Source organism: Cryptomeria japonica, chromosome 10 (genome assembly GCF_030272615.1).
Source record: "Cryptomeria japonica chromosome 10, Sugi_1.0, whole genome shotgun sequence".
NCBI lineage: Eukaryota > Viridiplantae > Streptophyta > Pinopsida > Cupressales > Cupressaceae > Cryptomeria > Cryptomeria japonica.
Window position 1 is genome coordinate 557,921,066 of NC_081414.1, and position 72,089 is coordinate 557,993,154.

General features: G+C 36.0%; 1 protein-coding gene across 3 annotated transcripts; it reads right to left on the reverse strand.

Moving 5' to 3' along the window:
• Window positions 1–21,815: 21,815 nt before the first annotated feature.
• On the reverse strand, window positions 21,816–46,138 carry LOC131060741 (cyclin-dependent kinases regulatory subunit 2). Of its 3 annotated transcripts, none has more exons than XM_057994110.2 (4): window positions 45,966–46,138; window positions 23,889–23,961; window positions 22,447–22,507; window positions 21,816–22,327 (listed from the first exon to the last, which is right to left on the reverse strand). In XM_057994110.2, the coding sequence occupies exons 2-4, from the start codon at window positions 23,939–23,941 to the stop codon at window positions 22,181–22,183; spliced, it is 261 nt and encodes an 86-aa protein (XP_057850093.1). In that variant the 5' UTR covers window positions 23,942–23,961; window positions 45,966–46,138; the 3' UTR covers window positions 21,816–22,180. The 3 variants fall into 3 exon arrangements, with proteins under 3 accessions (XP_057850093.1, XP_057850092.1, XP_057850094.1); XM_057994109.2 differs by having other exon boundaries at window positions 23,889–23,958; window positions 45,966–46,137; XM_057994111.2 differs by lacking the exon at window positions 45,966–46,138 and adding an exon at window positions 45,130–45,309 and having other exon boundaries at window positions 23,889–23,958.
• Window positions 46,139–72,089: the final 25,951 nt, after the last annotated feature.

The following is a 72,089-nucleotide window of genomic DNA, read 5'->3' on the forward strand; positions in this document are numbered from 1 at the left end:
AAAAAGCAAAGCATATATAAGATGACACCATAAATATCTTAAGAAAAGACTTTTGGAAAAAATCTAGTCTCTAAAGCACGACACATGCGATAATTATATATTCAAAAAAAAATCTTCATGCAAGACTTTAGCTATAGTAAGCAACTTAGTTGAACTCCTTCATGCGATCAAGCAAATGGGAGTCATGTAACCACACATCTCACTCAATCAACACATATGTAACCTCCTTAAAGCACTCTATTTGCATATTAAACCACCATGTGGTATTACATAGACTATGAGCCCAAAACCATATTCTCAGTAAACCACAACCCCTGATATTAAATGTATTTACCTAATGTGACACCCACACTATATACATGTCCAACATCCCATGCAACTTACAAATGTTCCCAAGTAGGTCTATCTCAATGTGATGTGTGATTCATAAGATACACAACTAAATAATATTGCATTTCTAGTCAAGGTGTACATCACATCTTTCCCAAAAAAGGACATTCAACACTCTAATATGATATTCAAATATCATATAAACTGACAACCATAACTATTAGAAGTAATTTCAATATAATTGAGTCTCTCAATGTATTGTTATAAGTTTTTTGGAAAATGCCTCCATATGCACTTGTCACAAATGATGATTCCATTAAGTTGAATTTTAGAATATTCAATGTCATTTTACCACAAATGAGCAATGCACAATAGAACATGTTTTGTGATGTTGTACCTATTGACCACAAATTTAATAATGCTCCCCAAAAAGCAAGTAAATTTACAATATCACGTTAGCTCCCCTATAAAGAAATTTACCTTTGAAAGAAAACAAACTACTCCAAGATCTATGTTACAACTCATGGCAATGCTAAAAAATGATCCATGCATTTGTTCCCATTTATATCAATCTTTGGTGAGATCTTAACTAATTACTTGAGTAGGATTAAAACCCTAGAATTAATAATCTAGAAAAATAGATCTAAATTTGCATGCATCAAAATTGATAATGATAAAATTTCATATTTGTGAAAAAGCATACATTTGCATTCAAATCTCATTTTACAATCTCATAAGAAGCTCTTCTACATCCTAAAGGCATCAAGTGCTCTTAAAACATTTTACACACATTAAAAAACAAAATTATCCCTAGTGGGATGTTCTCTCTCTCATGTGAGGAAAAATAATAAATAAATCAAAATATTTAGATGCAAAGTTGAGAGACATTTACTAACATTGGCACTCTTGTTCACAACAAAGATTTCCCAAACTCAACACTTAAGGACAAGGCCTCATAAGCACCATTAACCTACATCCAAAAATATAACCTCAGTAATTGAAGTATTTATTTATCTTTCATACACAAGAGCAAGAAAATAAACTTCAATGCAAAAAATATATAAAATTTATCTCTTAAGGTCACTCCAATGAGAAAAAACAATCACCTTCTTTGATAGATCTCTCATCTTCCAACTTCCCAATACTATCACACCAAAAGCTTATTGTAAAAAGTGTCCAAAATAGAAAAAAAATAAACATTCACAACAAACTCCCCCTTAAAAAAACATAGCAAAGATCATTCAACCACCCATCAAGGTAAAAACAATTTTTGTATATAAGAGGTGTCACATCATTAAGACTCGTGGCCACCTCTTCTGTTACACGAGAAAGACATCCACAAGACAATGTAAGTTGGAAAGATATGCACTCCAACAAATCACTTGCAACAAGGTATTTTCAGGTAAGTTGAGTTCAATATTTTGCCTCCACATCATTGTTGTAATAACCCACTTGAACTTAATCCAAAAACCATGAAATACTATTTTGAAAATTGAAATCCATTATATAGAAAGGGAGTCATTTTCCCACTACTAAAGGAATTAATTGATTCACATATTCTTTTTTTCCATGCAAAAGTGGGGGTTACATGCATATTAAATTTTGAATTTAAAACTATTTCATGCAAGACATATTCCTTACAACTTGTCATAGTGGCGGTTACATTTGACCATGCATTTTGAATTTGAAATTCCCTTCTAGAATACTCTTATTTCTCCTACACCATGTGCTCAATTTAGAATATTGAGAGAATAAATAATTTCTCAAATAATTTATGACCTCACATGCGAGTCACCACTTATTAATTCTTCTATTTAAAATAATTCCATACTTAGTCAAATATTTTTATCTCTAACTAACATTACTTATAAGATTAATAGTAATAAATATGATGATAATAATAACAATAACAACAACAACAACAACAACAACAACAAGAAGTCCAATCAAGATAAAAAAGAGGGTTATGACATACTTCCCCCCTTAAATTATGCATCGTCTTGATGCACTAAATATAACTTTAAAAGAGTTTTAATTAAAACATCTATTGCATCTCACTTGTATATTTCCATGTAGCATCATATTGATTCCATTATACTTCGCATTGATCAATCTCTTTGTTGCGCAATTGGTACTGGCATCTTTTGAAAACTCTGAATAGATCCATTGTTATTTCCCCGATTCATAGGAGGATCATTCATTGCTTCTTCAAACCTTGGTAGATAAGTTATCCTATTTGTTGATCATTTCCATCATTGCTAGCTTCTCTTTGACTCCTTTTGGTGGTAGGATTTCCTCTTCCACTTTCCTTACCATCTAGGTCTTCCTTAAAATTCAAATTTATTATTCAATCAATTCACCTCTATTACTTCCAACTACTTCCAAGATACTCTTCAAGATTGCATAAGTTGAAGTCAGCTCAAGGCCTAGACTTGAACCTTCGTTCTGATACCACATGTAATAACCCACTTGAACTTAATCCAAAAACCATGAACTACTATTTTGAAAATTGAAATCCATTATATAGAAAGGGAGCCATTTTCCCACTACTAAAGGAATTAATTGATTCACATATTCTTTTTTTCCATGCAAAAGTGGGGGTTACATGCATATTAAATTTTGAATTTGAAACTATTTCATGCAAGACATATTCCTTACAACTTGTCATAGTGGCGGTTACATTTGACCATGCATTTTGAATTTGAAATTCCCTTCTAGAATACTCTTATTTCTCCTACACCATGTGCTCAATTCAGAATATTGAGAGAATAAATAATTTCCCAAATAATTTATGACCTCACATGCGAGTCACCACTTATTAATTCTTCTATTTAAAATAATTCCATACTTATTCAATTTTTTTTATCTCTAACTAACATTACTTATAATAATAATAAGAAGAAGAAGAAGAAGAAGAAGAAGAAGAAGAAGAAGAACAACAACAACAACAACAACAAGTCCAATCAAGATAAAAAAGAGGGTTATGACAATTGCATACATCGTGATAGAATGCTCCTCCGAAATTATAGAGAGGGGACAATGTAAGGAAAAGGTGTGTTGTTCACCTAACATAATGTTATAATATAAATTAATATGGTTTGTAGTACACTTAGAGGATCAAGGGAAACGTGCATCACATGAGTTAAACATTCTTGGGGTCAATTTATGTGGTGTATGTAATATTGGGATAAATATATATGTGGGTTTGCATATTGGGTAAATATTTAATATTGAAAAAATTTAGTACCAAAAAATAAATGAGGGGGAAATAGTTTTGTAATCTCATGGTATTAATAACATGGTTTATGTAATACCACTTGGTGGTTTGGTGCAAGCTTCTATCTATAAAAGCAAGAACATTAGTAGTTGCTTAAGGTTGGAATGTGTGATTATCTCTTGTAAGTTGCATGTGTGAAGAAAGGAATCATAGATTCAAATGTGTAGTTGCATGATTCTCATTTGCTTGTTCACATGGAATGTGCAAGTAGAGAGCTTGGTGCTTCTAAGGTTTTTATGGAGACTCTACAAATGTATTATAATCTTTATTGAGTATGGATGCTTTTTAAGGTTGGTTTATTTTCCACTTGAGGGTCTTGTGTCATCTTGATGGTATGTTTGTCTACTCTTTTGCATGTGGATTCGGAATACTTGTTTGTGTGAATTTATTACTTTGGGTTATGCGGAAATAGTCTTTATATGGCTGCAAAAAAATTTCATACAAAGCCCTAGCCAATACTCAAAAAGCATGCCCCATAAGTGTAATGCCCCGCCAGGAACCCTAAAGGAAAACAACACTACTAGGCAACTAAAGGGTGAAATAATTTTATTTTTTTTAAAGATTAAGTGCATTAATTATTATATTGCACGTTTAATAACACAAGCGGAAGTCTAACACAAGAATTCCTAAAGGGTTACCAATGAAGATTAATTCGTAACTAAAACAACATCATAAGGTTAATCCAATTATCTGTTTGCCCTATCGAGTGAATAACTTAAAGCATAAAGTACGTAATGCAGAACAATAATGCCATAGATATCAGATGCAATATAAGAGATGTTATTCCATTCATAGTCGTTGTTGTCCACAAGTTACATTCGGAAGTATATAAAGATGTCGAGGGGGTGTGAGCGCCAACCGTCGCACCGCAACTGCCACCCCTCGGTTGCCAACTAACCAACATAATTACAACTTAATTAACTAGTTTTATTTCCGTGTACAATATTGCCACCAACATCATCCCCCCCAAAAGAAAAGAAGTCATCTCCGGACGACTTAACACAAAATAGAGATGACATTAAATAGAACTGCTGACGCCAGTTGAGCCCGAAACTTATACACCTGCTGCGTCCTCGCTTAAAAACCCTTTTCTGCTACCATCCTATGCTCAAGTGCGGATTTCACCATTAGTGCTTTCTTTGACATCACAATCCTCCTGTGCCTAAACCAAACTTGTCTACAAAACATGCTTTTCAGTCTTAGCCTCCACCAACTGCTACTCAAATGATATTGTCTCCCTAGCCAATTTGTCCTCGATAGCCACCGACGTTGCCCTCTCGGCATCCAACTCCTGGGTACGCTGAGCTAAGTCTCATGCTAGTACTACCTCCAACCTGGTGGTCAGCTCCTCCTGAGCCCTCTCTGCATCCACCAAGGCAACCTCATGTCCAGCCGAGACATACTCCAAGTTCCTCAAAGCGTACCATTCCTACATGGAGGTGGCCACAACCCTTTGGCACAAAGGCTAGGAGACACCTCAAATCCTCCATCACACTCCCCAAAGGCTGCTAACTGAACTGAATAACTCTTTGATGTCATACAATTGCGTGGACCTACAATGCCTTCCCTCAAACTCTGTTTGTTCACAACCTCCAAATTTGTCTCCCTCTACGGCTTATGGCTTATGGCTTCCCCGCCTTTGCTTAGCTGCAGGCTTCTTTCTCACAGTACGGACAACCACAACACTTACCGTGACATCTCCAATGCCCTTCGTCCAACTCCAACAAGTGTACTATAGCTCAAAAATAAACTGGGTCTGGGGGCAGTGCCCCCAGCAGGGTCGAGGGGCAGCGCCCCCGCGGGGTCTGGGGCAGTGCCCCTCGCGGGGTCCAAGGGCAACGCATCATTTCTGTGATATTTTATGCTGTCAAAACCCTTCTTCTACACTCCAATATTTTCAGTTTCCAAGCTCCAGATGTCATCGAATGATTTTTCAATCTGGTCGTCTTGGTTTTTTTTTTGTTTTGTTTTTTTGTTGTTTCACCGTAATGTCCCCGATGGTACCCCGGCCATACAACCTCCCCGTACGGTCAACAACCTCCTTACCGTACGGACACACCTCCAGTGTACGGATACTTCCCGTGCGATCAATATCCCTCCTCTGTACGGCTGTGTTTGTTTGTGCGGTGTACTTGGCGTGCGGGTGTGTGCAATCTCCTTCCTCTGTGTTGTTTCCTTCTTTTATTTATTTTCCTCTATTCACCTCTTCGATTGTGCGGGTTAAAATAGCCACCGCATGGTGACCCCACGGTGCCACCGCACGGTGACCCCACGGTGCCACCGCACGGTGGACACACAGTGCCACCGTACTGTGGGCACACGGTAACATCGCACAGTGGACCCACGGTGCCACCGCATGGTGGCCCCGCAGTGCCACCATACGGTGCACTTTGCCTTCTTTTAAAAAAAAAAAAAAAAAAAAATTAGTCGTACGGTCAACTGTCGTACAGACCCATACAGTCATACAGTTTTTTTTTTCCATTAATCTAATTGTTGAGAGTCTTCGGCTTGGGTCCCATGCCTCTGGGATCACCCTTCATCCTTCTTGGTTTTCCTCGCCCGAGAGTCTCCTACTGTGGTCCTGTGCCTCTTGAGTCCCCTGCCCGCCCGGCCTCTCAAGTCCCCTTCCATCCTCTCAGGTCCCCCTCCGGGCTCTCGAGTGTCTGTCCGGCCTCTCGGGTCCCCTACGCGCTTCGCGTGGTAGGGTTTCAATTTGGGCCCGTTGGTGGCCAATCTATTATCAATGGCCATCCGAAGACCTGGAACCACAAATTCTACAGGGACCACGGTCTCCTTCCCGTACATAAGAAGAAGAAGAATAATAAAGATTTTGAAAGCTGCAGCCTTCCACACAAGGTTCCAATCATTGCCGACACAATTGATCTTCGGATTATCTACATCACCGAGGTCTGGGGTGTCTCCCTTCCAATATTCTATGTATTCTAGTAGGTACACCTCCTCTGTTACTTGCTCTGGTTCCTCTACTTCGAGCCTATAGCTCTAGAATATTTCATAATCCTCCATCTGCCAGTGGAAGAGCCCGTTCAATGACCCTATCTCATCCTCGGAGCATTCTCCTAGTTTGAGAATCCCTTCGTCGTTGGGCTCCCTGCAACCCTGTCCTTCGTCCCTCGGGTCGCCTTTTCCTTCATCCTTCGATTCCGAAGATGATGCCAGTTCCTTGTCAACAACCTGGGTCCTCAGATCAATGGTGTACTTCCACCTCCCTTTCTCCATAGAAAGGGTGTTCTTTTTCCAATCGTGGTTCACCTTTGCTGTAACCAACCACCCTCTGCCTAAGATGGCGTCGTACCCCTTCTTCTTGAGTGGGATTACCACAAAATCTAGTATGAAAGGTTGCATGCCGATGGTGACCGGCTGGCCCATCAAGGTGCCGAGTGGCTTGATATCGTGCTGGTCTGCACCTACCAAGTTGAACGTGGGTGGCCATAGTGTTGGCTTCCCCAGCTTCTTCCACGTATCCTCTGGCAGTACATTCACCCCCAAACCTCCGTCCACGATGGTATCTTTGAGGATAGCCTCGAGAATTTCCATCTCTACTATAGCAGGATGTCGACCACTATTTAAGGCCAACAACATTGGGTCAGTCGAGGGGTTGACCGGAACTTCTACCCATGTGGCACGCAAAGGTGCCTGCACAGTGGTTTGTATGTGTAGCGTCCTAAAATTGCGACACTTGCAATTTCGACTGCATTTCGGTCTTCACGATGGCGACGCAACACGCAACCTGAATGGAGACCCCGAAACCTGATTACGACACTGAAAACTGCATTTTCTTGTACCCTGGCCTGAACCTCCTTTGCACCCTGCTGTCCCGAGAGGTGGGACCAGAGCGCCTAGCGCCCTGGTCCTTCAGGACCAGGGCGCCTAGCGCCCTGGTCCCTGGGTCCTATTTTGGGCCCGGTCTCCTAAGGGGTCTCGGGTCTTTTTGTTTGCAATTTGGAAATTAACTTTCCTGGTCGGCCTAAGGTCGGGAAAATCAGTCTATCGGCCCTAAATGACAAGTATATAAACTACATTTTTCTCTCTCATTTGGCATGAAGAGGATATGTGTACAAAGCGTGGAAACTATACTCAAGCATTCAAGCATTCAAGCATTCCTTCAAGCAATTGATCATTTCAAGTCTCCATTCAAGGCTAAGTGTTGCATTCAAGTCAAGGATTCAACCATTGAAGAGGAGATCACATACTACATGCTACAACATACAACATACAACATCTATACCTTCGCACATAAGGATACAAACATCCTTAGAACAAGGTATTAGTACTTGTTTTACATACATTTACATTTACAGCACTTGCTCATTTCTTGGTTAATTCCAAAACCGGGGTTTGACCTAAAGGCAAACCCCTAATCCCTAACCCCCCAATCGTCTTCGCTTTTCTGTGTGTAGGTTGCAGGTACGTGGCTGAAATTGAAGATCTGGAATCCTTGTGCAAAGACGAACAGATCCCCCTTCGTTTTGCGGATTTTTCGGAGGACCGTGGCAGTCGAGCGCCATCGTCCCGGTGACTTTTGCTCAAATTTGCAGGACAGCGCCGTATCGACATTTTACTGCTAATTCCAGGTCCGCAGCTTCATACTGTATTCCTATCTCAGTTTATAAGCGAATATTTGTCACTTTCTATGCATGCTTAGCTTAATTCTTCTATCAACATTCTTTACAAAAGAGGGTAGCCTTGCTGTCATAACCCTTGAAACACATTTAGCATCCAATCTTGCATTGTGTGGGATTGGATCTTGTGGGTTTCAACCCCTCTTTTGAATGTAAAGTCTCTCCCCTAAGTGAAAACCATCAACCCTAGTGAACCTCCCTTCTCTCTCCTCAGAGTTGGAAGAGGGGAGGGCAACTAGGGTTCGATCGCGATTTTCCGCTTTACAGTATGGAACTAAAAATGGCTGTTTTTAACTGTGGCATTGTTTCTAGAAGGTCCTTTACCTTTATAGGTACTTCCATCTGTAGTACTTGCCCAATGATGTTATTTTTCGCTTCCGTACGAGATGATGTACTTGCCACCTTGTTGTCCCGTCGTTCGGCCATCATCTCATGTTCAATATTGGCCTTTGCCTCCCGTAATCTCTCCTTCTCCGTACGGGGGTTGGGATAAGTGGCTTTTTTCGTCTGGGCGTGGGTGATCGCCAGTACTTATTTCTCACCAGTCTTCTCAGCCTTCTCAATGTTGAGGAGATTAACCCCTGCCTGTGGACAATTTGCATCCTCATGGTCGCCTGGCCCACACCATCGGCAGAGGTGTTGAGGGGTAGCTTCCTTCGTGCAATCACGGGCGAAGTGCCCCCACTAATTACAGGCCCTACATTGGATAATTGGTCGGCCCTTGGCGTCATACTGGATACGGCTTCCGTTATTGTTATTGTTGCTATTCCTTCTGCCACCGCGTCTATTGTCCCGGTAACCTCCAGATGATGTCGTTGTGTTGGTTTGTTGGGTCGTACCCGCTAGTGCGGATGTTGTGGCCTACTCCGTGAACAACACTTGGCTCATTTGCATACTTCGGGTTTTCATGTTGTATGGGCACTCCTTGGTGGAGTGTCCCATCACTTGGCAAATCTCACAGAATGCCTTCTTCAGGCAAGTACCCTTTGTGTGCCACTCCTCTTTGCACTCAATGCATCATATGTCCCCTTCGGTCCGACTGGTGCTTCTCATTGTTTTGAATTCCCTCCTCATTCGCTCCATGTCTTTCCAGAGCGCTTGCACCCGTTTGCTAGCCTCGTTGTCGCTGTTGCTTTCCTGTGACGAGTCATCCTCCTCGGATGAGCTATCCTTCTTCTTTTTCTTCGATGTATTGGTCTCTCTCTCGAGATCCATCGCTCTATTGTATGCATCTTCGTACGATGTAGGTGGAACGATTTTCATCTTCATTCGGAGGGAATGCTTTAGTCCCTCCATGAACCATCGCTTTTTCAACCCATCTGCTGGTTGACTCTCCATTTTTCCCAATAGTTCCTTCAGCCGCCGACTATAGGCTCGAATAGTCTCGTTCTTGTTCTACTTCGTTCCATAGATCTCAGTGACTATTTTGTTGTCATCTCTTAGGAGGCGGAACTCTATCCCAAACTCCTTCTTCAGGTCAGGCCATGTGCCGACTTTGGCCTTATCCATGTCTGAGTACCAGTCTATGGCCACTCCCCTTAAAGTTGCTGGGAACTGTGTTACTCATTCATTTTGGTCAGTAACACCGTTCGCTGACCATATGGTTTTGCCCGTTCGACAATGGCGGACGGGATCTTCCTTCCCCTCGTCGTTGAACTTCGGCAACTTCTGTTTACTAGCCATCCCACCGCTCAGTCTCGCTCCTCTAGTGCCTTGTGTGCTTGTACCTGGTGATCCTCCGCCTCCGCCTCCTGCACCTGACCCTCCACTCGTGGGTCCTCCGGAGAAGGTTGTTGACCCCGAACCGAACAAATTGCCTCTCGTACGGTACCCTTGTGCTCCCTCGGCACCGTCGGTCGTCTCCCTCCGGTTGTCCTCCGAAATGGACAAATTTTTTAGGTCTCTGGTAGCGTCGATCAAGTTTAGATTTCGCCTTGTTTGTTCCACCAACTCTTCGCGACTTCTAACCCTATGGTGGTGGTATTCAAGCGAACTGTAGAGGTCGCCTTCGACACCCTCTGTGACTCCTAGGTTCCCTTCAGGCAACCCTACGACAGTGTAGAGAGTGTACTTCTCTCCGTCTATCTCTGCCTCCGCAACCTTCGTGACACCTCCTGGGTTCCCTTCGAGCAACCCCTCCGTCGGTCGTCCCTCGGCAAGCTGCCTTAGCCTACGCCTTCATTCTTCTTGCTGCTCCAAAATCAAGGCCCTCTGTGCAACCTCCCACTTGTCCGTTTCTATTTTTTTTTCTATCTTTATTTAATAGATTGGGCATTAATTGCCATACATTTCCATAATTCGCAATACATTTCCTCAGATACAACTCGTCTCAATGACACTTTTATTTGAATATAGAAGATTCAAGGTTCAATTCCTTCTTGGTCTGGCGCCATCCCGCACCTCCAACGTTGTCCACACGGCACTTGGTGGGATTTCCGCCTCTGTCGCCTCTCGTCGGACATAGGTCTGGATGGCTACTGGAGTAGAATTGAGAATTCTCTTGTTGCGACGTCTTCTCCTGTGTAAAGTTTTGTTCGGGCGTCGTCGGCCTCTGGGTTTACCTCACCAACGGGTAGGCCCATCGTGTCCGTGCGCCATCCGCGTCTCCCGTTCCCAAGTACGTCTAGGCATCGGCGCCAAATGTTTGCCCTCTCGAGTGAATAACTTAAAGCATAAAGTACGTAATGCAAAACAATAATGCCATAGATATCAGATGCAATATAAGAGATGTTATTCCATTCATAGTCGTTGTTGTCCACAGGCTACATTCGGAAGTATATAAAGATGTCGAGGGGGTGCGAGCACCAACCATCGCACCGCAACTGCCACCCCTCGGTTGCCAACTAATCAACACAATTACAACTTAATTAAGTTTTATTTCCATGTACAATATTGCCACCAACATTATCCATCTAATTAGGGAACTCAAATACATCTAATTAAATCATATTCATAAAACTGAATTCCACATTGAAAGATCTAAGGTGATACAATATATTTACTTTCAATGAAGCATTTACACATAAGAATAAAGATAACTGAAATAACATACATTCAACTGAATTAAGATTATAATACTCAATAATTATATGGCTTCCAATAGAACATATGAAATACATAAATTACAATGTCAAGGTTACATAGTTTACTGATACAATGACCACATGGGTCTCAAATGAACAATAATCACGAACATGTGATGATACACGAATCACGAACCACAGGTACACCAGCAAAGCCAATCCTCGCATGAAGGTACGAACAAGAATATCTGATGGGAAGTGGCACTACCACCCGACCATGTGATCTCAAAATGGAATCACCCCACCGTGCTAGGAGATAGCAAAAGACCCTCAAGCAAGCATAAACAAGACAAGTACGACAATACAACATGACTCCAGAATACTCATGTGACTCGAACTCACAATACACTAGTGACCCTAAGGAGAGAGTGTCATCGCATGGCTTAAGATGGTTACCCAAGGTAGGCCTCCATAGGTCTCGGCCCCCATCCTGGGTTATCCTACTAACCTTTCTCGAACCCCCGGCTCCATCTAAGTATCATGCAGAACCTACCAACCCTTCGTGAAGACAAGGTGGTAGGTTTGCCATTCCAGGCCTTCCCACTACATCTTGAGCCTATATGAGCACTCAACCATGTGTGGGGTATAATATCTTAATTAGTATTACAACTACCCACCCCTAATCAATTATTAGATTATCACTTATTAACTAACTTTCGAGGGGTTATCCTGCCAACCACTTCGGATGCAGCCCCCACTCGAAAGCCATTCTCTCATAGGACACTAACAAATACGGTCTCTCTACAAGGACCCTATGGCGAAACTGACAGCCATATCTAATCTTGACAAAATACAGGTGAAGAAAATACAATTCAATAACCCAAGATTGACCATTTGGAACAAAACACACAACGGTTCACATCAACAGGGTTACACAAACAACACTTGATCGAGAGGGTACAACAACCATTACGACATGACGACAACTCAAAACAAGAATTGCAACGCAAATAAGCTCTTACCAAAGATACCATTTTCACTAAAGATCCTAATACAGGCAATCTTTTTAAAACGGTCAAAAGCATTAAATACTTGCAAATATCGATATTTAAAAATTATAGAAAATACCACTATGTTGATAAAAGAAATTCAGAGTCGTCATTTGTCCAGTAAGGCTAAAATTAACCACATTTAAAGAAATAAAAATAACCCCCTCTGCCTGCTAATGGGCTTTTGAGGGCTTATCCTCCTAGGGCTGTTGAAAAAAGTCATGTGTGGATGCCGCCAGACAGGGGATGGATCAAAATCAACTTTGACGGGGCATCCAGGGGGAATCCCGGGATCTCCGGTGCAGGGGTCATTGCTCGAGATGAGAAAGGTAGTATTTTAGCATTTGGAGCAAAGAGCTTGATGGATGGCACTAACAATGAAGCTGAGTGTCAAGCAGCAATTGAAGCAATTCTTACTGCGAAAAAATTAGAGGTGAAAAAACTACACCTTGAAGGGGACTCCCAGATAGTGGTGAATGGCATCGCTAGGGGTAGGATGGATGCTTGGTACCTGGATAAACATATCAAAAGAATACATGACCTCCTGAATGGGTTCGAGGACTTTAAAGTATCGCATGTTCTAAGGGAAGCGAATGCAGAAGCTGATGTGCTCTCGAACGTAGGTGCAAATGGTTCCTTGGCTGAACATTTTCAATTTCTTTGAAGACTTAAGGGATTTGGATCCCTTAGAATTTGTATGAAGAAGCGTTGAGTATGAAAGGGGAACTCGAGAAGTTGTGAAAAGCTATGTGAGAACCCGTTTTAGACATGTATTGAGGGGTGGGGAAGGCTTATGTGGACTGAGTACAGTGGCAGCAAGTAGAGAAAATGGCGGCGTAGGAGCAATGATGACAGTGAATCAAACTTTGGATTTGTTGGCGATGTGCGGTGAGAGGTGGTGTGTGCGGTGTAATAATTGGAAGGGGTGGCAGTGTGATGTGAAATAATGGTCCTCGGTTTTTGGCATTTCGAAGAGGGATTGTAATTTCCTTTGCGAACGTTGTTTCTTGGCTGTGTGGCAGGGGAACGATGCAAGCGAATTTCTCGCTGCTCACTCTAGGCCAAATGCCTGCCTTTCGAGGCCCTATTTCATGCCATCATTTGAAGAATGTATTTAGGGTGGACGAGAAAGAATTTTGGCAGGTTGTTCATTTGATGTTTGGGGACGAATTCCTGGACATTGACTGTCGCCTGCGAACTAATTTGGACGTATCGTCCCTGTTTGTGGCACTAGCGCTGATGGTGGGAAGCTCAAAGGAGGAGGTGACGCGGGTGGCGTCTCTAGTTCTGAGACCAAAATGGTCAGTTGGCCTGGCAGAGTTGGTAAAACGTGTGGAGATTGGTGTGGGTTTGCAAATGGAGCAAGGGTCGTGGAGGCGCTTAGGCGGGCGAAATGATGCAGTACAGCCTCTAGTGGTGTGGTCAGCCTCTCACTCGGTTGAAACCCAGTTAGAGGATGCAAGGAAAGGGTGGCAGGATCTGCTGGACTTCATGCGGAAGATGGGTTCGACGGAGCGGGCGAAACTGCGTGGCAAGCAGACCCCGGTGAAGTCGCAGGCTCCAATTGGTGAGGATGGGCGGTCGATGGTGCGACATCAAATTCCACGGAAGATGGCGAAGAGCGTGGAACGCAGCGAGTTGCGAGGAGGACGGTCGGGAACCATGACCAGTGCTAGGATGGTGCAATCTAAGGCAAGACCCAGTCATGCCATCCCCAATTTCTCCAAGGAGGAGGCCCTTGGTTGGTTCCGGTAGGATGGCTTCGTGGGAATTTTCTGTTAGTAGGCCGTTGGTTTTTTTTGTGATTTTTCACTAATGTAAGGAATGTAACCTTAGTGGTAGGCATAGCTGGTGTTGTTTTTATGTCTCGGGTTTCATTTTGAGTTTTGTAGGGGCAAGACCCCATATAGTCTTTTGATAGTGGAAAAGCTGCAGAGTAGCTGAAGGCATGTAATTTCTCCTTTCAATCAATACAAATACTAATCCTGTTATCGATCAAAAAAGAATAACCCCCTCTAGAAAAGTCAATGCATAATCACTTTAATTAACACATTCCACTTTAAATGAACCCACTAACATATATTCGTGATTTAATTAATAAAAGAAAACCAAATATATGTTTTCAATAAAATAAATTATGAAATAAATATATATAATAATATAATATATGTATATAGATATATATTCGTCGAATATATACCCATATAAATATATCATATTAAAATATATATTAAAACATAAATACCAAATTTCACAAATATACATTATTTCCACATAGCCCAAAACGATAATATAATATATATATAAATATATACACACACACACACACACACAAAGATATAACTAAAAAAATCGAAATAATAAACTCACTCCGGCATTGTGAAAACAGCGAGCACGCGAAAGGAAGGAAGGAAGGGCAGGTTTGCTATACGGTAGCATTGCTACCGTTCCCCCCGTATGGTGGGTTTACCCTGCCACGTGGGGTCCAACTAAATATTTTTATTATTATTATTATTATTTAATTTTATTTTTTAAAATTATAACTCTCTCTGCCCAGCACTCTGAGAAAAAAAAATATAGTATAATAAAATTTTATAAAAAAAATTTTAAAACTAATCTTTTTCAAATAAAATTTATGGGCATACCAAATAAATAGAAGACTCCCAAATAGCAGATTTTAGGCAAAATCATGAGGATAAACAAACCATAAGAGAGAATTTTAAACCCAAAATTTTTAATTTTCTCCACACATAGGAAGAACACAAAAACACTCAGGAAGAAGAAATTTCCAAAAATTTTACCAGCATGACTTTCCTTTCACCACAAATTTGCAAATTTACAACAAGCAAGCAAATCCCTTTCCCAAACCACGAAACAAAGAATTTAAACTCCAAATTTAAAACTTGAAACTAATAACAGGAATAATCAAATTTGTTGATTTAAAAATCAATCTCCTTCCAATTTTAACAAACTAAATCAGGGAAAAGTTTAAACAACCAAAAATCAATCAGTTTCCCAAATTTGAACTAATTTTAAAACTTCCCAAACAAAGATTTTTCAAAATATCAACACACATAGAGGTATTTTCCCAAGCTAAATTTAAAATTTTCAAAACAAAATAAAAAGTGGAAAACACCGAACCTGTGATAACGAATCCAATCTCCAAGCTCCAGTTCTGGTTTCCAATTTGGCCTCGAAAATTCTCCTCTCTTCATTCCCATGAGCTCTTGGGCATATATGGAGAAAAATAATTCTAACCTAAACTTTTAGGTTGAAAAGTTTTTCTCATCCAATCATAAAATCCAATTTAAATTTTACTTTTCTAATTTCTCCAAAAAGGTAAATGGAAAAGTTAATTTCTAAAAATCATTTCTTTTATTTCTTTTCTCATGGAATTTAATCAACTTCTTTTAAAAAGTTATAAAGGCAATAATTTAAACTTTATTTTTATTTTTTCAAATCTAAAAAGGCAATAGCATGAAATTAACTTTATTTATTTTTCTACTAGATTAAATATGATCACTTTTCCAAATATAATGCAATTATCAAATTAAATTTAATAACCCCATTCAATTAACTAAATCCATAACACAAAGACATATTAATAAATTAATTAAATACACCAACTATGAAATGACGCCACAAACTCAATTAAACATTCTAACCCAAAGGAGGCACGTAAACAGAGAAAAGTCACATGAAGACTGAAAAAGTCAAATGACCAAGCCTCGAAGACCGAACAAACGGAAAGGACGACCAACTGACAACACTCACATGAGTGTAACTGAGGGTAAAAATTAGGGTTAACAACTATCTCCTCCACTCCCATCAAACAAATAAGGTACGCTCAGACCTGTGAAGCCAGGTGGAGACGATACCATGTACCTACACGATACTTGTACTTGCAATGCCCTGCATCAACGAATCACACACACATATAGAGATATATAGAATACACAGCACACACACCGATGGAGGAGAATCGTGACGTTCCCTTTCTCACCGGAGTGAGTGAAGGAAAATCATCCCCTCGCATCCCATACACTTGCAAACACGCAACATATAAATAACACATCGCATATGTAAGGTAAAAGTGTCAGTCCGTGACAATAATCCATAAAAATAGCATTAATCATAAGTACTGAAATACTATAAGAAAGCATACATCACATATTCACTTAAAGCATGAAATAACATCGAATAAGTGTGAATAAAGTATAGCAATAATGTATCAACTGAAAAGTCAACTGCAGTAAAATATAAGTCTAACAAGTTCGATTGAGAATGGGTACTACAATAAGTATTTAGCCTAAGGGATTGAATTCATCCAAAAATCATGTAAAAATACAAATTTGACCCCTTCAAAATTAAATATGATTGCAAATCTAAGTTTGTAAACACGAAATATGTTTATACATTTAAAATTGCCATCACAATGCAAAACCATTAAAAATATTCACACAAACAAATCAATCACTACGAGGTAACATCGTTTATTATGAGAAGTGATATCCTTTTGCAAACTAAGACAGTAGCATAACCAAAGGACACAATATAATTCCCATTAGTTAACAAGATAAAGTGAGAAGAGCAACAAAGTTCTGAATTGATTTTCCATTCACATTAAACAACCTATAAATATATAATTGAACTTTCAATATACACATCAAATACTTTCCAAATAAATATAACTAAAAAACTACAATAAAATTAACAATTTATAATGCAAAATTACAACGCATTGTACTAATCCATATCAAAATCCACTTCCCAATATAATTCAATCCAATGTAAATACACATATACATCATAACATAAAATAACCTCAATGTAAATTCATATGAAAATCATCATTTCACTACTTACCTCAAAGTGTGAACTAGTATTCTACTATCTAATTTCATATCCACAACTCATTTAATCTCCATTTACATCACAATCACATATAATTAAATTTAAAATTTTCATGCTAAAAAGAACACAACATTAGGGTCAATATGAAATATGCATGCCCATGCATTACCAACATATCAACAAACAAGAATGATTAGTAACTAACTAAATACCATGTATCAATAAGTAAGATTACACATCTAAAATAATATGCCACAAGTAACTCCTAATCTACTATAACCATCCATGCATGATCATGAAATTAGAGTATCAACGTGCAAGTCCACAAGACCACCATCCAAAATAAGGTACAAAAGTGTGAACAAAGTTGCAAATGAAAATAGGGCTCACAAATAGGAGTCTTATGCAACCAAAATTATAACACTTGTAATGTTAGCAATTGACACTCATCTGGTGGATACCAATGCATGTATAATGGATTAGGGTTGTCATTGATGGCAACTCTTCATGGAAATCCTATCCAGTAGTTACAGATTTTGGTAACCGGCAGAGACATTGGTCCGGTAATCTATCACCGGTATTTCAGGAAAGCAAAGCACTTTTGGTCTAGAATCTTTGTGGTGATTTCGGTGGACAGATTCGTGCATGGAATGATAGGGTCGACATGTAGAAATCATTTTGACATTATTTGGTTGATCCACATATGTTTTAGAGATCCGGTCTAAGCCGACACTTGGTTACACGTTACATTGCATAATATGGATGGTCAACTTGATGAAAGTTTCATTTTGTGATTGCGGATATTTATGATCGATGTAGAAGATCTTTTTGAGGTCTGATATGAGCGAGTAGTGATCGAGAAACCTGTTTGGCGCAATTTCACATGCGCACTCTTGATCCGGTAGCTAATTGAGAAGCAGAACAAGGCAGAGTTGCAGAACAGTTACAGTCAGACTTTTTGCACTTAACCGGAACTCATCCAAGCATTGTTTGATGTTATTTTGGAGCTCAATCACTGTAGTTATCATTGTAAATGATCTGTAAGTCGGTGTGACTTCCATATTGTAATTGAACCTTTGGCTCTAAGCGGTGTGCCTGAATGCAAGTGCATTCCCCTTATGTAATATTTATGTACTCTTGATCACAGTATATGAATATTGTGGGTTCCAATCCCATTGTGGTTTTTCCCTTTCTAGGTTTCCACATAAAAATCTTGGTGTTATGATTTTGTGGTTGATAATCTTGTGTTCCTGCATTTTACTTTCTTGCATTTGCTTCCGATGGTCTAAGAATAAGTTTGAAAATTTATTTACCAGTAGAACACTGATTCACTCCCCCTCTCAGTGTTCCTTGATTCCAACATATAACACCTACAACAAGTGACATTTACAATGAAATTAAATGGGTCATACAAATTTAATGAATAGATCAAATAGCTAACATCAAGATCAAATTTTCTCAAGAAAATGATTCACTAAAGCCCAAATTCTCAAAAAAAAATCATGACTTGTTGTAATGAAGAGCATTGCTTCTCAGGGGAGGACAACTAATCTAAGAGGATTCAGTGCTTTGATCAACTTATGATGTGATAACAAGACAACAAGAAATACGTTATCTTCACCACTCTATCCAAGTACTTCCTAGGAACACATGGTCATACTATGAAGCCCCCTCTTTGTGTATGCCACACAACTTCAGTTCAATTATTTTGCATCATTTCTAGAAAACAACAAAACAAATAACATGAACCAATAGAAGACAAATAGTTTCATTTCTTGTCACTAACTTGGCATCCTCTTATCTTCCCTTGAATATGCTAATATGACCGTTCTTTGAAAAATACATAATAGTACAAAATATAGATATCTTGTGGCATATAATTATGTCATTCTAGTTTTGTGCAAAACTTTTATGCGCTACAACCTTGTAATACAATTCTAATATATGTCTTCTAATTCTTGAATTTCTCTTGTCAAATAACATTAATTTTTATGATATCATGTTTGCATTTCTTTTTTCTTATAACACATGAATCTATTTAAGTGTTACCCCTAATTCATTGTGTCATGCCTAGTTTCTAGTCAATTTAGGTCTATTCGTGTGTCTTCCATGTTTCTCTATTTATTATGTGTTTCCCCTTTATGTTTATGTTTTTTCTTCTAACTTCACTCTTTTCTTCTTCTTGTCAAATTTGTGAACTTGTCCGTCCTATCATGCTCATCGCTCAAACCTGAACACCTCGTCCTTTAGTTGATACTTGTGTCGTGGCCAACCCATAATCTTTGATATTTCTACCTATGTTTATATTTCCCTCCCAACTTACCAACACGTGTCATATTGTTTCTAGTAGTTTGTTTTGGTGCCATTATTTGTGAAATCTTTCCCACCCATAATCACCATTCAAATTTGAAGTTGAGTGTGCATGAAGATGAATATATCCATTTGAGAAGGAAATAAAAAAGCAAATATTTTCTTTTAAGATCGTCATCTACACTTAATCAATCCCTTTTAGAGTGTTTTGAGCACTTGCATTCAAACGTGAGAATCCCAAGACAAAAGTCCTAGTGATTTCAAAGGACAATCTCATGCAAAGATCATAATTGAACTTCATTGGACATGGACTCTAACCATATTGCATTGATCCAATTTGACATTGTTGTTGGTACGAATATGTTGTGATTATTGATCTTGCAAAATTATTTGTATGTAATACACATTAATTCAATAAGACAGATAGATATTTACATCTATTACTTGCTATTCATTATAATAAGAAAGTTTGGAAATTATTTCTATCATTTGTTGTTCAAAATGACACAATATTGTTGATGCACAATTAATAGTTTTTAATCTAAGTGAATGCCAGAACCAATAGCATTATTATTCAAATAATAAATATTGTGAAAGACTTAAAAACAAATTTGTATTATAATTTTGATTCACGACATTACCCATTTAGATCCTATATCAATGATGATCCTAAACTCTATAGGAATTCCTAATATAAACAATGTTAGAAGTTTTTTTTAAATCAACAATGCATGAAAAAAGATCTTTACTATCACGATTTGACCACCAACTCTTAATTTTTAAGGCAGGTCTCTTAACTCCTTGTCATTTCTAGCAAAAGTTAATACCATATTATGAACACAAGTATTTTCTTGGTGCTTTGTTTTATATGCCAAAACAAAATGCTGAGTTAGATGCCTGAATGTTTTTCCCATTTAAAAAGAGTTTCATATTTTTTATTATGGCAGATATCTAGATGCTTTATTTCTTAATATGTCAAGAAACTGTTTGTTAACATGCTACAAGTCCCAATACCATATTTCTTAATATAACAAAAACTCAATGCACCCGGATTAGCATCACTTTCAAGGGATCCTTTACCATATATTGGGTACAACCCCACCCTGTGATACAATTGTGGGAAAGGAGGGTAATGCCCCTACTGATAACATAGTGAGGCCCCATACTAACTAGACATCACCTACTCATAACTAGAGAAGCCCCTATCCATTTCTGGAAGGATGGAGGAAAAGCCCAAAGATATAAATTTCAATTGTATATGAAAAAAGATAACTCTTCGCTTCGTACCATGATAAAATTATCAGTGCTTTCTTTCTCAACATGACAAAAACTCAATGCCAATTAGAAACAAGAAAGAGAAGTTAGTCCAGAGTTGAAAATGGGAATAAGTTTCTTCTTAATTTAAGTCAATATTTTTATGTTTTTAATATGACGAGAGACTTGGATGCTTTGTTTTTTACATGGCAAAAGTTGATGTCGCGCCACGAAAAGGACTATTTCTTAATTCAAATTTGTTTGCCGTCCCAAATATCAATTATGTTAACTGGGAGGTAGGTTTGGTCTGCTTTTCCATTGATTGGTATGCTACTTTTAGCCTATTTACCAATGTTAACCGATTTGAGACTTCTGATTTCCAATGACGTTTTTTTTGTGTGAACTCCCAAAAAGCCATGAGAGGCATTGTTTACCTCTTCATTGCAAAATGAAGGACAAGACAAACCCAACATGTTTGGCCACAACGATTCAATAAACATAATTCACAGGAAAAGTCAACAGAAATATGCACTTAAGTTTGCCAACAAAAGCAGAAGCTTTCATGCTTCTTACATAAAATTTCTAATGGAGATGCATTTATCATTAAGGTATAAACGAAAACAAAAAAAGGGAAGAGAAAGACCAGCCATCAGCTACTTATGGCATTAATATTTAGAGGCTCCATACTTTATAGATTTTGAGTTTAAGGCTAGAAAGATAATGTGATTTAAGACATAAGAACCTAAGGTTGATATTCACTAATTTGAGAAAAGCAACTCTGCAAACAATATTCTTTCTGCTACCAACTGTCATTGAGATCACTAGAACATTACTATCTGCAAGTGAAAAATAAAATATACCCTGAGGATATTATTCTGCCATATTAAAGGGGCATTGAGCTTTGAATCCCCTTTTTGGATTGAACCAATGCCTGTTTCTGTCAGAGTAGCATGACTCTTATCTCAGGGAAGATCAGCAAACAAAATCGCCACACGTGAATTTCAACACAACCAAATTGAAAAAACATGTACAAATTCATGTAATAAGCAATAACTTCAACACAAAAACTAAACACAAATCAGGAAATAGCGAATGCATTGTTTAGAGCTCAATAAGGACAGAAACTGCACTACTATAAACTCAAAGATTAAAAATTGTATACAGGCATATCATATGTAAGAATCACATGATATACCCACATCAATGATTTAGTTAGTCTTGGATTAAAAAATCCTGTTCTCAAGCTGAAAATGATTTCCCAAAGGATAAAATATTAAAACCTCAACAATAAGTCAGTTGATAAAGGCATCAAACCGCTATCTGAGAGGAAACCCTCACAGAAAATGCTAGACAGCACTAAAGGGGAGCAAAAAAGATGATAAAGAAGGCAAGGAAGCCACTCTGCATTCAATTGAGATCTTAGAATCAACAAAATGTCACTTTCTATGGCTGCTGTTGATTTGGTAATTGTGGCTGATTTTGCTGATAATTCAAAGGCCTTCGAAACAACATAATGTGGGGTTCAGGACGATGAATGGCATAGTGTACCCATCCACGAGACTGCTGAACTCCAATAGCTCTCCACTCATTCTAAACAAAAATTAATGAAAGCATTAAAAAGCATACTTGAACATGATACATTGTCTTAGAAAGAACACTTTGAGAAACATTTTTTAAAAGGAACTTAATAAACCTGCTGTTATGATTACCTCTGCAAGTAGCCGATTCTTTGGAAGCAACTTTGCAATCTCTGGAGGAAGAATCACATGTCTAGAGACATACAATGTAAAGCCATAAGGCAAAGGCTATGTCTAGATTCAAGTCCATCCAGATGAAGCAAAACTTTAATTGTAGCAAAAAAACCCATACTTTATAGGTGATTTAATGCTCTAAATCAAAATGCACATAGGGAAGAATGCCAATATAGACAGAGTCGCAGAGAAATTCCTTTGATAAATATATGCAATATGAATATATACGTATGTAGGTGCACTTGAATGAGTGTGAATAAGACAAACTGCAAGCGCATCCATTCATATGAGAGTAAGCAATCCCAAATGTCAGTGTAAGTGTGTACATGGTAAGTGCATGTATGTGCACATGCACAAAGAAATGGAGCCCATATACAGTGTCACTGTTCAGTAATAAATCACTTTCAACCAAAATTCAGGTTATATGTCTCATTATGATGATACAAATTGATGCAAACATTAAAGTACAGGGAATGTGTGTGTGTGTGTGTGCGCACACTTGTGAACTGCTGTGAACCTAAACATACATAAAAAGAGTTCATCTAGGCCAAAATAAATCTTGGCAACAGCAATCTAGGTTATACATATGCATTATGGATGCATAATTAAAATAAAGACCCCAAACCATATACATGTCTAGAGGCATAAGGGAAAGGCTATATCCAGAATGAAGTCCATCCAGAGAAGCAAAACTTTAATAGTAGCAAAACAGCCTACACTTTATAGGTAAGCTAATGCAGTAAATCAAAATGCACATAAGGAAACATGCCAATATAGACAGTCACAGAGAAATTCCTTTGATAAACGTATGCAATATGAATATATACGTATGCAGGTGCACTTGAATGTGTGTGAATAAGCCAAACTGTAAGCACATCCATTAATATGAGAGTAAGTGATCCCAAATGTCAGTGTAAGTGTGTACGTGGTAAGTGCATGTATGTGCACATGCACAAAGAAATGGAGCCTAAATACACTGTGCCACTGTTCAGCAATAAATCATTACCAACCAAAATTCAGGTTATATGTCTCCTTATGATGATACAAATTGATGAAAACATTAGAGTACAGGGAATGTGTGTATGTGTGCACTTGTGAACTATTGTGAACTTATACATACATAAAAAGAGTTCATCTAGGCCAAATTAAACCTTGGTAACAGCAGTCTAGGTTATACATACGCATTTTGGATGTATAAGTAAAATAAAGACCCCAAATACTTTTTCCTTTCTCTTCAAACATACACAGAATAGAATGAAACATAACTTGCAATTTGTCTAACATAGATCTCTAGCCTATGCAAATTCATCCAAGCCTGAAAAAAAGTTTAGCATGAACAAAAACAAACAGAGATGAACATAAAAACTTATAGTTAAAGAGCACAAGATCTGGATAGAAACCTGTACTCGTAAGTATCATCAAAGTATTTCTCAGAATACCGAATATCAGGCATGTTGACGAAGTAGAGACCTGCTAAAATTTGAGCCCACAAAAGAATTTAGACCCTAATCATCAAAACCCATCTTGCAGAATAACTATTAAGAAACAAATGGAGTGACCTATAAGTACATTTGCATAATGATGACAAAATATCTATATAGATTTTAACTTGATTTCTCAAAATTCTAATCAATCTGATCTGGCAATGAATTTGAATACCTGAACAAAAGAGTGATAGATCTTCAAATCCCCCTATTGCAGTTATGCTGCTTTGAAGAAACATAAAACATGCCAAAATCCAAATAGAAAATAAAAGCCAAAAAATCTTCTTTCACAAAATCCAACATGGAACACCAATGATTTGTTCTTGAAGTTGAATTGAAATGCATTGTATTTTTGGTAGAATTGGAAAAATAAAAGCACATTAAAACCCTTATAGATGTACAACTAAAAGGGGTTTAGTAGCAATAAGGAGAGAGACCTTAAAGGGAAATTGGAAACCACCACCGTATGGTAGTTTTCTAATATGGCTGCTGAAGGCAACCCAGGAGCTGTTGGAGGTGGAGCATTTTCTAATGGTTACTGGGCTAGGTCAAAATTCATGTTATGTATGAGTCTCAATAATAATTGCCAGATTGCAAAGTTGGAAGCCAACTCCAAGATTGTTAATGATATCATCAAAATAGTAGGTTGTCGACCCTAAAAACTCAATTCAGTTGCCCACAGCATCATTGCTGGAAGAAAAAGTTTCCCACACAGCAGATTGCCATTATATAGTTATTTTCCATAAGCTGTTGAAGGTGTAGTAGTCCATAAACACTGGGCTTATAACCCTGGTGAGCATCGACAAACAGATTCTTATTGTCAACAGTCTTTCAAACCTTCTAAATAATGTCTACCATTGGAGAACACATGGAAAATACAGTTAAACATGCTCAAGAACATCAACATAGTGTGAAAACTTCACAACAGGCCATCAAACAGACTGCAAGCACAGTGAGACACCATATACAGACGCAGAAACCCTAAACTGGTGAATTACAGTAAGAGTGTGCTACAGCATCTCACTCACTATATCAGGCATCAACTGCACAGATCATATCACCTTATGGCTATCACTATACAATGGCTGCAAATTGCCCTTTCATTTGTTCTCTGCCCACTGAAACCATGAAAACCTGTCTCCACACATAGGTCTCACAAAACAAGCATAAAGAAAATTACAAAGAGCAAACCCCTCAAACATGAAGTTTACCACAGATATGCAGTGACCTCCCTCTATACATACATACATACATGTATACATATTTAAAATATATAATACATACATACATGCATGCATACATATATATACATACACATACATACATACATACATACATATATATATATATATATATAAATGTATATAAAGGTTGACCAATACTGGTATTGGTACAGGAGACTAGTACCAATACTTGAAAAATAAGAGACGAGGGTACTTGAAGATGCTATTTTTTCAATATAATTTAATATTTTATAAATTTGTTACAAGGTTTTAGCAATTGCTGGTGTGGGGCAAATATGTAATAAACTTTAGGGAACAAGAACTTGGCTCAAATTTGATGCTAACCTATGGATATCTCTCAATTAAAAAATATTAATGAGATGTGTCCCAAGGGGTCAGAGACACATCTCCAACAACCTTGATATATATGTATGCATATATATGTGTGCGTATAGTGTTATTGGGTTCAACTATATAGGTCCCCATATGGAAAAAGTACAATTCAAGTGCAAATTCGAGTTTGGGACAACCTTGGGGTTCACTCAAGGTTTGGCTCTAACTCCAACCCCATTTCAATGCACCAAAAATTTGATACAAAATTGCCATGAGCGAGAGCACTGGTATGGAAAAATGGGAGTGGAACATTTCATATCATTGGCCAAATGTACCTATGTTACAAGTAAATATGGTTGAACGGCACACAAATATATTGAGATGTGTTTGTGTGTGTTGGGGGGGTGGGGGAGGAGAGGGGTGAATCAGTATAATACAACCTTCATAGCTTATTAAACTTATCAGCAACTTAATCCAACAACATGAACGATCAAGAGCAATAGCAAGAAATGCACACCATTCACACAAGATAGAAATCACCAAATTTACATGGAAACCCCTAAGGGAAAAACCACAATGACATAAGCTGCTTGGATCTATTGCTCAAATCCATCCTTGCTAAATTTTACAATGATTTTGTGGGCAACAACCCACAAGAGACACCAATCCCCCAATACAATGATTTACGAGCACCAACCCATTGGAGACACCAATCCCCACAACTGAGCACCAACTCAACAAGATCAGGAGACACCAATCTCTTTTACAATGAATTACGAATGATATAAAGTTCTGCCAAACAATTCTGCACCAATCAATCTTGCTCAAGCTTAATTTTGCTTTGTCATTTTAATCTGCACTAAGCCAATCAATAAACCTTCTGCTTTGCTACAAGACATGAAGCATTATACTCTCTCTGTGTCACGGATACACTATTTCACAGAATGGACACATTGTACACACACTTTTGGAAATCAAAAGATCTTCAAGAAATACCAATTTGTACACTTAGCCACCACATCCATGTTGACCATGAACAATTACAACCATCAATGTAACATGTGGAAGTTAGCCTATGAAGCTATTCTTAATCCAACCTTCATAGCTTATTAAACTTATCAGCAACTTAATCCAACAACATGAACAATCAAGAGCAACAGCAAGAAATGCACAACATCCACACAAGATAGAGATCACCAGATTTACATGGAAACCCATAAGGGAAAAACCACAATGACATAAGCTGCTTGGATCTACTACCCAAATCCATCCTCACTAAATTTTACAATGATTTTGTGGGCATCAACCCACAAGAGACAACAATCCCCCAATACAAAGATTTACCAGCACCAACCTACAAGAGACACCACTCCCCACAATTGAGCACCAACTCAACAAGATCAGGAGACACCAATCTCTATTACAATGAATTACAAGAATGATATAAAGTTCTGCCAGACAATTCTGCACCAATCAATCTTACTCAAGCTTAATTTTGCTTTGTCATTTTAATCTGCACTGAGCCAATCAATAAACCTTCTACTTTGCTACAAGACATGAAGCAGTATACTCTCTGAGTCACGAATACACTTTTTCACAGAATGGACACATTGTACACACACTTTTGGAAATCAAAAGATCTTCAAGAAATACCAATTTGTACCCTTAGCCACCACATCCATGTTGACCATGAACAATTACAACCATCAATGTAACATGTGGAAGTTAGCCTGCAAAGATATTCTTAATCGCCTTCATGTCGGCTAGGGCAAGGTCTGCAAATTCAAACCATCACTGACCGTTGCAAATTTTAAATATTAGTCATCAATCTTTTCAATTCGTAGGTAGTTAAATGATTATTGTGCATAGGCAAGTTTGAATGATATGTCAAAGCCAACTATGGGACACTAAAAAGTCATCACCCAATCAAGACGCGATCTCGAGTGCATGTCAACAATCAATGACACGCAACAAACAGGGTCGACATCACAACCAAGATTGGGTCTCGCTACCTTTTACCATGCACTAGTGCGATAGGATGACATGCGGCATCATCACACAATCTCGCATGCTTTCTCTCTCATATCCTTCACCTTTGCATTGGTTGTTGGTCTTCTTTACCTTTACCATGAGCTAGCATAAACACGACATCATCATACAATCTCACACTGCTTCTTTACCTACGCCTTCATGCTAATTGTTGATCTTCTTTAAATTTGTTGCACACCTTGGGCCCACAAGCATATGTGTTGCAACTACACACCCTAGTGACTTGACAAGGGACTAACAATGTACAAAGTGTGCCCTCATGCTATCCTAACATTTGTCTTCTTATCGCGATAATGCAACCCAAAGTGGAGTTCATGCACCTATGTGCAACCAATGAACAACTACCACAAATGCTAACAAGGATCTATGTTGGGGCCACCAAGAATTTTAAAACCAAACATAGGCATAAATCAAAATTATTTCAAGCACTCGATAGTTGGTCATACTAGGAGCTCGGTGTTGGTATCTACATGACGCGAGAGGCTTAAGTTTTTACTTAAGCGACTAGTAATAAGTCAAAGCCAATCAATGCCCAAATAGAACAAAAGTAAACTAAGGCATAAAACAAACTAAGGTTTTAAAGCATGGACAAAATGATAAACCCTAATCAAGTAAGTGCAAACCCTAAACTGCAACAGAGGGCTCCAACATGATTCAAATCATCCAACCATGAAGGAATCATTGATCTACCCAATGCTAACATGACAACATCTGCAATAGTCTCCCTCATCAATTCAACAACATTCTACACTTAACTGCATGCAACGCATCCTTTAACATCAATGACAATAATGACTATATTTGCAACAATGGTATGTTTCAAGGAAACAAAAGAGATTTGATTTAATCAAACAAGTGATAGAATTTGTAAAATAATAGAAGCTATCATTTATGCTTTAAGGTAGAAATTTACTGAAGTCATTAATTTAGAATGCTATTGAAAGAAGTCTAACTTGTTTCAAGTTTGCATTGACTTAGTTGCTAAAATTGCCATTGTTGGAAACATGTTGGATAGAAATTAATATTTGGCTGCATGGTTGTTATTGATTGTTTGGTAGATTTGAAATCTTATCAAAGTAGAATGTTATTCTTGGATTTACTAATGGAGTTATTGGTGTGATTATAGCAATCTTGATCCTCTTCTATCCATTCAAAGAAATCTTCAAAGGTTAAATGAAACCCTTCTTGATAAGGAAAAAGTTGTATTGAAATAATATGATATAAACCTATAAATCAATTCTAAGTTGAAAAATACTGAAAATATTTATAACACTTAGTCGCTATTCAAGACATCTTAGTTGTTGTGCAAGGCTTATTATTCAGTGGGAAAAGATTAATACTAGTTGTGCAAATACATTTCTTTGGTTGCACAATAGTCTTTGCTATGTAAGTAGTCTTCTATGCTAATATCAAACCTCTCCTGAACCAAGTCAAATACTTCAAACATTATGATTAATGCTAGCCTAATGTAGGGAAGTATGCAACTAGTCAATAGATCAACATACATCTATCCATCAATTGGGTGTGACTCTATGACTTTCTTTGCATGGGTTCTACTACTATGACTTTAAATGTTTGACAAATTAAAAAATATAAAGGATTTATGAACTAATTGCATAGACTATATTATAATCCAATTAACGGAAATTCGTATGAAGGATATCAATGTTTAGTTGTTACTTCTATACTTTAGGAGCGTGCATGCAATAAAATGGGTTAAATTATTAAAAGAAAGGGGTTTGATTTTTGGCAAAAATTACAAGATACAAACTCCTACAATCCCTAATTCACACCAAGTACGAGTATGTGAACTAAGCCTTTTCAACTTCCAAAACCCTTCAAATTTTACTATATCAAGACAAATATGCCACCTTTGACAATGAGAGTTCATTGCTTACTAATGAATTCACAAGGCCGAACAATCATTCACTATAGCATTTTACACATTTGCCACAACATTTTACAAATTCACCACAATATTTAGTGAGTTAGCCTCCTACACAAAGCAACAAACTCGCCAAACTTGATTTTCCACTTTTGTTTGGCATCTACAACTTGATTGAAGCTTGACAGAGATGTTCCAAACCACCTTTGCTTCACTCCAAACCACTTCACATTTGCCATTCAACTAATTTCAACCAATTTGACTACAAAATTGGTTTCCATGTTAGTTAACAATTGGTATCCCTAGTGACAATATCTCCAAGAACTCCAAGATCTAGAGCAAATGAACTAATTTTTAGGTCATGGAGCAATTACTTATGATTATTGAGACAAGTCAAAAATCATGTTTGTGAATCATAATCACCAAATTGTGGAGATTGAAGCCAATTCAAATATTGTTGATGATGCCATCTAGACAACTAGTTCTCAATCCTAAAAACATAATCCAGTAGTACAACATCATCACAGGAAGCAAAAACTTCCTACAAAGCAAGGCACCATCATGTATTAATTTCCACTTTTTCTTGGCAAGGTGCACTATTGCTCTTGTGGGACACTTGGATAAACAAGGATGATTGCATGACTCTTTGACATTGATTTTCTATGGAAGACATACAAAAAAAATTAAAAAGGCAATTGCATATTCTGTCTACATCCAAGATTTAGTTTCACATATTGAAGTTGGGTTTGCTAATCTTTTTTATGGTGAACTTGTTAAACACGCCCCAAGACTGAGAGGTGGGGGTGAATCAATCTTGATCAATCACTTAAACTTTATTCCTCAAATCAACATCAATGTCCTTAATCTTATCAGCAGCAATGAAAGATAAAAACAATGAATGCCATGCACAAGAGAACACCAAATTTACGTGGAAAATCCAAAGAGGGAAAAGCCATGGTGAGAGTTAACTCACAATATATGAACAAGATTACAATAGTTGTTTTAGGCCTACTGCCAAGGAAGCTCATTGCTCACAAAAGAACTTGCAAGCTGAGGTGCACTACCCCAAGGCAAAATACAAGGGACTTGCAAGTTGAGACTCACTACCCCAGGGCAAGATACAAAGAACTTGTTGGGGAGACTCACTATCTCCAAGCAAGGTACGTGAATATATGAATCAAGATGAAATAAGCCTTCAGCAACACTACCTTCAGCAATCTCCAAGTAAGAAGCTGCCCCTGAATATTTGTCTCAAGTGACTAACTTCAAAACAATCACCACACATTGCCTCAACTCCGCATCACATACACCGATATGATCATGTAAGCGCATACACATACTGTGATCCACAAACTCATACCACACATTCAAACTAATTTGATCTTCTATATATACCTTCCTTTTCATCACAGGACATCAATTAGATCGGCCAGAACAGGGGACAAGCATAAGTCCTATCAAGTCGACCACCAAACACAATTGTGGTGAGAGTGGTCCGATCCAGGAGATAGAGAGGACCTAAAACATCATGTCACATCTTTCTAATCTGCCCCAAACATTACACCTGCTATCACACATCCTCCAAAGTAGGCAACAAGGTAACGTGTAGGTAAACCATGTAGCACATAACCAATCAACCCAAAAACATATCTTCAAGATGAATAAACCTAATCTAGATCCTCACACGCCAAGGTAGGGCCCAAATACAACATAACACAACTTCCAATGCAACCAAAGACATCCAAGGATACACAACAAGCAAGAGAACAGACTTTGTCGGCCAAACCACAACAATTACCTTGAAACATTAACACCAAGCATAATGCATCATCAAACAAATCATCTAGCATCATGCGAAGCACGTAAGGGCATTCCTTGAAGATCCAACAACATTCCCAAATGCTTCTTTTTCCCTGTCACATCAAAAACATGCTAGCGCAACACAAACAATTACAAGACAATTTATTCCAAAAGGCCCAAAGACCTAGTCATGAACAAAACATCATTATCAACTCTTGCCAACCATATCAACACCTGAAACTTGAGTTGAGACAAAGCACAAACAATGCAAAACATGTCTCCAAGCCACAACACCTAAAACATAAGTGCAAAGAAATGCAAAGCATTCTCTGGACCAATCCTAACAGCCAACCAAAGTGCCAACAAACTGTAATGACCAACCACATCAGCTGCAACACCAAAGACCTAAAAAGATACGAGCAATGTCCACAGAGCATACACATTATGTTCAAATCCACGAGGCCATATCATCAAATGCAAAAGAATGCAAAAGAATGCAAAGCATTCTTCTAAGCAATCTTCAGCATACATTTCTACAGCTACTTACACCAATAATCTTCCAAAGACCAAAATGTCCTAGAAACATCATTTTCTCACTCGAAGAAATAAACCAACATTTTGTAGCATACACAAGATCATCACAGCCCAATCCACTTTAGTGCCATGCTTCTAATCCTCATCTTAATACTTTTAATGCATCTAATCCTTATCTTAATACTCCTCATCTCAAAGCATCTAATCCTCGTCTTAATATGATATTATCATTATGCTTCAATACATCATACTGAGTGTAGACATATGACACCAAAAAGGTGGACATCCACAAACAAGGCATTTGCAACCAACACTCATCTGTACTCAACATACTCTTGACAAACATCATTTCGGACATATCATCAATGACAGCACACCAACTGCAAGTTGACATCGATGACAACAACACAACAACTGCCAACAAAACTTTACATTTGGTTGAAAAAATGTAATTTTCTTATCTTTTGTAAGAAAAATGTATTTGGTTGACAGAAGAAAACCAGTAAAATTCTAATTGGGAGGAAGAATCTACTACAAGCTCATTTGATTCCAATAACTCCTAAAGTCTACAATTGCCCAACAAGGAAAACAATTTTTTTTACAAGAGAATTTCAAAGCTAGAACCTTGGAAAAGCTTAAAAGCCCCTATGTTAGGAATTGATTCTCAAAATCAATTTTAAATTGGGTAGAAAGCAAGACAATTTGACTGAGAATTATACAAAGTGAAGATTTGAAGTAGCATGTACAATTTGGCTAGGGCATTGGCCAAAAGGCTTATGTGGCAAGTACTAGTTTCCCCTAATGCTACAATTGCTACAATTGCAATAGAATTAAGTAGGATCTTGACAATTTGAGTGAGACTTGAGCCAAACCAAGACTAGAGAAAAAGTGCACACCTTGGACAAGGTATTAGGCACAGAAGCTTATGGGGCTAGTATTGTTTTGTTCATGATGCAAATGGATTTATAGGAACAAAGGCTTTGTGAAATCTCAATGAACTCAATGAAATGAATGGATGGCTGAAGATGTTCCATTGGCATTCCAAATCCATTTTAAAAAATGGGGACATCCCAAGGATAACCATCTATAAGGGGATATCCCACATTTCAGGAGTGCCTAGCAATCTCAAGGACACGCTTGCATCTCACAAAAAAATCACAATCAAAGAATGAATTTCAAAGACTAACTTTTTTAATTAATGAAAAACCCTAACACATCTTCTAGGCCCTACAAGTCATCTCACCAAATTAGGTTTTTGTTTCTATCACATAAGCCCTTTCTTTTTTTCTTGTTAATTCCATAATGCTAGTTCACCATTCACCAATTCAACTTCAACTTCAAAGACAACTCAAACATGCAACAACATAGCCTACAACAAACTACTTTGCGTGACAATCTACAACAATGTTATAGCCTACAATTGAAGCAGCTAGGTATGCAACAAGATGTATCATTTTTTAGACTTTCAATTTTTATTTTTACAAGGGAAACAAATTAAATAATTATTACTATTTGAGTATCTTTAACAAGCAAGCATACAACTATTGAAATGAGCTAAGTTGTTGGTCCTAATACAAGAACAAGTTCAGTATTTTGATATATGCCAATATGACATTTTTTCATCAAAAGCACAAGTTTGTATATGCATGTATAGATACCTCTATATATCTATGTATATGCATGCATGCATGCATGCATACATATGTAGATATGTATATATGCATACATATATGTATCTATACATACATGTATATTTGTGCGCGCACACACACACATGTATATAATTGAACTTGAACTATATACATATATCAATACATGAGTACATACTATATATCCACTAATCCCTTACCCCTTACCCTTTACAAGTTTGCTAAACTAACAATTTTACTTTTAAGTCCAATGGTTGTGTTTTTTATTAATCACCAACATCAAAACTCTTTCAAACCCTATAACATAGGTGATAACTCTTTAAGACTTTTAACCATGGCAACCATTTGTTCAACAATGTAATAAACTTGTAATGCAATCTTCATTGTTGTTGAAAGTATAGGAGATGAGTATGTTAAAAAGATACCCCAAGTATGCCTTGAATTATATTTGCTTACCCCTATATAAATCAGCCTAACAAGTAATTCTTATGATCAATTTTGTGTTTTCCTTAGTCACCAGCAAGGTAAAGCTCTTAAGTCAATTGTTGCTTCCCACAAAGAAAGCCAAAATGAGAGTGCCTTCACTATTGTTTAAAGTTTAGGGCATGAGTGTATCAATAAGACGATCTCTTGTAACATTCTAGGTGTATGTACTTAACCTCTTCACAAATCTGCATATAGACAATTTAAGTCCAATGGTTGTGTTTTAAAAAATGTAAAAGAAAATGTGTTTTTTGATTTTTTGATTGGGGTGGCCTATGGATCCGCTTGGGTTTGCCCAAGACTAGCTTGAGTTCGCCCAAAGCACCATATGGGTTCTTCTATGAAGGAGCCACAAAGAACACAAGGTGATCAAGGCAAACCCAAGGCCATCTCGACTCTAAACCAAACACATACAAGTAGGGGGGGATTCTACGAAACCATGCAACATACGAATAAGGAATTAAACCCTCAAAACAATACACTACTACGAAACAATGCAACATACGAATAAGGAATTAAACCCTCAAAACAATACACTAAACCAACAAAAGTTTGGATTGGTTACGTTGAAGCTAAAATACACATTACTAGCAATGTTTTACCAATTCAATAATGACATGATGGCCTAGAGGACCCCTTCACATTCTAGTTTGCAATTCAATATTGGTGTGATGGCCTAGAGGATCCCTTCACATTCTGGTTTGTGATTCAATCTTCCTATATAAATATGTCGAATTGTATATTTATGCCATATGAATATTACAAATTTGTCAACACCTTCAATGTTTTCCCACATTTCCTTTCATTCATATATCAAAGGTGGTGAAATCCCAATCTTTCTCATAAATGACTTCAATTTCCATGAGCATATTGAAGGGTTCAAAGAAATAAAGGTTATTTCTAGCATGACATTGGCTTACCAGATTTGAAACCAAATAGAAAATGTTCTCTCTCAACTCAAGGTAAAGCTATAAGCCCACTACTACCACAAAATTAATTCAAGTTGCACTTTGCATAAACAAAGAACTCATCCAAGAATCAATACAACACTAAGCCCTTTCAACATTCCCATTGTGTCATCAATAATCCTCTCTCTTTCCCTAAACCCCTACAAACATGTAATCAAAACTGGACAAAAGTATGCAAAGCAATTGAGTATTATTCCAAGGTGGATTTGAAAAATCATAAAAGTAAAGAGAGAAAAACTGAAACAGCTGTGAATTTTAAAAATTTTGAGTCAACTAAACTTAAGCTTTATGATTCAAAGGTCAAAGTAAATGGACTTTGAATTCAACATTAACAAAACTTTTACATTTTTAGTATTTTACTTTTTTATATTTATTATTATAAATAATATATTGTATGCTACATCCATTTTGAATTTCCAAAGTCAAGATGGATACGTTCAATATTAATGCTGATTTTGCATAAGAAAATGAAAATGATGAGGCAAAGGAATTGATTGCAGGCAGCCAAGCATAAACCTCAAGCACAGCCACAAAGAGCTCAACTACAAGTGCATTAAAATCTAATTGTCCTTCAGAATTGTTGCACAATATGCCAAAGGGCCACTTACAAGAAAAAACATTTACAACACTTTGTAGCAATAATTGACACAAATAGAGTATCTTATTCAGATGGAACTCAGAAAGGGAAATGCAACATTTGCTTAGTGGGATGGGATGGCAGCATGACAAGGACCAATGCACATTCTTTACATACCCCTAGTAAAGGAGATGGACCTTGTCATTTCCATCATTTGAGGTGAGTGCAATGGAATCAAGGGGGAAACGGAAAGCTACAAAGTCATCCCCACGGACCTCACCAAACCCAATCACACATATGTTCACTATGCAAGGATGGCAATCTGAAGATGAGGCCATTGCCAATTCCTATTTTGGTAACAGCATTTCTTTCTATGCTGCTCAATCTCCTCTATACAAGCAAATGTTTGACAAGGTAAGCAAAAAATGATCTCAGATTTCCACAATCCGTGATTTTTTATTTATTTATTTATTTATTTTATTTATCGGTCACAATCCATGATTTTGATCAATGATGAATTTCTGAATTAGATTGCGTGTTAGCTTTTGTATCAACATTTTGAATCACACTCTGTGATCCACCATTAGTTTTTTATGTCTCCTAGCTCTTTACTATCCTAACGATGGATCACCGAGTGTGATCCAAAATGTTGATACAAAAATTAACACGCAATCTAATCCAGAAATTCAGCATTGATCAAGGTAAGCAAAGTTGGTCCTAGTTGTGTGGATCCTAGCAAGACTAGATTGAGAACCACTCTCTTGGAAAAAAGTTATTCCAAGGTTGACTTGTCGATGGAGGAGATGAAAACCAAATGGATGACACATTGCTACAACATAATCATGGATGGGTGGACAAATATTAGACACCGTCCACTCATCAACATTATATTTTCATGCATTGATGGACCTTACTTGTGAACAATTGATTGCTCAAGACAACATAAAGATGTTGAGTTTTGATTTCAATTTTCAAATCTTGAAAGAGGCAGTTGGGGAGGTTGGTCCACAAAATGTATTGCACGTGACTATTGATTTGGCAAACATTTGTAGGGAAGCAATTATGTTGATTCAATCTAAATATAAGCATATCTATTGGACCCCTTGTGTGCATACTATGAACCAAAGATGTAAAAATCTTAATCGGCAATAAATCTTTTAGGCAAAATTTTTTTTAAAATCAGGAATCGGGAAAAAATCGGCAACAAATCGGTAAAATTATCGAACATTTGAAAATATATAATTTTTAAAAATATTTTTAAGAAACACACATACACGAAATTTATAGAGCACAATAACATATTACTGGTATCCATCATATATAAATCATAGTTTGAGTCAAATACATACTATATAGTAATATACCAAAAAACAAGAAGAGATTGCAAGACACAAGCGAGAAAAAGAAGAGGAGAAACAATGACAAAAGGAAGAAACGAGACTAAAAAAGGAGGCAAGTTCCTTTATATGCAAATCGAGATTTTCTAAATTTTAATCGTGATTTAATCGCGATTTTTGACGACTTCAAATCGGGATTTTTTCCAAATAAATCGAGCGAGATTTAAATGGAGATTAAATCGTCTAGGCAAATGAATCGCAAAAAATCGGGATTTTTCCGATTTTTTGAGGATTTTTACATCCTTGCTATGAACAATGCACTCAAAGAGATGGAAAGATAGGGTGGGTGAAATAGGTGGCGATGGATGTGTTGATGTGTTTTTTATGCACTTCATACACAAAATAAAATACCAAGGTATCTTATCCTCTCTTGAACAAAATCTCCTCAAATGCTGAACTAAGTGATCATTCGAGGTGACTCCAAGGTTCCAAATGGTAGGTCTTGACATGTGGATAAGCTCAATGGTCTAATGTGATATTGCTAGAATCACAAGGGGGACTTACGTTTGCTTGAACTCTGCTTGAATGCGGCTAGAACGTGGGAATTTGCTTGAATTGAAAAAAGGATAAAAAGGATGAGGGTTTGGAAATCTAGTCTAATCCTAGGGATGCAAGAGACTATGAATGACTTAGTGAAATTCTACTAAACTTTGCTTTGCAATGCAAAGAACAACTCCACAAAGCTAGTGCGATCTTCTAAGGTAACCTTATGATATTCAAATCACCACCAACAACATAGACACCATCAATGGGATGCATATCAATGGGTGACTAGAAATTGAATTTAAGCTTATGTAAAGAGTTCAATCAACCGCGCAAAGTATTTAGCAATCAGCGAAATACAAGTAGTATGAACATGCAAATTTCACCATTAATCGTCCACAATAACTTCCATCCATTCTATCAACATTAAAACAAATGAGAAGTAAAGACCATGCAAATTGTTGAATCAACACATGAAATCAACCATATCTTCAATGAAAATAATGTGCTTCTTGCAAAAAAGTCTTGGCAACAATCTCCTTTTCTCCTACTCTATTTTAGCTACTTGCTGCTCTATATTAACTATTAACCTACAATTAACCTTTACAAATGAGGAGAGCAAGCCTTATATAGTGCTCTCAATACAATTGAATGGCCAAAATCAAATCCACATCAATGGCCAAGATTGAAAGAGAGAAACCCCAATTAGGGTTTATTACACCCATTACATGGCATTTAATGCTTGACGAATGATAAAATTACAATAAATAGGACACATGTCCTTCCTTGAATGTTTGACCAATGAATGATGAGGTTAGGTATATTGAATCTTGTGCCTCCAAATGTGATAGTTATCCTCCTTGTTGGATGATTCAAGTGCATCGAACTTGGACGCCCTGACTTGGAAGGATGCGATTAGGTTGAAGATGACTGGACGCCACCTTAGCTTATTCCCTGTAGTAGATCATCACAAGTGTTTGTGGTTGAGGCATATCTCTTGATACTCAACATTTCCAAGTGCCTATAGTGATGAATGAGATGATGGTGGGAGATATTCCCAAATTGCATCATCCTCTCTGACCTAATCACCTTCACCTATCCTTGATCTTGAATCCCTTCACTTGAAGCCTCCGTCTTGGATTACTCTCTAGCTATACTAGCAATGATTCTTGGATTTCCAAAGGAAATGCAAGAAATTTGTAAAATTCCTTCCTTTAGCACCTTCATCTCTAATGCTTGCTCTTTCACGATATTGATGAATTATCCATCCACCTTGTGTAATCTTGTGAAACCTTCTCCTTTGAGCCGTTTCCTTGTGTTGATCTCCACAATGCTTAAGTTGTCTCTCTCGCATTCCACGTGCTTGCATCCTGCATCAGACCTTGATGCTGTTTGCAGCTAGTTCCTTCATCCTTTTTCCTCATTTGCCTGCAAAACAAACAAGGATATCATCAAACATGCCTGATATACTGATTTTACTTATTTTTCAAACTCTCTAATTTGATATGCATTGTATTCCTGATGATTTTACATGTCTGATTTTACTGATTTCAGTGATCGGGACGATTCAATCTAAGATTTCATCCTTTAGAGGTCCGATTCATGGATTTTGATGTGAAGTCCATTACCCACCTAGGCCGTGGATTTAGGAGGCAACTGGAAATCATCCAAGACAGGTCAAGCATTTAGGGGGGCAATGGAAGTCTGTGGATTTGGAGGGTCACTGGAAGTCAAGCAAGTATGGCCAAGGATTTAGAGGGTCACTGGAAGTGCTCTCAAGCTGGTCGGGCATTTAGTCCCCAAGTGGAAGTTGAAGGAAGATGGCCAGACTTTTAGCCATGAAGTGGAAGTGAGCTTCTCCAAGGTAGGCCATGGATTTCAAGGTGAGGTGGAAGTGGAAGGTTGAGTTCTCCAAACTATTGATCTCATTACTTACTTCACCCCTCATCAAACTTACTGCCTTCAAGTACTTAGCTGATCAATTCACTTCACCTCCAATATGATGTTCTCTTCATTCTTCAACTTACTCCAAACAAGTTTAGCATGTCAAGGAAAATTCCCTCCTAGGCCGTGCTTTGAGGGTGTGAGGGAAGTGGAAGTGGAAGTGGAAGGAAGTGGAAGTCAAGGGCTAACTCACTCATTGCCACCTCCATTCAACATCACCATCAAGACCTTGGTTGCTACTCATCAAACACCTCTTCTCAGTTGATTGCTCATTACTTCCATGCTCCAACCTAAAGAAGTACACTTGCATGCTTGACTACATGTCATCCCTATGAGTCATACCTTGACCTATCCTAGAAGTTGCATTGCATTCCCTCTCAAGCAAGAGGTTAATAGCCAAAGAAACTACTACCAAGCTAAACGACTAAACTAAGACAACTAACCTACGAGCAAAAATTGGGAGTCCCTATTTGCAATGGGGCAACATGTGAAAATGTCACAATAGGATGCAAGGGAGGCGCAAATGTTTATTTGCAACCACCACACTTCATTAGCATTGTTTCAAGCCTTTGCAAAGAAAGAATTCCTCAAACTAGTTGAGACTTTACTTGCTTCCTATTTTGTTCACTAGAGAGGATGCTTGAGTTGCAAGAGCCATTGCAATTTATGGCTATGACACAAGGTTAGAATGGGTGAAAAGAGACAAAGACTAGGAAGGGAAGGGAATGGAGATTGATCAATGATACTTTTTGGTCGAATATGAGATAAATCACATTTTTTTGTACAGCTTGTTTTCACTATCATCAAATTTGAGGATTCTAATCATTCTAGTCTTAGGGAGATCAATGAGTGTATTGATGGCATAGTTAGCCAAATGTAGGCCCATTTGTGAGAAAAAACCCACCCTAGAGTTGTACAATGAGCAAATTCACCCTATCGTCTAGAAAAGATCAGAGAAGTTGAACACCCATCCACACATGGCTGCATATGCTTTGAATCCAAAACAGTACGTGCAAAGATTTGATAAAATTCTTCCCATTGATGATCAAATAAATGTATGGTTTAGAGGAAGCTTCATTGATCAAAGTTGAGTGGATTAAATTCACGCAACTAGGTAGCTTCATCCACTCTCTAAAAAGGAACAAGCTTACCTTGTGAGAGCAAAAGAACTCATAGCAATGCATGGTGTTTTGCATCTATCTGATCGCAAGACACCTAACTATAAGCAAAGCCCAATGCAAAGAGGGATGTAGAGCCCAAGGAGCCACGACAACTTGATGATGATCACAATGTGTAGATGGGGTTAGAAGAAATAATTCCACTTCCTTCCAACAATTTCAATAATGAGGAGCTTCCTACATATGCCACTGCAAATGATGATGACAATGATTTTTGAGCTTTTTCCTCGAACCAAAACAGCTATAGATATCATTTTTGGCAATTTAATTTTGCCATTTGTCATTTTAATGCTTATCACTTATATAATGAGATTATAGTTGATGGTTTGAACTTTCAGCTTATTACTACTTGAACAATTCAATTTGAAATGGATTCCGATTTGCAGCAAATTATGATGATTTGTGAATGACCATTGATATTCTGTAATGTCCCCACTTTGAAATGAATAAAAATTAAATTAATATATAAAAGAACATAATTACATATAATTAAAATTTGAAAGTTAATGAACGGTCAAAAGGCATGAAATGCTAAGTTGTGACTCCCCCAAATATGAGGTATAAAAGCGAGAAGAGACCTCATTTGAAGGGGGGATAATTTTGGCAATGAGAAGTGCGGATCTGATTTAAATAAGAAGTGTGGATCTGATTGTGAAAGGTTGTGTCCCTTTCAAAAGGTAGAAATAATGAAGAGTTGCACTCTTTCAAAGGGTGCTAATGGTGAAAGGGTGTGTCTCTTGCCAAAGGGCATACATGATGAAGAGGTGTGACCTCTCCCTCACATTGAGAGATATAAAAAAAGGAATCAAAAGCAAGAAGATCACCATCGAATCAGATCAGAGGAACAATACAGGTAATCTACATTCATCAAGAAGAAGATCGAGCATTACTGCCTGTGACAACAGATTGGTATGATGTATCTCACTCATTGCTAAGTGACCATTTGCAATAATATGATATGGACATTAAGAATAAGGATCAAATATATAGCGTGAGATTATATATTTATAAATGCATATTAGGGAATATTGTCAATAATTTGCATTGGTAATAATAAGGAAATCAGATTTATACTTAATCTTTCATCCATTCGTAATACCTAAAAGACCAATATATTAAATAGTCTAGTCCTTGACCTTCCGCTAATGCCTTCGTAAGGATAAGTTGGTTTGTATAGGGAGAGGCAGAGTTATATTCCTCACAAGACAGGTAAGTCCCGAGATGGGTATGGACAGCTGTTCCTAAAACCTTGAGGGAGCTTGCTTGTAGATTGGTTTCCAAGCGTCCTAGCATAGTAATTCCCCATCGCCCGTTAGGGTTAGGGAAGTAATAAGGATAAACGCTAAATACAATAAGAATTAGTTGTTCTCTAATCTCAAAAGCTTAATTTAAGGCAAAATAATATTTAATGATGTATGTCAATTATTGGGAAATTGGCTGCCTCCTAGTAGGGGACATTACAAATGGTATCAAAGCTTTGATCCTGCCATCCTGCAGGGTAAGGAAGAATCAATGAATCATTCTAGTCAATGAGAAGGAATCTAACAATACGTGTTTTTATGTGTATGCTCCGTGTTTGTATAAATCCATGTGTATGCTTCGTGTTTTCATGTGTATGCTTCGTGTTTTCATGTGTATGCTCCATGTTTGGTTCATACCTGATGTGTTTCCAGCATGTTTATTCCATGGGTGTTTGCAAAGCCATTTCATATTGGGAATCATTTTGAGATGGAAGATAAGCAACCCCATATTAAGACGTGATTAGCAGTAGAAGGATATTGGATTACCATTGTTAAAGATGGGAACATGATCAGCTCACCACAATTACACATGGAAGAATGATGTGAACAGTGAATTCATATGTCTTCTCAGACTGCAGCAATTAGAAGTTAGAACATAAACAATAGTTCATTAGACAAATTGATATGCTCGACCAGATTACAGTGATCAAGAAAAGTTGAAGAGCAGTGATCACACAAATAACAAAAGCAATAATAAACAAGATGCAATTCAAAGTGGTATGCAAGGACTTAGTTTGCATAGGATGTTGGCCGACTCACCAATGTTAGTTACCACAGTTTATAAAACAAATTAAGTATAGTTAAAGGCCCATCCTCATCCAAAGGTGCGACTCATTATAATAGAGGACACCGATTTATTATAGCCCCTAATACGCAGCAGTTTGTTTAGTGATTATTTTTAAGAGGTGTGACTTATGATAATTATAAAAAGAAATAATTTGCTCTTGAAGGAATGTGACCAGTTTGGATATATCTATTAGATGTGGAGAGGCATATCTTTTTTAGAAGGTATATATACACCAGTCTCAAAGGGAGGATTCTATGAAGATCATTGCAGACTTGTGAAGAAGTAAATAAGTAGTATGATGTGAGTTAAACGATAGAAGGCTTATATACCAAAGGCCTTTGATAAGCAGAAGACTGCAGCTTTATTGAAGTAGTTTAATGCAGGTATAAAAGAAGATTCATCAAGAGTATATGAAATGTATTTAATGTGCAAACATTAAAGAAGATAAAGGATACAAGGAAATCTGAAGTAAACTAAAGATTTTATAAAAGGTATTTCAAGAGAAGAATAAGGTGGTGGAGAAAATTTTGAATACTCCATGATCATTGCATTAGGACACGCAATCTTAGGTGGGGCAGACTGGAATGTCCCCACTTTGAAATATAATTAATAATAAATAATAATAATAATAAAATTAAAATACAAAAGAATAAAAACTAAAATTAAATTAAAATATAAAATAATATAATTAAAATTTGATTAAATTTAATGAATGGTCAAAAGGCATAAAATGATAAGTTGTGACTCCCCCAAATATGAGATATAAATGAGAGAAGAGAACTCATTTGAAGGGGGGATAATTTTGGGAATGAGAAGTGCAGATCTGATTTAAATAAGAAGTGCAGATCTGATTGTGAAAGGTGGTGTCCCTTTCAAAGGGCAGAAATAATGAAGAGTTGCACTCTTTCAAAGGGTGCATCTCTTATCAAAGGGCATTGCCATACATGATGAAGAGGTGTGACCTCTCCCTCACATTGAGAGATATAAAGGAAAGGAATCAAAAGCATCCAGGGAGATCATTGAATCAAATCAGAGGAACAATACAGGTAATCTACAATCATCAAGAAGAAGATCGAGCATTACAGCCTGTGACAACAGATTGGTATGGCGTATCTCACTCATTGCTAAGTGACTATCTGCAATTATATGATATGGAACATTAAGAATAAGGAACGAATATCTATAACATGAGACATTATATTTGTAAATGCATATTAGGGAATATTGTCAATAATTTGCATTGATAATAATAAGGAAATCAGATTTATACTTAATTTCTTATACATTCGTAATACCTGAAAGACCAATATATTACACAGTCTAGTCCTTGATCTTCCACAAATGTCTTTGTGAGGATAGGTTAATTTATATAGGGAGAGGCAGTGTAATTCCTCACAAGACAGGTAAGTCCCAAGATGGGTATGGATAGTTGTTCCTAAAACCTTGAGGGAGAGGTCTCAAGATGGGGTATGGACATGTGTTCCTGAAACCTTGAGGGAGCCTGCTTGTATATTGGTTTCGAAGCACCCTAGCACAATAATACCCCATCCTCTATTAGGGTTAAGGAAGTAATAAGGATAAACCCTAAATCTAATTGGTTATTGGTTGTATTATAAAGAATAAGTTGTTTTCTAATCTCAAAAGCTTAATTTAAGGCATAATTATATTTAATGATGTATGTTAATTATTGGGAAATTGGGAAATTAGTACATATTTAATGATGTATAATAATTATTGGGAAATTGGGAAATTAGTACATTTCATCATTTTGATGTATGATTCTCATTCAACAATTTCAATTAGGCCTTGGCATTGTTTAGTTTAAGTTATGACTTATGATTATCAATTTGAATTATAAGTTACCTGTATTTCTTTTTCATGACCTATACATATTATTTTATCAAAATGTATTATAATATTGCCGTCCCCTCAACATTCCCCCGCTGACCCCAAATTTTATAAATTAATTTATCATCCCCAAAAACCCATCCCCTGTCCTGGAAACTCAGAGAGGCACTGACCCAGTGAAAAAATGACCTCTGATGCTTATGATACTGCAATGTCGAATCCGAGGATAACGATCGTGCTTGATCTATATCAAGCTTTATCTATGTTTTCTAGCGCTTTGGTGTCTTTCTTAAAGATGCCTACGTTACTGTGTTCAGAAATTCTGAATCTCCAACAGTTTTGAATTTGGAGAAATCGAAGTTGTATTCTGCATCTCATCTCACAGTTATGATAAAATATAAAATGCTTTTTATGTGGGCAAGACATCATCTATACTCATTTCTGCTAGTTAATAAGCCGCCACCGTGATGTGGTCCATTATTGCAGAACTGTAATCCTATTTTCAAATAATCGAAGACCTAATAATTTGGCAATATGAAACAACTAAGACGCTGACAGGACACCACTAATAGTGTAAGATAACACATTATAATCCACTTGACCATTATCCAGATAAAGCAAATAACGTGAAAATAACCAAAAATAAGTAAAATTCAAACATGGCATTCTGTATATGTGCCCTGTGCTAATGTGGATAACCAAGAGATAAGCTAAGAACCTGTTGTGTGATGATACGTGCTGACTCAAAAGAGTGTAATTGAAGTTCAAATTTTCCAGCTGAACCCAATAAGACAATACGTAAACATTCGAATATAGTTAACATTGGAATGTAACTGGGGTGCGTTACATGAATAAGGTCCAATGTGGGAATGCAGTGCAGGCGAGATTTTGTGGGTACGTTGAGTCACACAGTTTAAATCTTATGATAGTGGGGCAAGATTACTTGACAGATTTAAATTTTCAGAATGCGGCTTAAATTTTTAAAATTGACCCAAGAGGGTCCACCAAGATCAAATCGCAGCCCAGAATTACCCTACAGTAAAACGCATCCCAAGCTTATCTTTGCACTAAAATGCTATCCAAGCTTACCCAAGGGGTGTAGGGCGAGGTTAATAAAAGCTTAAATCTTAAGGATGTGTCGTACACACACCAAAATGCAGTCCAAGATTGACCCACAAAAACTTACGCCCAAAGAGCAAAATGCATTCTAATCCTATCCCACAACAAAATGCAGCTCAAACATATCCAACGCTGCAAACAAAGATAGCTTAACAGGGGAAAATAATTAATTAGTGTGACCCAGATGATCGATTTTCAAAATCTTTTTATGCAGGCATTTCTTCAAAATGGTAGAAAACAAATTCAAGTTTTATGAACTGAGCTATAAGTAAAATGAATGAATGCCAGAGTATTATCCTACTATACCAGCATTCAAACAAAAATTACAAAACCCCAAATTCAAGAAAGCGAAACGAAATCAGAATAATAAAGATTTGAGTAGAAGACGTGGAAATAAAGGTCCTAAGGTGAAAAGATTAATAAGAAACTGCCAACCTGAGAATCAAACAAATCTCTTCTCCCGGACAAGAAACTCCACCAGAAATTTAGGCTACGGAAAAGTGTACAAGTACACTGGTTTGATGTGTTCAACGGACAAAAGCCAAATGACTTTAGAGCGTACAAATGCGGCGGGTAATGATTTGTAGGCGTTGCTAATTTGTAAATGGGAGAGGGAAAGTGAAATTTGAATAATGGCAGATAACTTCAGAATTTTTAAACTTCGAAATTAAGTTATTATTATTATAATAATAGTAATAATAATAAAGTACCCCGAAATACGTCTTTCTTAAAATTATTGTAAGATTGGGAAGGAAGTGGTGGTAGTGGGTTTTTTTGGGTTGATTTTTGAATTAAAAGTGGTTTTTGTTTTCTTAATTTGGTCATCAAATTGAAAAATGAAGTTTAGGTTTTGAAAGTATTATAGAAGGTTTCAATTTTTTTATTAAATGTATGGCTTGTAAGGAGTTTCAATTTTACACTAAATTAATTTTGTATATCAAATAGCAATCAAAATTCTTATACATATTATCTATCTAAAGATATTGTTGGCACTTCAAAAAATTTGTGTGTTTAAGTCCTCTTTATATTGTATTTCATAAGTTGTCCATGTTGCCATCTATTTATGGTCCATCAATGATAAATAATTAGAGATATGTTATATGACCCACATTTGTCCTCCTCCATGTCTTGGTCAAGTTTCCCTTTGTTTCCCTTTTGTTATAATTTGTGATTAACTTACTAGTCTTGTTCCCCAACCACTTAAGTTATTATCATGGGCCTTCAAATGTGTTCCTTAATTGGCCCCATCGTCCTAGTGACTTTATGTTCCTTGGCAATGCATTTACCTTTTATATTGCCTTGGTCAAAATTTCCAAATTGAAAATCTCATAATTTAGCTTAGTATTAATTGTTGGTTTGTCGAAGGGTAAATATGCAAGTTGTTCATATGGTCGAGAAGAAAGAAGAAATGGCCCCACCAACTATCCAGTCAACTTCCACATGGTGATTTCCTATTGCATCACGCAGCTTCTCCATTTCGCAACATGAAAGTCACGACTACTATCCAAGCTTTTTATTCATGGGGTAAGCTCAATAGAGTAGTTTTAGGGCACAGTAGGCACCATTAAGGTGCATCAACTTCTTCAACTGCCATTTTTCAATCCATGTTCAGTTGTAGAACGACTTGAATACACTTTGATGCATATTCAACCAAAAGGAAGATTGCCCAAGTTCATCTAATGCTGTAGACATTTCCAATCCTTGAGCTCACCCAAAATCACAAATTTTGCAAGCATTTTTCTCTTACAATTCACTCAACCTTTGAATCACCAATGTCAGATATGATTGACTTGCAAAAGCATCCCTTTGTGCTTTATGTGATTGCTAAAATTTAATTGTGTGTCTAGTTATCTGTACACAATTGGATGGCGTAGAGGTTAAAGTTTATTGATATTTTTGCGTCGTAATTCCTTTTTATGACTAGCACATGGATAACATAAAAAAAAGCTTCATTTTTATCTATCAAAAGATCAAAGGACAAAAAATAACACAGGAGAGAATAGTAGTAGAGCCAACAGAGAAAGAGTTTTCACATGAAACCTTAGGGTTTTAATTTCCCATTTTGAGTAGAAGTATTCTAAAATTGTAATGATTTGGTTACTACCAAAAATTTGTAATAAGCATCTGTAACGATTGTAATATGTTTGATTAATGGAAGAATCAACCTTAGTTGAACGTCCCCTTGAACGTTTGATTGCATGTCTGATGTATGTTGTTTAGTTTGTCAACAAAAATGTTTCTAAAATCCCTACAGTGATATTGTGTAGTATCTTATCAATATAATAGGGAAAGCCATTTGAATGTTTGAGGATTACTAACTAGATTCACTTAATATTCTACAATTATCTATTGCTTTATCAAATGTATATGTAGAGTCCAACTTGCTTGCATTTTCAAAACAACATAGTCTTTTGTGATATCTCAATTAAGGTATCACCTTGGTTTTAGTTGTTACATATTTCATGTGATTCTGGAGACTTTGTTGTCCAACTAGATATAGGCATTGACCAATCACCATTTCTCTCTCTCTCACAATCCTCTACACACCCAAAAACAATCAATTTAAACATCTTTTTAGTTTCATTAGTTCAGTGTATCTTACTACCATATTTGAATATGCATAAAAGCATGAGGGGTTATTGTAAAATGTGCTGGGAAAATAGGTGTTGTACACCTTGCATAATAAGGTTTGTAATTACAATATTTTATTTATTATGTGAGTTGTGCATGGAAGTGTAACATGTAGAGATTCTCTTAGAATATTCTCGGGGTCACTTGATGGGTTGTATCATAACATTGTATATTATATTGAAATTATTTAATATTTGGGAAAGATACTTAAATAGAGAAAACTTAGTACCCAATATTAAATGTGGGGTCAATGGAAGTTTGACTCTATAAAAGCAACCGCATGGTAGTTGTTTAAGGTTAGAAAGTTAGTCAGGTTAGCATTTATGGAGGTCGGAAGCAAGACATATGATGTGTGGTTACGTGCTTGTTCACATGGAGTACGTGTTGATGCCTGGGGTTCAAAGGTTGTCATGGATGTATTATACTATTGCATTGTTGAATAATACATGGTAGATAGATGTTTTTGGAGGTTGGAGTTTTCCCTCGTGAGGATTTTTCCAAGGTATATCTTGTATCACTCCAAAGTCATTGTTGTGGTGTTATAACCCTAGGAGTTGAACATATGGAATACATGAAAGAATGAAAGACATGGCAAGATATGGGGTTTTTGTGCAAGTTTTGGGGTTGTAGATTTGTGGGTTTTTTTAGATTTGGGTTTATAAAAATTTGTCTGGAAATAGATTTTCTTGGATGTTCATGATGAGGGTTTTAAGGGTGAGCTTTTATATTTGACCTCGTGGGACAAAACAAACCTCATGGTTGGATCCAAGGAGGTCGAAAGACAAATGTTGATATAAAATTTGACCCCCTTTTGATGATGGTGAATTGAGATGCAAATTTTTGGCCATACAACCGTACGACCTATTGCAGTGATGTTATCAGAAAAAATAAATAAATAAAAATAACAGTTATTCCTACACTAAAATAACTCTATCGACCTTTTTTGTGAAATTAAAAAAAAAATGGAAAGGTTGAAAGAAAAAAATACACAATTTAAGTGGGCGGGAGGGCTTTTTAGACCTTTAATCATTGTGCCCAAGGGTACCTGCGAGTCTAATAGCCCGCAGGGCTCGACCGGTACCCATGGTACTGGTGGGTCTAGCCCCTATGAGGGTGTTAATAATTTAGAAATAAAAAATAAAAACATTTAAAAAATTCTATTGTTCAAATATTATTTTTTATTAAAAAAATTTAGAAATTTAAATTGATCTGCCCAAATAATTTTTATATGACATGGTGCATAATTGTCGAGTCCGGGATCCAGTGACATTATTTCATTAATTAAAATTTGAAAATATTTTTTATGGTATATTGGTGATTTGTGGAGTCCATCTAGTCTAATAGGCTATTTCTTCTTCCACATAGCATAACTCAGGAATACGATGTCAGATTTTTGACTTCTTGTTGTTATTGGAAAGGTGACTTAGAGCACTACACAATGGTGTTATTATTTTTTCTAGATTTTGTTGTTTGGGTAGTAGAATATCAGCTGGAAGTTAGAGGTACTCTTATGACTTTAAGGGGTCATAAGTTGGACATATGAAGTTGGGTTTTCGACTTTGAATAATTGATAATAAATATGTTGAGGCACTACACAGTGGATCAAGTTTGGAGTAGGTTTGACATGATTTATTTATTGATATTTTGATTTGAATTGTTTATGGGTTATTTTGACTATGGTGACATCATGAGTTTATGATGTGTTACATATTGGAGATTTGGAGTTTATGTCATTGTACACTCAATAATGCGTCTCAGATTTCTCTCATGTTGACATGGTTATCAGTTTTGGTTTGGGTGTGTATGTTACATTTCTAGCTCTACAAGTTGTGCAGTGTTGTAGGTGGTTTATACTTATGGGATTACATGTATGGCTTGGATATGAGTTGTTTATGCTCATAGACCTTTCATTCTTGATGCATCTTCAGATCGGTGGCTTGGTTTAGTCACTTGGTTTGTTATTTTTGTTGTCATGTTGAGGAGGAGAGATGTTGTTACCAAGCACAGTCATGATGAAGGACCTATGTTGTTGACTATGAGATGCTTACATGTTGGACACATTGGGAGTTGGATGCTTGTTTCAGAGGAGGTGATCATGGTGTCATGGATGCTCCTTATCTTTAGGAGCTTTGGCATGACATGATTGGATTTGCAGGTGTTTTGATTGGTGATGATTTGATTAGATTCCTGATTGGTTATGGTGGCATATATTCTTGTTTGAGGATCATGGTTACTTTGAATTTTGGGAGCTTGTGATGTGCACTTTGAGTTATTTGATTATGTGAGGGCCTAGGTTGATTCTCATTTAGAGGATGGTTTATCATGATGTCATGGATAACCTATTTATGTTGGCCATTTGGATGAATCAATTATGTGTTGCATTAATGTTTTGTCATTGATGTCAACACTAGTTGTTTGGATGCTTTACCGGCACCCTTCTGGTCCCGGTAGGTTGAGTGGTTTCTGGTTGGTTTGGATCCGGCATAATCCGGTAAACTCCGGTATGATTTGGTTATAGAATTGGCTTATTCATGATACTCGTGTTCATATTCAGTAAGTTGGTTTTGGTCTGGTGATCGGATGCTATCCTGCTTGCTTGGAAGCTTGGCTTGTGGTTTCGACGAGGGTTTCACCGACAGAGCTTTTGATGAAGATCTTTGATGATATGCATAAGTGGTGTTGGTGCAGCTTCTAGTGGAGTTTCAAGATGCTGATGGTGATCATATTAGAGACTTGGTGGATGGAGATCATTGCTTTAGCGTGTGGACCTATATTGGGTCCCGGTTGATCTAGGTTATGGATTGGCTTAATGTAACATGTGGATTGGTCCTCTTGATGTGTTTCTGGGATGTCTTATGTGTTGGATATTATTTGTTTGGTCTAAGGCCGACATGTTTTGTAATTATATATTTGGTTTATTGTCTGGTGGTCGGCCTAATTGTTTATGGTTGAGGGTTTGTATATATATGATGCAAGATCTCATTGTAGATATTCATAGGTACAAGGTCAGGGAATGGATATGGATATGTAATGTGCGAATAATGTAATATCATTCAGGCAGAGGATTTGATTGATCATTGGAGATCGAATTGGGTTCATGTAAGAGGATATAGTCCTTTGGTATTGAGCTTAATCGAAATTGTACTCAAGCATAGGAGATGTTATCTTTGTAGTTCAAACACTTCTTCTGGATTGTAGTCTAGATTTTTATGTAGTCAATGAGACTCCTTTTGTGATGAATAGTGCACTCTAGGTTGTTGGCCTTCCTGCAAGTGCAAGCCCCTCAATTGTAATTCACATACTTACCGCAAAATTATTATCTGACTGTGGGTAGGCTTCCCACTGTGGTTTTTCCCTTTACCGGGTTTTCCACGTATAAATCTTGGTGTCATGTGGATGGTATTTATTCTGTGATTATTGTTTATGCTTAATTGGTTTAATTGCTATTTCGGTATTTGGTTTAAGCATTATGGTATTAATGTTTTGGGTTTTGGTATTAAAGTTTTAATTGCTAAATGTTCTGGTAATCTATGAAAATGTTCTGGTAATCTATGACAACTGATTCCCCCCCCCCCCTCTTAGTTGTCTTCCGGTTATTTGAACTGTCTAACAATTTATACGCTTTCAATGGGAGCTTTTGACAATGATGGTGTGGCAATGTAGGATTGGTTCATGTTTGTTTCTTGGTGGTTTTGTATCTTCTTGTCTTATAGGTCTTGGTTTACTTGATGTTATTGATATTTTAGTTGTATGTGTGTATACCTAGATGATATTCATTTAGGAGATAGTTATCATATTGCTATGGAGAGCTTGATATCATGGTTCAGTGAGATCTTTTAGCAATGATGTTTATTCACCATTAGATGATGGATTATCTTCTTAGTGTTCAGATGTTAGAGGAGTTCTTAGATCTTGTTGTTGCACAAGGTTCTCTCACATTTGTAGGTACACTGGTAGGAGATGGTGATATTCATGATATTCGGGGATGTGGACATCTTGGAGCCATGGAGGACTATGTATTGTTTACTTGAGGTGTGGTTTATGCTTTCATTTGACATGCTATCCTTTTTTTATAAGATGGTTATTATCATGTCACAATACACTTAATTGTACGTTAGAGTTTTGGCATTTTATGGTTATTTGATATGTTTATATGGACCATGTTGTCTCCTAGGAGGGGATGGTTATATCATGTTATCATGTTTATGTTCCTAATTCAATAGTTAGAGCTTTGTCATTGACCTTGATTAGTTCTATTTGTATTGTGTACGTGATCATTTGCTTGATTACTTCATGATGAAGCTATTGCATTTGGAGTTTGGCATGGATTAATTAGTTTCAGGTTCTCATGGATACATGGAGACAGGTGATATTGGTATTCTCTTGTGATTAGAGACATGTGTTGAGACGGTTGATGGTTTCAACAAGATGACTGAGGAGCATTCACTTAGTATTGACTCGAGAGGAGATTGTACTTAGTGTGAGTCATGATGACTTGGATAGATTGATGAGTAATCTCATTCCCTATCTTGATCTACTTGAAAATTTACTACTTGAGATGTATTGACCATTGTTAATTATGGAGGATTCAATTTGAGAGATGTTTGTCATTGGTTATCTTCTCGTGCATTTGAGTTGTTATTATGATGTCATTCATTGATATTTAGGAGATGGTTTATTAGGCTTATTCCCTAAGATTGGGAATGTTATTGGTTTGATCGTCTTGGTTATGAGAGGCTCGCATCCATGTTAATTACATGATATATGTTTGTTTGGTCTAATAGACTAAACATGTTTTGGTGTTTTTATGGATTTTCATTTGGGGTTTTATGGAGGAGATCATACTTGACATAGTTGGCATTTAGAGGTGCATGTAGAAGGACGCTACAAGTTTTGATTTGCAGGATTTCTCTTTGGTCTTAGTTATCTTCCTGGATGTTTGGTTTCATAATCCATTGGATTTGAGGTTGTTTGGAACTATGTGATCACTAGTTTGTGTTCATGTGTTGTCATGTGGGAGATGACACAGAGGTTTCTTTATCTCATTTCATTGTTGGTTGTGAAGAACATGGTAAAATTATGGAGACTTGTGGTGAGAGTTGTACTTGTAGGTTATTGTTTTACATGTTATGCATATTGTTGTTGATGTTCCTTGATACTACGTGGTTATTATAATGATTTATGTATGATGTTATTAGTGGATTCATTTAGATTTGATGTTACCTATGCAATGGGAGTTTCTAGGTGTGCATGTGTCAGGTATGTCATTTGGATCTTATGGTTGCATGTTATGGGGTTTATATGTTGATGATATGGGTTTCACTTGATATGCTTTGTATACCTTGAAGGTATGGATACTTTGATGTGTTAGCACTTGTTGCGGGTGCTATTTCAGTTATGGTTATTGGTTCTTTATAGTTACTGATGTATTTGATACCTTTGGATAGAGTATTTGTTTTGGGGATATCAGTTGAGGTAAGGTTTATGCTTTGTTGTGACTGATTGTGTGGCTTTCTCTCTGTGTGGCCTTTTATCTACATGCAGTGGCAATGACATGGTGAATGGTGAAAGCATTCATGTATGAGATGGTGGTCACTTTGTTTCTTGTTGCAGGTATCTTGATGGATCACATGAAACACTTAGATTCCTTGATGATATATGTGGGTAGAGGGTTTGTTCCCTTGTTCATGATTGAGGTTACTTATTGCCCCTTATGCATGTATACAACAAGTGGGCGAATGTTTGAAGAAAAAGTGTCGCACACCTTGCATAATAATGTTTATAATTGTAATATTTTTTTTATTATGTGAGTTGCACATGGACATGTAACATGTAGAGATTCGCTCGGAATATTCTGAGGGCCACTTGATGAGTTGTATTGTAACATTGTATATTTTATTCTAATTATTTAATATTGGGCAAAGATATTTAAAAGGAGAAAAATTGCTACCCAATATTAAATGTGGGGTCAATGGTTTTAGCACATGATTTTGATGTACTGCCACTTGGTGGTTTTGCGAGGGTTTGAGTCTATAAAAACAACCAAAAGGTAGCTATTTATGGCTAGCAGGTTATCTAGGTTAGCATTTGTGGAGGTTGGAAGCATGACATGGGATGTGTGGTTACATGCTTGCATGGATTTCTTGTTGATGGTGGGGGTCCAAAGGCTTTCACGGATGTATTGTAATGTTACATTATTGAATAATACATGGTGGATGAATGCTTTTGGATATTGGGTTTTTTCCTCATGAGGTTTTTCCCAGGGCATACCTTGCATCACTCTTTGATGGGTATTTTTTATATTCTTTGCATATAGATTCCAAGTGCTTATTTGTTATGATTTATCAATTGAGTTATGTGGAAATTGTCATTTGTATGGCTCCAAATTTCCTCTCAAAAAGAATTTTTGGATGCTTATGTAGAAAAACATCTAAAAATTTGATGTTTATCCTCACATGTTCAAACTACCGCATAGGTTATTGTGACACTAGTAGTGGGATACAATGTTCTTTGAGTATAGTTTGCATTAGGGGAGCCCTTAATTTGTTTATCATCAATCTAACATCGTAGGGAAACATCCCTTGGTTTTGGAAAGCCAAAAGTGAAGGTCTTATGAATGAGCTATAAGTAAAATTTCCGAGTGCCAAAGTGTTATCCTACTTTACAAACATTCAAACAAGGTATACAAAACCCCAAATTCAAGAAAGAAAAATTTAATTAGTATATAAATTATTTGAGCAATAGACATTTGAAATAGATCTCCTAATGTGAAACAAACAAAGCACTCTTGAAGAAAAAGAAACTGCACCAAAATCATAGGCTACAAAAAAGTGAAGAAGTACACTAGTTTGAAGTGATTTAACAAACAAAAGCTAAATGATTTTCAAGCTTACAAATGTGATAGGTAATCAATTATATGCATTGCTAATATGTAAACAGAAGAGGGAAAGTGAAATTTGAACACGGGCAGGTAACTTCAAAATTATTATACTTTGAAGTTAAGTTATTATTATCATTATAAAGTAGCCCCAAATACATCTTTCTTAAAATTATTCTACAGTTTTAATGAACTACATTGATTTAAAATTTATAGAACTATGTTTCTTGGTTGGTTTTTAAATTAAAGGTGTTTTTTTCTTTTTTCCTTTTTATTTGGGCAACAAATTGAAAAAGAAGTGTAGGTTTTGAAAGCATAATAGAAGGTTTCAAGTTTTTTATTAAAGATGTGGGGATTTACAAGGGGTCTCAATGTTACATGAAACTAGTATTAAATATTAGATAAAAATCAAAATTCTTATACATATTATCTATATAGGGATATACAAACATTAAGAAAAAAATTAAAAAGAAAATGACAATGGGTCACCCTTGTTGCGCTCTTCCCTTCACGATTTGCTATATCTTTTTTTCTGCTAACCATGAGACCATCGATAGTCCTACAATTAAGAACACTAATTATGATTACTGTGAGTAATTGAGGGCGTCCCTTTACAATCCACGACCTATAATAATAATTGATGTTATCGAAGGTAACCTTCATTCTTGATGTATTCATACGAGGGTGGTGAAGTGGGAGTTATGGCCCACCCTCCACTATATTACGAATATAGAGCATCGGTTGTAACAGCTATGTTATGAGTTTAATCTTAAATTCATTTATGTGTGTGTACATGTACATGTACATGTGCATTGTTCATCAAAACTCACAGTTGCACGCATATATATATACACCTAATTAAATATTTATAGTTAAAGGTCAAGCTAAGAATTAATGATATTCATGTCTAAGTTGTCTTATTTAAAATAATAAGACTAATATAGACAATTAAAGAAATAGACTAAAATTGCCTAATTGACTGACAATGTCACGACAATACCACCCAAGACACCAAAGCAATGACCAAACCCCAAGGTTACTTATATCTAGGTTCGTGATCCGATGGCAAGTTTGACCTCTTTCAAAGTCCGCATCTCTCTCCTTGATGATACTCTCCCTCCCTTTTAAGGGCATTAAGGTTCCTACATCCACTTGAACATAAGAAAGGTAGTTGGGCCAAATCTTAACCTTCCAAATTTTCTCAAGTTAAATAAAACATTATTGTCCATATCAATATACATTCATTGCATTAATTACATCTCATTGATGTTCACAATAACCACAAATTCTTAACAATTCATTCATCTGCAAATAACTTTCGATCTTGATGCATTCATATGTGTGTGTGTGTGTACATATACACACACATATATATACATACACACACACATATATACATACACACACATATGTGTGTGTGTATGTGTATATGTATATACACATATATACATCTATATACACACACACATCAATACTATATACACACACACACACACACACACACACACACACATATATAAATGAATGCTATAATTAGTGCAAATTGGACGAGTTTGGACTTGATTATGGAGACTACACAAGGACTTATACAAGGATTATAGCGATAGTGCAAGGACTTATGCAAGGATTATGACAATGTAAATGAGGATGTAAATGAAGACTATATAAGGACTGATATGAGGACTATGTAAAGATTATGACAACTGTGCAAGGACTTATGCAAGGATTATGATGATGTAAATGAGGACTATGGAAGGATTTATGCAAGGATTATGACAACTATGCAAGGACTTATGCAAAGACCATGGACTCTAGACAAACCTATGATCACAAAAGGTAATATATTTTTGTTGTTTTGAAAGTTTTGGACCTTGTTTGCAATGTTGTTGTTTTGGATGGACTTGCTGAAGTAACTTTGTTTGAGTTACGAGTTTATCTGATTTTGAGAACACTATGTACAAATAAGTATGACCAATTGAATTTTGTTATGACACACTTAAGAATTCAAAGTTACGCAATGGAGGGCCTAAAATACCAAAAAACTGACTCAATATTAGTTCAACACAAGCGATACATAGAAAGACAATAAAAAAAGCTTAGGCTGAAAATTTGAAACCATCCAATGAGGCCCTTATGAAATACCGAAACAAGACGGGCAAATAGAGAATCTGGCAACACTGGCTCCACTTCATGGCACACACTTCTCAGGCATGCAAGTTTCTCTTACCCCAAAGATCCAAACATCTTATCACTGAGGGATTTTTGTCTCACAATGCAAGGTACATGAAGGATATCTATGGGGTACAATCTGCACTCCCTGAATCATCAAATGCAGGATTTAGGCTACTAATTTGGTTCTTAGTGTAACTTTGAGGGGTCCCAATCCAAAGATGAATTCTCAGAGCAAGCCACTTAAGGCTTTAGTTAAGCTTATCAATGCAAAGAATGCCTCCACATACGTTGAATTCACTCAACACTCTAGCTGCTTGACCAGTATATTTATATAGTGGCTTGAAAAACCTGCTTGAGAGTACGTTGGGAGAGATGATATCCCCAACACATCCCAATTCGAAATACCTTTGTGGGGTGATTAAATCCCCAGTCAAAGATATCCCTCTACTACTAAAAGAAAATGTGGGTGTCGTTATCACCTTTCCTTCTCTCCTAAGACCCCGAAGGCGGGTGGAAATATACTACCTTTGTGGGGTGATTAAATCCCCAGTCAAAGATATCCCTCTACTACTAAAAGAAAATGTGGGTGTCGTTATCACCTTTCCTTCTCTCCTAAGACCCCGAAGGCGGGTGGAAATATACTTAATGCAATAGTGGGTCCACCCTAGACACAAAGATGTTCTTTTTCGTTTAGATATTGCAATGTGAGATAAACTAAATGTAAGCCAGGTTCACATTTATTTTAAAACCCAAAATTGAGGTGTGAAATACACATGTTCATGTCAATTTTAAGCACCAAAGTCTAACTGTGAGATTTGTATTGCATGTCAATTTTACTTGCATCTCATGTCAATTTTAAGCACCAAATCCAAAAGTGAGTTCATGCATTCCAATTTTAAGCACCAAAACTAAAAGTGAGTTCATGCATGTCAATTTTAAGCACCAAATCCAAAAGTGAATCCAAGCATGTCAATTTTAAGCATGAAATCCAAAAGTGAGTTCATGCATGTCAATTTTAAGCACCAAATCCAAAAGTGAATCTATGCATGTCAATTTTAAGCACCAAATCCAAATGTGAATTCATGCATGTCAATTTTAAGCACCAAATCCAAAAGTGAGTTCATGCATGTCAATTTTAAGCACCAAATCCAAAAGTGAATTAAACTCTAAAGAATCCTGCAATCACACATAGCAGTAGTTTCATATCGTTGGTCTTGGTCCCACGAATGCCACATGTTGAAAATCAAAGATTAGTAACACAAAAATCCTATTTAAAATGGAATTAAAGAAAATAAAAGTCAAGATTGTACCTTCAAAATTTACCAGGTAGATTTGTTTCCAATTGTTGTGCTTGTGGTACCTAGTCAAAGAAGATTTGATTTTTTTATTTTGATTTTTTGCAATATTTTCAACCCAAAAATAAAATTACAAAGAAGATACCCCTGATGAATTTCTAAGAGCTTTCCAAAAATTAAAAAATTTTAGAAAAAGACATTAATTTGCACCTTGGAGAGTAGATTAATGGAAAAGCATGAATTTTTAAAGATCTAGTTTTATGTTAATTATTTGATATCCAAATCAAAAGTGTAAAGAATATACCCTCTATGAAATTTCAAGAGATTTCCAAAAATGTAAGAATTTTAGAAAAATTCTCTGATTTGTGCTCAAAATTCAGAATTTGTGAAAAAAAATAAAAATATGATATCTCGATCAAAAGATATGCTACAGGTCTGAATTTTTTACTGTAGACATTTCTTGTGATCTTTAATTTGCTGAAAAAAAATTCTTAGAGAAATTTGTTTATTTTCTCTAAAAATCAAAGATTTATAAAAATAATTGAAACTACCATATCTCACTTAAAAATGATGATCTAAGGCTGATTCTTGGACTGTAGAGTCGTGAGATGATCATTAACCTACAATAAAAAATCATGGATAAATTTGCAATCATTTGGAAGATATGATAAAATCTTTGAACAACCTGCAGTCTTGCCTAGAACCTAATCTGCACAATGTTAGTCTTGAAATTTCTAAATAAAACACCAATTAACATCATAAAACCTCTTAGAATATAAATTTAAAAGAGAGGTGTAGTTGCAAGATCCAAGACCTATACCTACAAGCATACACAAAATTCCAAATCAGAGTGATGTTGATTCACGTCGGGTTCACCAAATGTTTTACAGAGAAATTAGCCATATTTAACCAGATTTAAGAGAGTAAACCACCAATACTCTAATCTAATTAACTAATCCACAAATAAAAATGAAATGAAATGAAATCAATTGAACATAATAATAAAACAACTAAAATTCCCTCAATTGATCCAAAACAAAGCTTCCATTTCTCTTCTCCAATATTGTGTTGTGTGGCTCTCAGATATTGCGTTGGGATTCCTGCATAAAGATGGCACAATAATTCTGAAGATAGTTTTTTTTTGAAAATGGAGAATTGATTCTGAATTTATAAATTTTTGAAGAAGGTTGAGTAAGAGGTGGAACTCAAGTGAGCTTAAAAGTTCATTGATAGTTGAATTGTTGATTGAGAGGTGGAACTCAATAGATTGAATAGATGACTAAATAGATTGAATAGATGACCGATTAGCTTGATTAGTTAATAGAGTTAACTGGGGAGATGACTAATTGAGAAAAGGCTGATTGAAAGATAGAAAAAGAATGATTGGAGAGAAATAAAGAAATGATTTAATTAATCCATTAATTGAATTGATCAATTAGTTATTAATTTAGCATGTGTTGTAGGATTTTTTAATTTGAAATTCAATTCCATTCGCATGTAATTGAACTTGATTTAGATTTTCAATTTCATTTTTGCATGATATTGAATTAATTATTTTAAATTCAATTTGATATTTGAATTCATGGAAACTTGATTTAGACATTCAATTTAATTTAGCATGATATTGAATTTATATTTTCAAATCATGAAATTGAAATGCACATGTATTTGAAATTAGACGAAATTGGAATTTGGGGAAATTCAAATTTTAATTTGAATTAGACGAATATTGAAATTAGATGAAATTGGAATTTGGGGAAATTGGAGTTTTAATTTTGAATTGGAAGAATGGATTAATTAATTAAATAATTAAAAAAAATTATTTAACTATTAGAAATTGATTTTTTGGTGGGGTTGGTAATAGATAAGTTTTATTAATATTTTGAAAATAAAATAAGAGTAAGTATAAAGCATCCACCCTGGCCATCAAAAAATAACAGACCACCCACCATATCAAAATCAAGAAAATACACAAAAAAACCCCACACGGTTCTCCCCAAAAAACATCATAGTGAGTATGTTAATTGCTCGATAACTATCCAAGTTTAGCCATACATTAAAATACAAATTCAAATTTGCATCCATAGACCGATACTACTACCATAATTGAGAAACACACTACAAGACTATGCATTTAACTATTTGGAACAAACTCGTTTTGAAACCAGGACAAAACCATCACTGCGTCCATTGTTCGCTTCCTCAACCTTAGCTCTCATCTCGCCTCTTCCCTGGCCACCTCATGCGCCGCTCTTAACACATCTTCCACTCTCATTAGCTCTGCAAAAGTCTTCAAGGCCTCCTAGCCTCGTTTTGCCAAAGCCCTGAATCTTGTCTTTAGCTCATCCTCTTGTCATCAAACAAAGGGTAAGTAATTCATCGACACAACCACACCTCAAGAGACATAAATGCCCACTCCAGGGATAGCCCATTCAAAAATAGAATCCATACCCCACGGGTACTCTTCGAATATTAAATCTCGTAGAACCCTCTTCACCTTGTCCACCGAGTCCTCAAACTCTAAACCCCATGCTGCAATTAGGGAGTATATCTCCATATTTGTCTTGTACCTATGGCCTATATGTGCAATATCCTCTCCCATAATTAGCTTCACTACCTATACTAATCTCTCATCCTTGAATAGAAAAATACCTTGCAATCATCTATCTGTGACCCTACCCACAAAAGGCACCATCTTCTTCTTTGTTTTCAACATAAAACTCGCCTCCATTGCCCCAATCACTACAGTATCACCACCTTTGGAAACTTACCTCTCTCACACTTTAGCCCAACCTCTGAAAAAATATAGTAGAAAGAGACATAACAGACAAGCAATAAAAAGCCAACCGAGAGAAATATAACTATCAACCCATCTCCACCAAGCCCAACACCATCGTCCTTCACCGCTGGCAATTTTCATTTTCATCAATGCATTATCATAAATGCATTGTCCTAGCTTTTACCTCAGTCCTTTCCACTCGATGCGGCATTAACTCCACCACCATACCACACCAATTAGCTTGGCCAACTCCCACCACTTTGTACTTGCATAAATCTAGGAGTTGTCATAAAATCATTCTCTGCCACCACGTCATTTGTTGACAAATTGCAAAGATCTTCAAAGTGATATTCCTGCATTTCTTGGAAAGATGTGGCCCATTTTGAGAGCACATTGTCCACATTGGTCCTAGTCCTTCGCACATAAGAAACTTTGAAGTCTTTAAAAAAGTTTAAATCATGTTTAATTTTTTAAACATATTTATCTAAAAACCAAGCCTGTATTTCTCCTTTAATAATTGCATTTATAATGATCAATGAATCACCTTCCAAATGAAACTTTGTAAATCCAAATTTGAACCCCCACTCAACCGCCAAAAGGGTTGCTGAAACCTTTGCTTTATTATTTGTACCCTTCTCCAGTCGTTTAGCTCCCCGTGCTATGATATTGCCATGCCAATCCCTAGACACTACCCTTGCACCTAAATCTCCCAAGTTACCTTTTGATGCATCATCAAAATTAGCCTTGATCCACCCTTCCTCCGATGTTTCTCACTGATTTTTAAAATGTACATTTGCTGACAAAAAATACGGATCATCCCATCTAGGCCCATTAACGAGCCTTAGAAATTGAATTTTAATTAAATAATAAAGATTACTTAATTAAAGGGTTAATTCACAATTAATTAAAAAATAAATATTTAATTAATATTAAAGAATAGGTTGAATGATTAATGTATGCGGGAAAAGTGGTCAAATAAAACTCAATATATGAAAATATTATAGAAAACTAGTCCACACACACACACAGGACTTCTTGATGCAAGCTATGGAGTAACGTAGTGTTACTCAGCTTCCCAAGGAGGGTCCCATGGTTCTCTATCTCACAATGTCCCTCAAACCAACGTTTTTGCTCTCAGATTACTAAGCAAAATGGTTTGGGGATGGCAAATATGAGAACGAGAGATGTTTTTAATTGATTCTAGTATGAGATGGATGTTAAGCTATGTATGATACTAAAATGCAATAAACTAGATGATAAGATGACGAGGTTAGTATGAATACTATCCTAGCATACTATATTTAGTCTATGATTGAGCTAAAATGATAAATAAAGTACTCTAGCATGCATATTTAGTCTAATTTCTATTCTAAAAGAGGCTAAATGGGGAGCATATATGAAATGAGAGCTTTGAAAGAATTTGAGCATAAGTGTGATGCTTCAAATTTGAAAGATGATTGTTAAGAATGGAGGAATGAGGGCTCTATTTATAGCACAAACAGGGCAATGGATGGTCAGGATTGAAAGGTTTAATCAAGGGCCAGGTTTGAAAGTTGAGGATCCATGTGCACAATTGGCACCAATGACATGGTGACAAATGTCCACACAGGATTGGGTTGAAAGAAGAGGTTGGAGGCATTAAAGGCCTGAGAAGACCTCATGGTTATCTAAAGGCTAAGGGTCAAGTCTAAGTTAGGATTACCCACTGGATTAAGAGTTAATCCAAGGATAAACCTTTGTGCAAATGATTAAGAGATAATCATGGTCAAAGCATTAAAGGCCTGATGAGACCCTTGGGTTGGATAGAGGTTGAGTCAAAACAAATGTTTTAACCATGTGAGAAGGTTTGAATTAACCATTAATGGTTATTGGAGACTTTGGGGATTAAGTGGTTGAAGATTGGAAGCCTTTAATGGTTTTCAAAGACTTTAAGGGTTTTGGTGGTTGAAGGTTGAAAACCTTCAATGGTTATCCAAGACTTTGGGTCATTTGAGAAGTGACCTCCCTTTGCTTAGGGATGTGACAAAGTTTAGAGGAGGGTTAGGTTAATTAGAATCGATTAGAAGATTCTAGAAGGGATTAGGAAGGGGTTTGGGATTTTGCAAGTGGATGGGGGATAATAGGATTTAATTCAATTTGGTTATAATTTGGGGAAATTAAATGAATTAGATTTATTCAATTTAGGATAACTATTTAATTAAATTTGAATTTAATTAAAAGTGGCTAGGGGGATTTAATTGAATAAAATGATTTATTCATTAAATGGATATAGTGAATTTTATTTAAATAAATTGAATAATTTATTTAATAAAATAGAAGAATGTGGATAATTGAATTAAATTGGATTTAATTAAATAGAGAAATGAACATAAAATATTCATTTAGGAATATGGTCATTTTTATACGTCTACAATTAATTAATGAGGAATAGAAATTGAAATAGGATAATTAGTAATATGATGAAGAAATATGAATTTAGAAGAATAAGATTAATTAATTTAATTAAATAATTATTTAATCAATTAGACAAATAATTAATACATGGTCAATGAGACATTTTTAGGTATCCACACACACACATATACACACACATATACACACACACATATATATATATATATATGCACACACACACACACACACACACACACACACACACACATATATATACACATATAGAGAGAGAGAGATATATATATACATACATACACACACACACACATGTATCTCTCTCTATATATATGTGTATATATGTATATATGTATATATATATATATATATGTATGTATACATATATATACATATATACATATATACACATATATATAGAGAGATATATATATACATATATATATACATACATACACACACACACACGTGTGTGTGTGTGTGCATGCATATGTATATGTATATGTATATAAATATGTATGTATATACACATATATATGTATATGTATGTACATATATAAGTGCATTGTTCATTAAAACTCACAATTACACACACACACACACACGTGTGTGTGTGTGTGTGTGTGTGTAGAGAGAGAGAGAGAGAGAGAGAGAGAGAGAGAGAGAGACGCGCGCGTGTGCGTGCGTCTACACATATAAACATATGTATGTATACGTGGTGGTGGGAAAAGCGAGATATATATATATATATATATATATATATATATATATATATATATATATATATATACACACATATATATATATATACATATACATATACATATAGATATATATATGTATATGTATATGTATATGTATATGTATATATAATGTGTGTGTGTGTGTGTGTGTGTGTATTGGTAATACATATACATACATATATACATATGTATATGTATATATATGTATGTGTGTATATATATATACACATACATGTACATATATACAATTAAAGGTTAAGTTAAGAATTTACAATATTCATGTTTAAGTTGGCTTATTTAAAATAATAAGACTAATAGAGATCATAAAAGAAATAGACTAAAATTGCCTAATTGACTGACAAGGTCACGACAATACCAACCAAGACACCAAAGTAACGACCAATCCCCAAGGCTACTTATATCTAGGTTCATGACCCAATGAAAAGTTTGACCTCTTCTAAAGTTTGCATCCCTCTCCTTGATGACACTCTGCCTCCCTTGTAAGGGCGTTAAGGTTCCTGCATCCACTTGAACATATGAAAAGTAGTTGGGCCTAATCTTAACCTTCCAAGTTTCCTTAAGTTAAATAAAACATTATTGTCTATATCAATATACATTCATGGCATTAATTACACCTCACTGATGTTCGTAATAACTACAAATGCTTAACAATTTATTTCTCTCCAAATAACTTCCGATCTTGATGCATTCATACAAGGGTGGTGAAGTGGGAGTTACACCCCACCCCCCACTATATTATGATTATAGAGCATTGGCCATAACAACTGTGTTATGAGTTTAATCTTAAATTCAATTATTGAATTCACACACACACACACACACACACACACACACACACACACACACACACACACACACACACACACACACACACACACACACACACACACACACACATATGTATATGTATGCATATATATGTGCATTATTCATTAAAACTTGCAATTGCGTGTATATATACATATTGTTTTCACGTTTAAAATCATTAGATAAATCAAAGCTAATTAGGATAAAAGGAATACCACAAATTCCTTAACTAATTAAGCAAAACCTAAATATAAATCAATGAAATTGATGCAAATTAAACAATTAAAAACTCCCTATTTTGCATCATAGCTTTCAATGTCCTTCTCCAATATTGTGTTGTGGGTGGCTCTCAGATATTGCACTGGGATTCCTACATAGATTAGACACAATAACTTCAAAGATCATTCTTGTCAAAAATGGACAATTGGTATTGCTTTTATAGATTTTTGGGACATATTGGGTGAGAAATAGAACTCGAGTGTTGATTGATAGTTAAACTGATTTGATTGATTTGTTGTCTCCTTTTGATTGATATGTTAACTCTTTTGATTGATCTGTTAATTGGATAGATTGGAAAATTGACTAGATAGATTGGATAGTTAACTGAGTTAACTAGGGAGATGACTGAATTGATTGATTTGTTAGAAAAAGGTGATTGGGAGTTAAAAGTGGAGATTGGAGAGTTAACCGATTTGATTGATCAGTCATGATTTTCAACATGTGTTGTAGGACTTTTGAATTGGAATTCAATTTCATTTTAATTTGAATTTGAATTTTGATTTTCAAATGATGAAATTGAAATGCATATTAACTTTAAATTTGTTGAAATTGGAATTTGATGAAACTAGATGAACTTAATTGAAATATGAATTTGGGGATTTGGAGAATGAATGAATTAATTAGATAATTTTAAATGAAATTATTTAATCATTAAAAATGGAATTAATTAAATATTAAAGACTATTTAACTAAGGAATTAAATCGTAATTAATTAAATTTATATTTAATTAATATTTAAGAAAGGATTAAATGATGAATTATGAAGAGATAGGAGTTGGATAATTAACAATGTGAAGAATAATGATTAGGGTGTGATTTAGAAGAATTAAGATTAATTAGATTAATTAAATAATTAAATAATACAAAAAAAATAGTGCAGATTAATGAGACATTTTTAGGTGTCTACACATATAATTAAATATTTACAGTTAAAGGTTAAGTTAAAAATTTATGATATTCATGTTTAAGTTGGCTTATTTGAAATAACAAGACTAACATAGATCATAGAAGAAATAAACTAAAACTACCTAACTGACTGACAAAGTCGCAACAATACCACCCAAGACACCAAAGCAACGACCAGCCACCAAGATTACTTATCTTTAGGTTCATGACCTGATGGCAAGTTTGACCTCTTCCGAAGTTTGCATCTCTCTCCTTGATGATACTCTCCCTCCCTTTCAAGGGTGTTAAGGTTCTTGCATCTACTTGGACATATGAAAGGTAGTTGGATCGAATATCAACCTTCCAAGTTTCATGAAGTTAAATAAAACATTATTGTCCATATCAATATACATTCATGCCATCAATTACATCTCATTAATGTTCATAATAATTGTAAATGTTTAACAATTTATTTATCTCCAAATATATTAAAATAAAATAATCATAGAAAAATGAATGTAACATGCTTTCCCTCTTGTTAATCATTGTCCTCGATGATTAATTATTAATTTAACCTCATAAGTTTTTCTTTTGTTCAAATCAAACATCACATTTATTTTTTAAAATTTTATTAGATAGATAAGGAAATTTCTAAAGGATTTCATCATAATCCTCCCATACATCATTGTCCTTTGAGTACTAGTCCCACTAGACTGTTTATAGCGTAACCTTGCGGTTACGTAAGTAAAGCTCACATACCTCAAGCACTTTGAGTGGCTTTAATGTGACACTCCTAGATCCTGCTCCTACAAGGAGTGTTGGAAACTTGAGTTGTGTTGCTTGTGTTGTCATTGATGTCAACCTGTTTGGTGTTGCCATTGATGTCATAGTGTGTGGAAGTTGTAGTTGTTCATTTGTGAGGTTGTAGTAGATGGTCCAAAATGAGTGTTCAAATATTGTGATGTTGTATGGTGGAGATATTGAGTAAGTATGAGGTGTTTCCAGAAGCCTAGAGTAGTGGAAGTTACAATATGCAGGAAAAAGTATTTTATTTTCTTATGAAAGAATGCTCTACATTCCTTTGATTCTTGATGTTCATAGCATGCAATAATGGATATAATGTATATGTTCTGTGGATATTGCACTATCATGTTTTCAAGTTCCTAGTTGCCTAGTTGATGAATTTGGTTGCATTGGTCTAGAGAATGCTCTGTATTGCTCCATTGCGTTGATTTGAGTGTTGTAGATTGATGGACATGTTCATATGGTTTGTGTAGTTTTCTAGTTTAGATTTATAGTGTTGGTTTGATTGGCAACTAAAGATATGTTATTATGTGTTAAGTGCTATCAACTATGTTGGTCTTTGGCTGACTTAGTTGTTTTATCTTATTAGAATCATAATATTTTGGTATGGATATGCATTAGAGGTTGAGTTAGGATGTTTATATGGGCCTCACAATGGTGTTTGTAAATCTGCATCAAATATTTTGCATTGGGTGATGCTTTTGGGTTGACTAGTTAATGTGCTTCATTTTTTTTTACACGTTACATTTATTGCCGACTCTGGAGGATACTCTAGTGTGTGCAGTTCATTGGAATCAACTTAGGAAGATGTGTTATGATGTATTTGGGTCCTTTTTTTCTCCTAGAGTTGAATTTATGTAATTGATATACATTTTGTCTGTGGACAACCTAGTTGAGGGTTTCAATGTATAACCTCGTATAAATGAAAGTATATATGTGTGATTTGTAAAGAGTGGATTGTTGTGAATTGGATGTGAATGATATGCATGCAACAAGAGTACAAATTTCAGTTTGTGATGAGCCTTGATGATCCTATCTTCAATGCGATAATGTGTTGAGACAGTGAATGAAGTCAAAGATGTTTGCCATGTTATTGTTCACTTGACTGTAGTGGTTCAAGGACAATTTCATTTTCAAGATATCTTGTTTATTATAATTCATTATTTTCATGTACCTTTGAAAAGATAGCGAGTCCTTTTGATGCAGAAGCATCCAGGGTGTAAGAAAAAATCTTGCATCACCCAAAAGTATTATTTAGTTTGTTGATAAGGGCTAATAATGGCAGGGCTACTATTTTTGGTAGGGTTACTATTTTTAGTAAGTTGTCATTTTTGCATGAAATCTTACATAGACCTCCTAAACAATGAAATATAATGAATGGTGAAGGAATTATCCCAATATATTGTAGAATTTGAGAGATATTTAATAATTTTGGGAAATTTCTCAAATAAAATCTACAAAAGCATTTTTCAAGTCCTTAGAGGATATGGATGGGCTCAAAAGTTGATTGGCATGTGCATTAGTACATGTCACAATTGTAGGTCTACTCACAAGCTTTCCAATGGTATATGATGAATGAAAATTCGATAGTCAATTTAAAATTTATGGCCCCTAAAGCTTCGTAGACCAAAAATTTAATAAAATATTTTCTTAAATTGAAAGCTGGCCGATTAGAGTTTTGGCACCTAAAAATAGGAGGTTCCACTTTCTAGAACATTATATAACAATTATACATTCTATATAAAGAAAGTGAACGAGGGTGGTAGAGGATAGTCCCAATAGTGCAGATTGTGGCTCTGGCTTGCAAATTATTATAATGAGAATGCCCATATGGTTGTAGCATGTTATTTTCTAAATGTTGTAATTTTATTTCATTGGAGATAATAGGAAGCAAGTGTTTCCTCACTCACATTTTTTGTTTATTTCTTGATTATTGTTGTGTGTTTTTGTTTGTAAGGGGAGTTCCCTTCATCAAGTGGTATTAGAGCAAAATTTATTGAGTGTGTAAATAGGTAGCTGAATGTGAGGCAGTTTGCACCACGACCGTGGATTGTGGGTTTATGAGAAAAGTGATAAAATGCTTCCATGAAGGAATCATGGTGGAAGAAATGTTTGTGTAACTAAAGAGGGTTTTAGAGCCCTCTAGAGACAAGTCTAAGCACTACAAGAGGATTTGTGCAAACTAGTTGATATTAGGGCGAGAGATGAAAGTAAGGGCGAATTTAAAGAAGAAGACCAATTCAAAGGAGAACAAGAAGTAGATAGAGATCCCAACGAGGCTAGGTTTTTTAGGTCCATTTCTAAGATTGAAAAAATCCAAAATATAAAGTTTCCACATATTCTAAAATCTTAATTTAGAAGAGCTATTGACTAGATCAATGATATGGAAGAATATTTTGAGTGTGAAGAAGTGGGTGACCCTAAAAGGGTCAAGTTTGTGAAGACCAAGCTAAAGTGCCATGTGAGTATTTGGTGGAAATAATTCCAGTTAGAGAGAAATAGAAGAGGAAAAGAGAAAATAACAAGATGTGATCAAATGGTCGAAAAACTGAAGAGACAATTCATTCCTGTTGACTATGAGCTTGATTTGTTGAAAAAGATGCAAGAGTTGAAGCAAGAAGGAAAATCTGTCAAAGAGTATACAAGAGAGTTCTATTGAATCATGATTAGAACTGTGAGATTTTGCCAAGATCAAGAGGCAATGGAAAGCACAAATAAGAGAGAACAAAATAGATGATAGAAATAAACTGTATTCTATCAAGATGAAAAATATGATCAACTGGATCATTAAGCATTGTTGTTTATACAATGAATATGAGTCTGCTTATATAGGCAAGGCTATATGGATATGTGAGCACACAAACATGAAATGTGGCTCAATAAGAAACAAGGGTAGGTAGGAAATAGGTGTGGGTAGGTAGGAGAAATAATATAATAGTCCACATGAGGTGGATCACCCACTGAATGTGGAGTGTAACAACAAGATCACACCATAAAAGGTGGAAATTCTCCTACACACACTATCCCAATGTGGCACAAACACCCAAGTGTCTCATACCCAAACTATTATGAAATGCATTTCCTAAGTAAACTTAAGTATAGTGTAATAATATCTAAGATGAATAATTATTTACACCAACAAGAACAAGCCATTCATAGGCCAAAAAGGAGAAATTTGCTCATTACATAAATGGGTTGAAGCCAGGTTTTAAAGAAGAGTTGAGTTTGGTAAGAATGTCTACCATTTAAGATGCATATTAATTTTCTTTGAAGGTTGAAGAGAAGCTAAACAAAAGATTTGAGAGAAAGAAAAATGGAAGTGGTTATGGTGGAAAGATTGGTGGATGTTCTTATGGAGACCAAAATGAAGACCAAAAGAAGAATTAAGAATCTAGTAGTAGATAAAATCAGAAAAGAAATAGTTTCTACTGTTCCCACGATTGAAATAATGGGGATCAAAGAGGAAGAGGAAGAGAACCAGGACTAGGAAAATGAGGCTTTCATGGAACATGTTTCTAGTGCGAAGAAGAAGGACATGGAGCCTATGAGTACCCCCAACATTAAGGAAGGGAAATTTCAAGACCCAAGGGTAATGCACAAGTTGTCGATATAGATGAAGATGTTGGGTCTACACATTTTGAAGCTATAGAGCGGGAGAGGTTCTTATTACTAGAAGAGCTACTAGAAGAACCTTGTTGGATGATAAGAAAGAGCCGAATCAAAGGAAGAATCTATTTCACATGAGATGTATGTACAACGATAAAGTTTGCTATGTTATTATAGATGGTGGTAGTACTAAAAAACTTGTCTTAGAGGAAATGGTTAGTAATTTGAAGTTAAAAAGAAGAAGGCATTTGAATCCCTATCGAATTGATTGGTTACAAAAGGACCATAAGACTTTGGTCAATAAGCAATGTCTAGTAAAGTTTGAGATTGGAAACTATCATGATGAGGTAATATGTGATATTATGCCTATGGATGGTTGTCATATGCTATTAGGAAGACCATGGAAATTTTATCATCATGTTGATGGGTATGCAAACAACTATTCTTTGATAAAGAATGGATTTTGACACAAGCTAAAGCCATTGAAGGAAATAAAGAAAAATGTATGTAGTAATGCAAAAATATATTTAGTTGATGGAATAAAATTTATATATGGTATGAAGTATGAGCATATGTGTTTCACTTTGATTCATAAAATTGATAAAAGAGGAAGTATAAGATACACCTATGGAAGTTGCATATTTGTTGGACGAGTTTCAAGATATTATATTCGATAATGTACCTGATGGATTACCACTAATGAGAAAGATTAGTAATCAAATGGACTTGATTCCTCGAGCTAGTTTGACAAATAAGGAAACCCATAGAATGACTCCAATAGAGAGTGAAGATTTGAACATACAAGTGCAAGAGTTATTGTAGAAAGGGTTGATTCAAGAGAGTTTGAGTCCATGTGCGATATCTATAGTACTAGCACTGCAAAAAAATGGAGAATGGAGGATTTGCATAGACTCCTGAGCTATCAATAAGATTACTATCAAGTATAGATTTCCATCATTGAGAATGGATGACATTATAGATTGTTTGAGTGGAGCCGAGTACTTCACAAAGATAAATTTGAAGAGTGGATATCACCAAATATGCATTAGAGAAAGAGATGAATGGAAAATAGCCTTCAAAACAAAATAGGTTTTGTATGAGTGGTTAATCATTCCTTTTGGGTTAACCAATGCATTGAGAATATTCATGGAATTCATGAATGAGGTATTAAAAGAGTTTTTGGGTAAGTTTGTTACTATTTACTTGGATGATATTCTGATTTTTATTAAAATATTCGAGGAGCATATAATG

What these genes read in the sequence shown, in the direction of transcription:
- LOC131060741 (XM_057994110.2), bottom strand. Translation starts at nt 23,941, where the DNA reads ATGCCTGATATTCGGTATTCTGAGAAATACTTTGATGATACTTACGAG. An exon ending in GATGATACTTACGAGTACAG is followed by an intron (nt 22,508 to 23,888) that starts GTTTCTATCCAG and finishes GTATGTCTCTAG; the next exon opens with ACATGTGATTCTTCCTCCAG. An exon ending in AGAATCGGCTACTTGCAGAG is followed by an intron (nt 22,328 to 22,446) that starts GTAATCATAACA and finishes ATTTTTGTTTAG; the next exon opens with AATGAGTGGAGAGCTATTGG.